This window comes from Oncorhynchus nerka, linkage group LG15, assembly GCF_034236695.1.
Source record: "Oncorhynchus nerka isolate Pitt River linkage group LG15, Oner_Uvic_2.0, whole genome shotgun sequence".
NCBI lineage: Eukaryota > Metazoa > Chordata > Actinopteri > Salmoniformes > Salmonidae > Oncorhynchus > Oncorhynchus nerka.
The window spans coordinates 81,489,604-81,561,692 of record NC_088410.1 but is presented as its reverse complement, the minus strand read 5'-3'; positions in this window follow the sequence as shown (position 1 = coordinate 81,561,692).

Genomic DNA, 72,089 nt, shown 5'->3' with positions numbered 1-72,089 from the left:
CTGACATCAAGGCTACTTTTCAAAGAAAATTGCGTTGTCGTCTTAATAATCCATTGCTTTCAACTCTCCTGTAAGGCTTTGATCTTGTATGGTGTAGATAGGATGTAAAGATACGAACCTATCAATCAGGTAGACATACTGCAGCGTAATGCATGATTTGTTTGTCCTGGCTCTTTCAAGACTCAACGACTGAAACATATATGGACTCTGTTCAGACTGCCCTTCAAATACGGATGTACCAAACATTTGACACACAGGTTGTATTTCAACATGTGTTTTTGATGAGTGAGTCTGCACAGAAATATTTCCACAATCGATGTTGTTTTATGAAAATCCTCATTCTAGTCTAGAGACACTTGTCAAAAAGAAAACCAAGAAAACATTCAACAAGAAAAAAAGATGAAAAAGAAAATCAAGGACATTCAAAGAGAAAAGAGATCTAACAGATGCTTTCTGAAGGAATCAATATGAGATGTGTACTTTTTTCTTACTTCTGCTGCTTCAATACAAAGGGGTCTGCTCAAAACACTAAAGCCAACTTTGTTCAAATGGCACCCAATAATTACCACACATGAAATGTCTGTGAAAGACTTTGAGGAGGAATGCAGTACCTCTCCTATAATCGTAGTACTGTGGTAACCCATTACAGTATTGTGAGAATTCATTCCTTAGGCTGAATTGTAAAGCTGAGAACTGAACTAATGGCGTATTTCTCTTGAGCTTGAGGAGAGCTCTGCTCACATAAAATCACATGTCCACCTGCTTTGTGAATGGCGCCTAGAGAGCTTCTCAAGTGGATCAATTATTTGTCTCTTTCATATGGCCCCAATCCTTACCCAGCTAGCACTTTTGATTCCTTGGAAGTTGTGGGAATGTATGTTTTTGGCTTCACATTGGTTGTGGGAACGAAGGCTTATGTTTCCTGACTGGTAAAATTGAACAGTTTTTAAACATTCTGAGAACAGAATTTAAAATTCAGCCTGTATTGGGAATGTTTATTTTTAAGTTGCAGGGAGGCTCTAAGTGTAATGTTGCGGGTGTCGTGGGTGTGGAGTCAGACGCAGGAGACAGAGAGTGCAATGCTGTGCGTCTTTAATTGCACCAACGCACCACAGGGTACTCACAATAGTAACGACCCCAAACACAGGGAATGAAAATGTACAACGGAAAAGTCACGACCAGGCACTAACACGTACCTCTACAACAGAGCCGAAGGTTACACTGAAATAATCCCGCACAACAACCAGGAGGGCCGGCTGTCTAATAAAGACAAACTAATCATACCTAAACAGGTGCTACCAATAAACATACAAGGAGGGGGAGGAAAGACAATCAGTGGCAGCTAATAGGCCGGTGATGACGACCGCCGAGCGCCACTCGTGACAGTACCCCCCCCCCCTGACGCGCGGCTCCCGCAGCGTGCCGACACCGGCCTCGAGGTCGCCCCGGAGGACGAGGTGCAGGGCGATCCGGATGGAGGCGATGGAAATCCCTCAACATGGATGGATCCAAGATGTCCCCCACCGGTACCCAGCACCTCTCCTCCGGGCCGTACCCCTCCCAGTCCACGAGGTACTGCAGGCCCCTCACCCGGCGTCTTGAGTCCAGAATGGCCCGGATCGTGTACGCCGGGGACCCCTCGATGTCCAGAGGGGGAGGGACCTCCAGCACCTCACTGTCCTGCAGGGGACCAGCTACCACCGGCCTGAGGAGAGACACATGAAACGAGGGGTTAATACGATAATAGGAAGGGAGTTGTAATCGATAACACACCTCGTTTATCCTCCTCAGGACTTTAAAGGGCCCTACACACTGCGGACCCAGCTTCCGGCAGGGCAAGCGGAGAGGTAGGTTTCGGGTCGAGAGCCAGACCCTGTCCCCCGGTACAAACATGGGGGCCTCACTGCGGTGGCGGTCAGCACTCCTCTTCTGCCGTCCACTCGCTTGTTGTAGAGATTCCTGGACGGCCCTCCAGGTCTCCTTGGAGCGCTGTACCCATTCCTCCACCGCAGGAGCCTCGGTCTGGCTCGGATGCCATGGTGCCAGGACCGGCTGGTACCCCAACACACACTGAAAAGGGGACACGTTAGTAGAGGAGTGGCGTAGTGAGTTCTGAGCCATCTCAGCCCAGGGAATGTAGCGTGCCCACTCCCCTGGCCGATCCTGGCAATACGACCGCAGAAACCTACCCACCTCATTTACATTTACATTTACATTTGTCATTTAGCAGACGCTCTTATCCAGAGCGACTTACAAATTGGTGCATTCACCTTATGACATCCAGTGGAACAGTAGTGCATCTAAATCTTTTAAGGGGGTGAGAGGGATTACTTTATCCTATCCTAGGTATTCCTTAAAGAGGTGGGGTTTCAGGTGTCTCCGGAAGGTGGTGATTGACTCCGCTGTCCTGGCGTCGTGAGGAGTTTGTTCCACCATTGGGGGCCAGAGCAGCGAACAGTTTTGACTGGGCTGAGCGGGAACTGTACTTCCTCAGTGGTAGGGAGGCGAGCAGGCCAGAGGTGGATGAACGCAGTGCCCTTGTTTGGGTGTAGGGCCTGATCAGAGCCTGGAGGTACTGAGGTGCCGTTCCCCTCACAGCTCCGTGGCAAGCACCATGGTCTTGTAGCGGATGCGAGCTTCAACTGGAAGCCAGTGGAGAGAGCGGAGGAGCGGGGTGACGTGAGAGAACTTGGAAGGTTGAACACCAGACGGGCTGCGGCGTTCTGGATGGGTTGTAGGGGTTTAATGGCACAGGCAGGGAGCCCAGCCAACAGCGAGTTGCAGTAATCCAGACGGGAGATGACGAGTGCCTGGATTAGGACCTGCGCCGCTTCCTGTGTGAGGCAGGGTCGTACTCTGCGGATGTTGTAGAGCATGAACCTACAGGAACGGGCCACCGCCTTGATGTTAGTTGAGAACGACAGGGTGTTGTCCAGGATCACGCCAAGGTTCTTAGCGCTCTGGGAGGAGGACACAATGGAGTTGTCAACCGTGATGGCGAGATCATGGAACAGGCAGTCCTTCCCGGGAGGAAGAGCAGCTCCGTCTTGCCGAGTTCAGCTTGAGGTGGTGATCCGTCATCCACACTGATATGTCTGCCAGACATGCAGAGATGCGATTCGCCACCTGATCATCAGAAGGGGAAAGGAGAAGATTAATTGTGTGTCGTCTGCATAGCAATGATAGGAGAGACCATGTGAGGTTATGACAGAGCCAAGTGACTTGGTGTATAGCGAGAATAGGAGAGGGCCTAGAACAGAGCCCTGGGGACACCAGTGGTGAGAGCACGTGGTGTGGAGACGGATTCTCGCCACGCCACCTGGTAGGAGCGACCTGTCAGGTAGGACGCAATCAAGCGTGGGCCGCGCCGGAGATGCCCAACTCGGAGAGGGTGGAGAGGAGGATCTGATGGTTCACAGTATCGAAGGCAGCCGATAGGTCTAGAAGGATGAGAGCAGAGGAGAGAGAGTTAGCTTTAGCAGTGCGGAGCGCCTCCGTGATACAGAGAAGAGCAGTCTCAGTTGAATGACTAGTCTTGAAACCTGACTGATTTGGATCAAGAAGGTCATTCTGAGAGAGATAGCGGGAGAGCTGGCCAAGGACGGCACGTTCAAGAGTTTTGGAGAGAAAAGAAAGAAGGGATACTGGTCTGTAGTTGTTGACATCGGAGGGATCGAGTGTAGGTTTTTTCAGAAGGGGTGCAACTCTCGCTCTCTTGAAGACGGAAGGGACGTAGCCAGCGGTCAGGGATGAGTTGATGAGCGAGGTGAGGTAAGGGAGAAGGTCTCCGGAAATGGTCTGGAGAAGAGAGGAGGGGATAGGGTCAAGCGGGCAGGTTGTTGGGCGGCCGGCCGTCACAAGACGCGAGATTTCATCTGGAGAGAGGGGGGAGAAAGAGGTCAGAGCACAGGGTAGGGCAGTGTGAGCAGAACCAGCGGTGTCGTTTGACTTAGCAAACGAGGATCGGATGTCGTCGACCTTCTTTTCAAAATGGTTGACGAAGTCATCTGCAGAGAGGGAGGAGAAGGTTGCAAAGAGCTTCCTAGGGTTAGAGGCAGATGGTTCACTCTCTCCACCTGCCCATTACTCTCGGGGTGATAACCGGAGGTCAGGCTGACAGAGACCCCCAAGCGTTCCATGAACGCTCTCCATACCCTAGACGTGAATTGGGGCCCCCGATCAGAAACGATGTCCTCCGGCACCCCGTAGTGCCGAAAGACATGGGTGAATAACGCCTCCGCAGTCTGTAGGGCTGTAGGGATACCGGGCAACGGGAGGAGACGGCAGGACTTAGAGAACCGATCCACAATCACAAGAACCGTGGTGTTCCCCTGAGACGGCGGAAGATCGGTCAGGAAATCTATGGACAGATGTGACCATGGCCGCTGTGGAACGGGGAGGGGTTGTAACTTCCCTCTAGGAAGGTGCCTAGGAGCCTTACTCTGAGCGCACACTGAACAGGAGGAGACATAACCCTTAACGTCCTTAGCCAAAGTAGGCCACCAATACCTCCCTGAAGGCTCCCCACTGTCCTCGTCACCCCAGGGTGACCCGAGGAGGGTAGGACATGAGCCCACCGAATCAGCTTGTCCCGAACACCAAGCGGCACGTACCTTCGCCCCGCTGGACACTGAGGAGGAGCGGGTTCAGCCCGTAACGCCCGCTCGATATCCGAGTCCACCTCCCATACCACTGGTGCTACCAGCTTTGAGGCGGGAAGGATGGGAGCAGGTTCGGTGGACCCATCCTCCGTGTCGTAAAGGCGGGACAGTGCGTCAGCCTTTACGTTCTGGGAGCCCGGTCTATAAGACAAAGTAAACCGGAACCGGGTGAAGAATATGGCCCACCTTGCCTGACGTGGGTTAAGTCTCCTAGCTGCCCGAATATACTCCAGGTTCTGGTGGTCGGTCCAGATGAGAAAAGGGTGCTTAGCCCCCTCAAGCCAGTGTCTCCACACCTTCAGAGCTCTAACCACCGCTAGCAACTCCCGGTCCCCCACATCATAGTTACGCTCCGCTGGGCTGAGCTTCCTTGAGAAGAAAGCGCAGGGGCGGAGTTTTGGTGGCGTACCCGAGCGCTGCGATAGCACGGCACCCACCCCAGCCTCGGACGCGTCCACCTCCACTATGAATGCTAGAGAGGGGTCCGGATGCGCCAACACGGGCGCATCAGTGAACAGCGCCTTCAACTTGTTGAACTCTCCGTTCGCCTCTGCTGACCACTGCAACCGCACCGGGCCCCCCTTCAGCAGTGAGGTAATGGGAGCCGCTATCTGGCCAAAACCCCGGATAAACCTCCGGTAGTAGTTGGCAAAACCCAAAAACCCCTGCACCTCCTTTACCGTGGTTGGAGTCGGCCAATTACGCACGGCCCTAATGCGGTCGCCCTCCATCACTACCCCCGAGGTGGAAATGCGATATCCCAGAAAAGAGACGGCTCGTTTAGAGAACACGCATTTCTCAGCCTTGACGTATAGGTCATGCTCCAGCAGTCTACCAAGCACCTTGCGCACCAGAGACACATGCGCGGTGTAAGTGGCCGAGTAGATCAGAATGTCATCGATATAAACAACCACTCCCTGCCCGCACAGGTCCCTGAGAATCTCGTCTACAAAGGATTGAAAAACGGCTGGAGCATTTTTTAACCCATACGGCATGACGAGGTACTCATAGTGGCCTGATGTGGTACTAAATGCGGTTTTCCACTCGTCTCCCTTCCGAATACGCACCAGACTATACGCGCTCCTGAGATCCAGTTTTGTGAAGAACTGCGCTCCGTGGAATGATTCCACCGCCATAGCGATGAGAGGTAGAGGGTAACTATACCCCACTGTGATGGCGTGAATGTTTTTTCTCTGGTTCTTGAACATTTTTCCCAGGAGGTTTTATTAATGCTCTGAGAATGGAAATTATAGGTTATTTGGAGTTTTTTTTTATAACTTCCGTAAAACGTTCACAGTATGTTTCAATAAGACTTTGAATTACACTGCTAGCTCATTTTGGTTAACTTTGTTGAACTCTAAGGACAGGTATTAATCATATAAACACATTACATTTTTATTGTGACATGGCATCATCAAACCTATAAACCTCTGTTCTCTGTCCATAGAAATAGTCCACTGCGGCACAAGGATGGAGCTAGCAATCCATGTTATTTTATGCATACAAAGCTGTTCATTTTAGTCTATTCAAACAGACCCCATTTAAAAGGAACAAGCACTCTTTAAGATCAGGTGTGGCTGACAAACATGAACACACTGAACAAGATAGAGGATAGAAAGAGCGTTGTTGATGCTTAGAATGAAACGTACATGTTATTATTATTATTATAATTTTGTATTATATATTTTTTTCTCCCCTTTTTCTCTTCAATTTCGACCTTGTTTCATTGCTGTAACTCTCCAACGTGCTCAGGAGGCAAAGGTCGAGTCATGCGTCCTCCGAAACATGACCCGCCAAACCTTGCTTCTTAAAACCACTTAAGCCTACCCCTTACTTTTTCAAACATTCTGTTAAAAAAACATTTCAGCGTCCTGCTACTCATGCCAGGAATATAGTATATGCATATGATTAGTAAGTGTGGATAGAAAACATTCTGACGTTTCTAAAACTGGTTAAATCACGGCTGTGACTATAACATAACGTGTGTTTCATCGAAAAGCGCAAGAAAAACTGATCACCGAAAACTGGAAAATATATCAATGCGCCACTTGCATGTATTGTCTATTGGAAAGCAAATTACATGGGGCTGAGATTGCAAGTCCTACAGCTTCCACACGATGTCGCCAGTCTTGTCAATTGCCTGGGCTTTGTTTCTTGGTCAAACGAGTAAGAGAGAGCCCATTCCTTCCGGTCTCCGACAGGATGTTTTGGAGGAGAAATTTCCAAACATGATTTCAAGACGTGGAACATCTAGGAGTGCCAACAAAGAAGCTCGTCAAAGGTGATGAATGTTTTTTTATTTTATTTCTGCATTTTGTGTAGCGCCGACAATGCTAATTATTTTGTTTACGTCCCCTTCAGGTATTTCGGGGTGTTGCATGCTATCAGATAATAGCTTCTCATGCTTTCGCCGAAAAGACTTGTTGGCTGGATTCACAACGAGTGTAGCTTTAATTCAGTACCCTGCATGTGTGTTTTAATGAACGTTTGAGTTTTAACGAGTGCTATTAGCATTTAGCGTAGTGCATTTGCATTTCCAGATGGCTAGATGGGACGCCTGCGTGTCGGGTGGGAAACTTTCGCCGGCCAGCCGCACCAATGTGTCAAAAGAAACACTGTTCAACTGATGACCATGGTCAGCCTGCAGGCACCCGGCCCGCCACAAGGAGTCGCTAGAGCACGATGAGCCAAGTAAAGTCCACCCGGCCAAACCCTCCCCTAACCCAGACGATGCGGGGCCAATTGTGCGCCGCCCTATGGGACTCCCGATTACGGATGGTGGTGATACAGCACGGGATCGAACCCAGGTCTGTAGTGACGCAGTGAGGAAATGTGTTTTTATGTGGTTTTCTTGTGGCTTTTATGGAACATTTCCACTTTTAGAACATGCCTTTAAGTAGAACCATGAGGACATCTGTAGGAAACCTTATGCTGAAGTACTGAAATTCTCACAGAGAATTCTGAGAACATTCTCAATGTCAAACCAGTTGGAGAACATTCCTAAAGCATTCCTAAAATTAAAATGAAATGTGTGAACTTTTAGGAACCATTCTGTTAAAGTAATAAAATACCAAGAAAATATATTTAGTGGGTCGAGTGCCTTAAATCTGCTGAGAAATTTCCAAAGCCAAGCAACTATCATGCACCATTCCCAGATAGATATATATATTTTAACCTCTTTTTCATGATTTGTAATTGGTAGAAACATTCTGTCCCATCACTGCATCTCCCGTACGGACTCGGGAGAGAGCCATGTGTCCTCCAAAACAAGACCCTGCCAAGCTTCTTAACACACTGCTCGCTTAACCCGGAACCCAGCCACACCAAAGTTTTGGGGGAAACACTGTACAACTTCCGACCGTGTCAGCATGCATGCGCCCGGCCCGCCACAGGAGTCACTAGAGCACGATGGGACAAGGACATCTAGCCGGCCAAACCCTCCCCTAACCCGTACGACGCTGGGCCAATTGTGCGCTGCTTCATGGGTCTCCTGGTCGCGGCCACCTGCCGCACAACCCGGGATCGAACCCGGATCTTTAGTGACGCCTCAAGCGCTGCAGTGACTTAGACCTCTGCACCACTCAGGAGGCCAAACAATCCCAGAAAGTTTTGAGAGGTTTGTATGCAAAATAACCATAGGGCAACCACGCTCTCACCAAGCTCTAAACATATACCCAAAATGTTATGTGCTAACTGGGATGTTTCTTCATTCATTTAGTTCAAATGTACAAACACCTACATAGCCCATTTAGCTTTTACCACACCTGTGTTCACTGAAAGTAATGGGTTTCTTGGCTGGACAGAAAACCATTTATCTAAGGTCTTGTCAAGACACGCAAAAATAAAATGCTTCACCTGAGGTGGAATTGGTTTGGTTGAAACTTGTGGCACCATCCATCTACCCAGTTTGTTGCTGGATTTGTGATCTGATTTGTAAGTCGCTCTAGGTAAGAGCTTCTGCTAAATGGTGAAAATGTAAATGTAAATTTCCCTCTCTGAACAAACTGTCCCAGCACTTGTAGTATTTGTACGGGCCAAAGCTTGGTGCTGGGCCAATGCTATTGTTGACCTCATAAAGCATAAACATATAGATCTAGATGATAGACTGCCAAATCCTGATGGAAAACATTGGCACATGTAAGACAGCTTTGCCAAGAAAGTACAACTGAGTCCAAGCTCCAATAACCCATTGTGAGGCTAAGGGTTAGAGCCGCTTAATAAGAAATCGATTACATTTTCTGCTCCAATTTACCTTAAGCTAGGATCTTTTTGACTGGTATTTTTTAGTATAGAAGATTGCTGATAATAGTTTTCTGTCCCCTTTTCAGTTTTATCGACAGAAAGAAAAGAAAGCAGATGGTTGGGTCTCAGACCATTTCATCAAATTCCACCACGTCTTTTGCCACTTACAACTAAACAAGGTCCGTTCGATCTTTCTTTAGTGGTGACTCAAATTCAAGTAAAACATTCAAGCTGAATTTACTTAGACATAGTTTTAATTTTTTTATTTTTCCTTTAGCTTTTGCCCATTTAAAGTATTTGCAGGGGAGTCCTGAAGTACACTATATGGTTGAAAGTGAAGGAAGTGAAGATGGAGGAAGTAGTCTCGATTTATACCATTACAGGTACATGTATATTAGGCTTACCTCTGGTGAAGGTTTATTGAAGGGAAGTAGGATATGGTCACATTGCGTCTGGTTAAGGTCAATTGAGAGCTGTTCCTATTGTACTGTGTAGTCTTACTTTGGACCTCTCCCCCACTTCTCCCAGCCCCTGTGGTCGATGATAATGAAATTACACATCCAGAATTATTATTTTGCGCAAACATATGTACTGTAGATGATAGACTGCCAAATCCTGATGGAGAACACTGACACATGTAAGACAGCTTTGCCAAGAAAGTGCCATTAAGTCCAAACTCCAATAACCCATTGTGAGGCTAAGGGGTAGAGCTGCTGCAAGTAAGCTGGCAGGGGGCAATACCGGATCTGATAATGTGTGAATACATCCAACGCATTTTATCAACCCCTTAGGCCTATCAGAAGGTGGCTTCAGTATGAATGGGAGATAGGACAGGCCACTAAGGCCAGACGATAACAGACTATTCTGGGACAGATCAAAATGTCTGTTCTCACAGAGGACATGCTGGAGACTTTAATGTCAGGATTAACAGCGATAGCCATGGCAGTCATTCGCTGGAACATTTCTTGGAGCTATTAGGTTTACCCTGGCTTGAATCCTGAGATGAAGCTACATCGCCTCTGGAGACTGAGAGCAGTTTCCATATAAAAAGCACTAACTAATTATACACTCTATTACAGATGCATAATGTAATGTTTGTACACTGCATTTGGAAATATACTTTTTCCACATTTTGTTACTTTACAGCCTTATTATAAAATAAATAAAACATTTTCCTCATCGATCTGCACACAATGACCCATAATAATAAAGCGAAAACAGGTTTTTAGAATTTTCTTGTAAAATTAATAAACAAATAAAAAACATATCTTATTTATATAAGTATTCAGACTCTTTGCTACGAGACTCGAACTTGAGCTCAGGTGCATCCTGTTTCCATTGATCATCCTTGAGATGTTTCTACAACTTGATTGGACTCCACTTGTGGTAAATTCAAATTATTGGACATAATTTGAAAAGGCACACACCTGTCTATATAAGGTCCCACAGTTGACAGTGCATGTCAGAGCAAAAAACAAGCCATGAGGTCGAAGGAAATGTCTGTAAAGTTCCAAAACAGGATTGTGTCGAGGCATAGATCTGGGGAAGGGTACCAAAATATGTTTGCAGCATTGAAGGTCCCCAAGAACACAGTGTCTTCCATCATTCTTAAATGGAAAAAGTTTGGAACCACAATAATCTTCCTGGAGCTGGCCGCCCGGGCCAAACTGAGCAATTTGGGGAGAAGGGCCTTGCTCAGGGAGTTGACCAAGAACCCGGCGGTCACTCTGACAGAGCTCCAGAGTTTCTCTGTGGAGATGGGAGAACCTTCCAGAAGGACAACCATCTCTGCAGCACTCCATCAATCAGGCCTTTATGGTAGAGTGGCCAGACGGAAGCCCCTTTTCAGTAAAAGGCACATTACAGCATGCTTGGAGTTTACCAAAATGCACCTAAAGACTCTCAGACAATGAAAATCAAGATTTCCTGGTCTAATGAAACCAACATTGAACTCTTTGGCCTGAATGCCAAGCGTCACATTTAGAGGAAACCTGGCACCATTCCTACGGTGAAGCATGATGGTGGCAGCATCATGTTGTAGGAATATTCTTCAGCAGCAGGGACTGGGAGACTAGTCTGGATCAAGGGAAAGATGAACGGAGCAAAGTACAGAGAGATCCTTGATGAAAACCTGCTCCAGAGAGCTCAGGACCTCAGGATGATCTTAAGCACACAGCCAAGACAACGCAGCAGTGGCTTCGGGACAAGTGTCTGAATGTCCTTGAGTGTTCCAGCCAAAGCCCGGACTTGAACCTGATCGAACATCTCTGGAGAGACCTGAAAATAGCTGTGCAGCGACACTCCCCAGTACCTCTGTAACAGAGGTACTTGCTCTTCTGTTGTGATAAGAGAAATTGAGATTGGTTTTCTTAGAAATATCGCTCAAGTAGTGAATTTGTGCTAGAGACAGACGGTGTGGGCTTTAGTGGGGGATATGGGGTAAAACAATGTATTGTGGTTAACAACCTTCTCTCTCTGAGCTTTTGCAGTTCCTTCAATTTAAATTCTTAGATTAAAGAATTTAAATTCCAATACGCAGCGCACTCTCCGTGACTGCCGCTGTTGTGGCTGAACAGTTTGTTTGTGTGCTTAACTCTGTCTGTAAACACACTGGATGATTCAGAATCCATTGAAGAGCTTGAGCGATTCATTGACGAGAGATACTTATGAACTCAAAGAAACATGTCGCTGGTTTCGGAGGATTCAAGCATTGTTAAGGACAACCAACCAAATCAACAAAACCAGGTTGGCCAATAGGTATCAACGATGGAACCAAACCATGCCCTAGTAAGAGGGCGGCGCGTGTGGCGAGTGGGGAGAGGTTTACTGATATGGATGTTGACTTGTTAAAATCCATCAATGAAAGGCTTGCCAAACTTGATATCTTGGATATATTACGAGAGGACATCAATGCATTATGTGCTAGTCTCGAATTCAGCCAACGTCAGATTGATGATCTAAGGAAAGAGAAAACGGCGCTGAAAGGTACTGTAGACTCTATTCATTGCAAGGTGGAGGTGGTGCAAAGGGAGAACAAACAACTTAAAGAAACATTGCTTGATGTACAGTGTCGATCAATGCAGAACAATCTAATATTCTCAGGGATACCGGAGAATGACAACAGCAGAGGCTGTGAGGACACAGTCCGAGACTTTATGTCAACTCAACTAAAACTGCCCACTGATGTTGTGCGTAATGCCACTTTCTCCAGAGTCCATAGAATAGGTAAGGCCTCTGGAAATAGGTCATGGGCTATTATTGCATGTTTTGATAAATTTAACCAAAAGGAAATGATGAAGAACATGGAGAGAGAACTCAGAAACACTGATTTTGGAATGAATGATCACTTCCCCTCCGAGATCAATGAAAGGAGAAAAAAACTTATTCCATCATGAAGGAAAAGCGTTGCCTGAATCAACGAGTCTCCATGGTGATGGATAAACTTTATATCAACGGGCAATTGTATCAGGACTCTAGAGTAACTCCCTGGTTATTTTAATTTAATGTTTAAAACTGAGTTTGTGTGTTGTAGTGTATCATGACAACTTCAACTATAATGAATACATGCTATATTGATATCCACTTGATAAGGAAAGGGCTGCATATAGCTCAGGTTAATGTATGTAGCCTTCCTAACAAAATACATGATGTTTTTAACTTGGTCAACCTAAATAATATTCATATTTGGGCTTTGACCGAAACGTGTTAAGGTGCACCTGTAAATGATGGGCAAATGAACATTCAAGGATATAGTCTACTGAGATGGGACAGGAATAGGAATGGTGGGGGTGTTGCACTGTATATTCAGAATCATATACCTTTTAAGAGGAGGGATGACCTTAATGTATGTCAAATAGAGGCACTATGGGCTCAAGTACATCTGCCTCACCAGGCACCCATATTGGTAGGATGTGTGTATAGACCTCCTAGCTCTACAGTGTCCTATCTGGATGACTTATGCACTGGGTTTGACCAGGCCACAGATAGCAACAGAGATGTATTTATCTTGGGGGATTCTAATATAAATTGGAAGGATCACAATAATTAAAATAGAACAAAATTGATGAGATATGCTAAGAACTGTGGTTTGAAACAAATGGTTAATGATATTACTAGATCTTCAATTAAGTTGGGTAATCGTTCAGACACGTGCATTGATCTGATTTTCTGTAATATACCATTGCAATGCTTAAAAGCCAGATCAATGCCAGACCATAATATTGTGACCATAACCATGAACACCAAGGTTCCAAAGAAACCCCCTAGGATTGTGGTCAAAAGACATTTTAAAACATTTAATCATGAGTTATTTCTAAATGATTTGGCTGCTGTACCCTGGGAGCTGATTTATCTAGAGGATGATTTAAATCATTTAAATCACTACAGAATGTTTTATTGATTTGCTCATGGAGGTAATGGACCATCATGCCCCTATAAGAAAGAGTACAGTTGGTGCCCGTCCATCTCCATGGATTGATGATGAACTGGGTGAGGCTTTTTCTCAAAGAAATATGGCATAAGTCTTAGCAGCCAAGTCAAAATTAGAAATTGATGAACAGAATTATAGAACATTACCTAATTATGCAGTTAAATTGAATCGAAGGAAAAAAAAGTTATTTTACAACAATGCTTTTATTGATTGTAAAAATGATTCTAAAAAGGTATGGAACACAGTTAAGGGCTTACTTGGTACATCTATCTCATCATGCCCATCTAGTGTGGAGGTTGACGGGAGAATAATAACAAAACCAGTTGATATTGCCAATAATGTTGCAGATTTTTTTACACAGAAAATGTAATTACTGAGCAACAATGTTGACATACATTCTTCCAAACAAGCTATTGTCCAATGGATTGATGATCATATTCCTCACTCAACAACCCGGTCGCATTCCGCTTCGCTCCACAGGTAGTATCACATTTTCATTTCATTACAGTACAACGGTTTGATTTGTTTGATCGTAGCTAGCTACATAGCTAGCTACATAGCCGTCTTTGTATCAAAGATAATTGTGTAGTCTAGAGCGATTTTCTAGGTTAGCTAGCCAGCTATTGTCGTTCTTTTAACGCAACGTAACGTAATCAACACTGCTAGCTAGCCAGCTAGCCCCCGAATAGCAGCACTGTCGAAACTATCACACCCAACGGAACGACTTGATTAGTGTAGTGTCAACAACGCAGCCACTGCCAGCTAGCCTACAAAGTCAACAACGCAGCCACTGCCAGCTAGCCTACTTCAGCAGTACTGTATCATTTTAATCATTTTAGTCAATAAGATTCTTGCTACGTAAGCTTAACTTTCTGAACATTCGAGACGTGTAGTCCACTTGTCATTCCAATCTCCTTTGCATTAGCGTAGCCTCTTCTGTAGCCTGTCAACTATGTGTCTGTCTATCCCTGTTCTCTCCTCTCTGCACAGACCATACAAACGCTCCACAGCGCGTGGCCGCGGCCACCCTAATCTGGTGGTCCCAGCGCGCACGACCCACGTGGAGTTCCAGGTCTCCGGTAGCCTCTGGAACTGCCGATCTGCGGCCAACAAGGCAGAGTTCATCTCAGCCTATGCCTCCCTCCAGTCCCTCGACTTCTTGGCACTGACGGAAACATGGATCACCACAGATAACACTGCTACTCCTACTGCTCTCTCTTCGTCCGCCCACGTGTTCTCGCACACCCCGAGAGCTTCTGGTCAGCGGGGTGGTGGCACCGGGATCCTCATCTCTCCCAAGTGGTCATTCTCTCTTTCTCCCCTTACCCATCTGTCTATCACCTCCTTTGAATTCCATGCTGTCACAGTTACCAGCCCTTTCAAGCTTAACATCCTTATCATTTATCGCCCTCCAGGTTCCCTCGGAGAGTTCATCAATGAGCTTGATGCCTTGATAAGCTCCTTTCCTGAGGACGGCTCACCTCTCACAGTTCTGGGCGACCTTAACCTCCCCACGTCTACCTTTGACTCATTCCTCTCTGCCTCCTTCTTTCCACTCATTTACATTTACATTTCAGTCATTTAGCAGACGCTCTTATCCAGAGCGACTTACAAATTGGTGCATTCACCTTATGACATCCAGTGGAACAGTAGTGCATCTAAATCTCTTTTAAGGGGGGTGAGAGGGATTACTTTATCCTATCCTAGGTATTCCTTAAAGAGGTGGGGTTTCAGGTGTCTCAATCAATCAATCATCAATCAATCAAATTTTATTTGTCACATACACATGGTTAGCAGATGTTAATGCGAGTGTAGCGAAATGCTTGTGCTTCTTGTTCCGACAATGCAATGATAACCAACAAGTAATCTAACTAACAATTCCAAAACTACTGTCTTATACACAGTGTAAGGGGATAAGGAATATGTACATAAGGATATATGAATGAGTGATGGTACAGAGCAGCATACAGTAGATGGTATCGAGTACAGTATATACATATGAGATGAGAATGTAGACAAAGTAAACAAAGTGGCATAGTTAAAGTGGCTAGTGACATAAGGATGCAGTCGATGATCTAGAGTACAGTATATACGTATGCATATGAGATGAATAATGTAGGGTAAGTAACATTATATAAGGTAGCATTGTTTAAAGTGGCTAGTGATATATTTACATCATTTCCCATCAATTCCCATTATTAAAGTGGCTGGAGTTGGGTCAGTGTCAATGACAGTGTGTTGGCAGCAGCCACTCAATGTTAGTGGTGGCTGTTTAACAGTCTGATGGCCTTGAGATAGAAGCTGTTTTTCAGTCTCTGGTCAAACAAGGGCACTGCGTTCATCCACCTCTGGCCTGCTCGCCTCCCTACCACTGAGGAAGTACAGTTCCCGCTCAGCCCAGTCAAAACTGTTCGCTGCTCTGGCCCCCCAATGGTGGAACAAACTCCCTCACGACGCCAGGACAGCGGAGTCAATCACCACCTTCCGGAGACACCTGAAACCCCACCTCTTTAAGGAATACCTAGGATAGGATAAAGTAATCCTCCCCCCCCCCTTAAAAGATTTAGATGCACTATTGTAAAGTGGCAGTTCCACTGGATGTCATAAGGTGAACGCACCAATTTGTAAGTCGCTCTGGATAAGAGTGTCTGCTAAATGACTTAAATGTAAATGTAAATGATATTATGAGCAATAAGATCTGTTCTTTTAGTCTACAAACGGTGTCAGTGGAGGAGGTGTTAACCTATTGAAGTCATTACCTGATGGTAAATCTACAGGTTATGGTCTTATGGACAATTTTTTGCTTCGCTGTGCTGCTCCCCAGATTGCAGTTCCACTGAGATACATATTTAATTGGTTACTGGAGAAGGGGATGTTTGCAAATGTATGGAAGCATGCAAAACTGTGTCCTATTCCGAAAGACAGCAAAGAATCCATTACTCCTGCTAATAGTCGACCAATTAGTCTACTCCCTACACGCAGTAAGATATTGGAGGGTAATTGTGAGTAGACAAATGTGGGAGTACATGGAAAAGAATGATCTGATTACAGCCAATCAGCATGCTTATCGCAAAAACCATTCCACTACCACTGCATTGGTTGACATGACTGATCAGTGGCTCAATGCTATGGATAATGGCAAGTTTGTAGGTGTACTATTTTTAGATTTCAGTGCAGCATTTGATTTAGTGGATAATGAAATAATTTTGACAAAATTAATGCATTATGGTTTTAAGGAGGTAGCATTGAATTGGGTACAGTCATATCTAACTGACAGGAAACAGTCCACCTATATCAATGGTTATTTTTCTTCCCCTAATGTGTTAAACTGTGGAATACCGCAGGGTAGCTGCATTGGGACACTTCTTTATTTAATATATACCAACAACCTTCCCTATGCCTTGGTTGAAACTCAATCTACTATATTTGCAGATGGTACTACAATTTATGCAGCAAGACAATCAGTTCAACAGGTACAGCAGGCTTTACAAGGAGATTTGGAGAATATCAGGAAGTGGGTTTGCCAAAACAAACTTGTTTTAAACACCAAGAAAACCAAAGTTATGTTGGTCTGTTCAACTAGGAAAAGGCCAAAACAGCATGGGATACAATTAAGTATGGGAGGAGTATAAATTGAAGAAGTGGCAGAAACCAAACTATTGGGAGTGCAGCTAGACAACTGCTTATCATGGTCGTCTCAAATAACTAATCTATGTAAAAAAAATATTAATACAGCATGCATAATCAGAAGGATAGCTAAATATTTACCAGGAAAAATTATTCAGCAAATAACACAAGCATTAATTGAGAGTCAGGTGAACTACTGTTCGGTGGTCTGGGGAAATGCATCATCAAGTGAAGTTAGGAGACTGCAGAATGCACAGAATAAAGCAGCAATGGTTGTTTTAAGGTGGAGATATGGTTCTTCTGTTGCAGTCATGCGCAGTGTTCTTGGTTGGTCATCAATCGACAAGGTAATTGAAAAAAACATGCTTATTTTATTTATAATATACATCATTTAAAACGGCCAAGTTCTATTCACAACGGTATTCAGTTGGTAAGAGACAGACATTCCGTAAATACTAGGAATAGATTGTCCACCATCTATGCGTTATCCAGACATAGAAATAGGCAAAATAACATTTAGATTTAGAGCAATACAGAAATGGAATAAATTAACTGAGCAAACTAGAAACCTTTCAATATATACATTTAAACATTATTTTAAAACAATTTAAATATAGTATATGGAAATGTTGTGGGATTATAGTAGATGAAGAATCAATATTTTTTTAGATTGAGTATTTATTGGGTCATTATGCTAGTATTATGTATGTTTGTAATAGTGTGTTATATGTGAAAGTGTGTTTGTATTATAAATTGTATTTTAATGTTTAAGGACTCTTAGAAGATTAGTCCAAATGGGGACTAAAAGAGATCCAAAACAAATCAAATCAAAAATCAAATCCCCGTCCAAACTGACAGAGCTTGAGAGGATCTGCAGAGAAGAATGGGAGAAAATCACTGCCAAAGTTGATTGAACAAAGTACCGAGTAAAGGGTCTGAATACTTATGTAAATATTTAATTTTATTGTATTATTCTTTTTGCAAATATTTCAACAACAAAAAAGTTTTTGCTTTGTCATTATGGAGTATTGTGTGTAGATTGATGAGAAAAATAAATAATTAAGGCATTTTAGAATAAGGCTGTAAGGTAACAAAATGTGTAAAATGTCAAGGGGTCTGAATACTTTCCGAATGCACTGTATATCTATGATCAGCCCCATGTCTTTTACTAGAACAACCCCAGAAGTGAGCCTTCCAGAATTTCAACTGTCCAGTATCTACAATAGAGCAGAATCCTCTATGACCTTTTTGATAATTGCAGGGGAGTTCTAAAGTTGACTACATGTTTGAAAGTGAGGTAAGTGAAGATGGAGGAAGTAGTCTGTGTTTATACCATTACAGGTACATTAGGCTTACCTCTGCTAAACATTAATAGAAGGGAAGCAGGATATGGTCACATTGCGTCTGGTAAAGGTCAATTATGTCTTTGAGAGCTGTTCGAACATATCAGTTTTGTTTGGGTGAAAACTGTTTACACAACAACAACACTCTAAAAAGCAACACTCCATGATGCGAACTGATAAATTCAGGGAATTACAACAGAAACTGAAAGTGCCAGGAGTCATCATCAGAAGCACCATCAGGCTGCCTTGTTGCTCCAGCAGCCCTAATCAGTGCTTTCCTTTCCATCTTGGTTTACCCATGTAAGTCACAGACACCTGCCATGGGCTGCACTAAAGGCTTTCCACAAACACTTACAGTGCCTTCAGAATGTAGTCACACCCCTTGACTTTTTCCCGCCACAAATTGTATAACAAGGTGGTATTAAAATGGATTGAATTGTCATTTTTTGTCAATTATTTACACAAAATACGCTGTAATGTGGAAGTGGAAGTCAAATTTGAACATTTTGTAAAAAAATAAATAAAAACATATAAAAATTAAAGCACTAATATACTGTATCTTGATTAATGAAGTATTCAACCCCCTGAGCCAATACATTTTAAAGTCACCTTTGGCAGAGATTACAGCTGTGAGTCTTTCTGGGTAAGTCTCTAAAAGCTTTGCACGCTGGGATTGTATATTATTCGTTTTTAAATTCTTCAAGCTTTGTCAAGTTAGTTGTTTATCATTGCTAAACAGACATGATTAAGTCTTGCCATAGATTTTCAAGCAAATTTGAGTCAAAAGGGTTTTGGTAAGCAACTGTGTATTTGGCTTTGTATTTTAGGTCATTGTTCTGCTGAAAGGTACATTTGTCTCCCAGTGTCTGTTGGAAAGCAGACTGAACCAGATTTTCCTCTAGGATTTTACCTGTGTTTAGCTCTATTTGGTTTATTTTTATCCTAAAACACGTCCTAGTCCTTGCTGATGACAAACATACCCATAACATGATGCAGCCACCACCATGCTTGAAAATATAAAGAGAGGTACTCAGTGATTTTCCCCAAACAACAATTTGGATTCAGGACATAAAGTCAATTTCTTTGCCACATTTGTTTTCGCAGTTTTACTTTAGTGCTTTATTGCAAACAGGATGCATGTTTTGGAATATTTGTATTATGTACAAGCTTCCTTCTTTCGCTGTCATTTAGGTTAATATTGTGGAGTAATTAAAATGCTGTTAATCCATCCTCAGTGTTCTCCTATCATAGCCATTAAACTCTGTTATTGTTTTAAAGTCACCATTGGCCTCATGGTGAAATCCCTGAGCGGTTCCTTGCTTTCCGGCAACTGAGTTAGGAATGGGGCTTGTATCTTTGTAGTGACTGGGTGTATTGACCCAGCATCCAAAGTGTAGTTAATAACTTCCTCATGCTCAAAGGGATATTCATTGTCAGTTTTTTTTACCCATCTACCAATAGGTGCCTTTCTTTTCAAGGCATTGGACAAACTCCCTGGTCTTTGTAGTTGAATCTGTGTTTGAAATTCACTGCTTGATAGAGGGACCTTACAGATAATTGTATGTGTGGGGTACAGAGATGAGGTAATCATTCCTAAATCATGTTAAAAACTAATATTTTACACAGAGTGAGTCCATGTCCAACAAGTATTATATGACTTGTCAACAATATTCTACCCCTGAACTTATTTAGGCTTGCCATAACAAAGGGTTTGAATACTTATTGACTAAAGACATTTTAGATTTTCATTTTTATTAATTTCAAAGAACATAATACAACTTAGACATTATGGTATTGTGGTGTATTGTAGGCAGTAAAACAAAATCTAAATGTAATCCATTTTAATTGCAGGCTGTAACACAGCAACATTTGCAATACGTCAAGGGGTGTGAATACTTTTTGAAGGCTCTGTAACTAGACCCAGTCATACAGCAAGACATACATGGACTTTACATTAGCTCCATCATGTTAATGAATGTAAATGGAGATAAAACAAATACCTTTCACTCCCTCTCATTACAGAAATACCATTGAAAATAATTAAGTTATGAATATGTGCGGCTGGTAAGATTACTTTTTCACACATAATATACAAGTATTTCCAGACTCAGAGCTCTTTTGCAACAAGTTCATGGGGATCCTGAGTGGCAAAAACACATGTTAGCAGAGATGTCTCAGCCTATGTCCTTTTTCATCATTGTTCACATTTCTCAGAGTGTGTGGTGTCATAATAAACCTGAGAATCTTCGCACATCCAGACCTCTATACCAGGTGGTGTCAGAGAAAGGCCCTAAAAATGGTCAATGACTCCAGCCAGCAAGTCATAGAATGTTCTCTCTGCTACCACACGGCAAGCGGTACTGGAGCACCAAGTCTGGGAAGAAAAGGCTCCTGAACAGCTTCTACCACCAAGCCATAAGAATACCGAGCAGTTCATTAAATTGCCACACTGATTATTTGCATTGACACCCTTTTTATTTGCACTGACTCTCTTACACTGGCTCTATGCACACTCACTGGAATCTACCCAGACCCTCACACATACTACACTGACACTCCAGCACAAACATACACACGCACACACTACATACGCTCAAACACAAAAAAAACACACACATATGCATATTGACGCCCCCCCCCCCCCTTCACACACACACACTTTCACACTCGCTCACACTCTTCTATGCCATCTCGGAAATGCCCGAGATGGCATAGCAGTTCAGACGTCTTTTGTCCTCGTCTTGTCGTGTCGTGTATATATATATATTTACAACTTTTTTCACATACATTTTATTTTTATTTTCCATCAACTCATCTTCAATACACTCTCCTGCAACCTGCCTCACCAATTGATATGTATAAATACGTATTATTTACCTCAAATCTGCAATCCTCCAAGAAGCTAGCCAGAAGCTAGCCAGAAACTCCAAGAAGCTAGCCAGAAGCTAGCCAGGAGCTAGCCAGAAGCTAATCAGAAGCTAGTTAGCTTCTTTACTGGCAACTCGTTAGTATTCAGCTAACCACGGTTTGTGGTCATCAGCTATCCTTTAACTCGAAAATCTATCGCCAGTTTTGTACGGGCGCAGCGCGGCTCGGAACGGAACATACCGGACCGATTTTTCTCTCCATGTCCCTGGATTTCAACTGCTCTCTGGACATTCACTCCGGATCTCACAGCTAGCTGGCTGCTATCCGTGTGTCTATCTGCTTTCGTCGATTCCGGAGCAAACATCAATTACTCCGGAGCTAGCCAGCTCCGTCAATCACTCCTGAGCTCCGTCAATCACTCCTGGGCTGCAGTCACCTATCCGGACCCGTTTTACTGCCTACGCGGAGCCCCACCGGGCCTTCACAACTGGACTGCCGACGTTATCTACCCGAAGGAGATCCGGCTGGCTCCTCCGTCGCGACGTTACCTGAACGCCCATCTGCGGCCTGCTAACCGTTAGCTGTCTTACCGGCTGCTCTCAGAATAGACAATCGGACAATTTATTTATTTTTATTATTATTATGTTTCTTCTTGGGCCTCTATAACTATATCTATTGTTTGAATTTTTTTGTTGTTGTGTGATTTGGACTAATCCCCTCTACAACACGGAACTCCACTAATCTACTGACAGAACGCAAGAGGTGGCTAACAACAGACCTCCATCCTATGCTAGCTTGCTACCGATGTCCTGGCTAGCTGTCTAAATCGCCGTGACCCCCAAACCAACCTCTCCAATCCCTGGACCCTTTTGATCACTCGACTAAGGATGCCTCTCCTTAATGTCAATATGCCTTGTCCATTGCTGTTCTGGTTAGTGTTTATTGGCTTATTTCACTGTAGAGCCTCTAGTCCTGCTCACTATACCTTATCCAACTTATTAGTTCCACCACCCACACATGCAATGACATCTCCTGGTTTCAATGATGTTTCTAGAGACAATATCTCTCTCTTCATCACTCAATACCTAGGTTTACCTCCACTGTATTCACATCCTACCATACCTTTGTCTGTACATTATACCTTGATGCTATTTTATCGCCCCCAGAAACCTCCTTTTACTCTCTGTTCCAGACGTTCTAGACGACCAATTCTTATTGCTTTTAGCCGTACCCTTATTCTTCTCCTCCTATGTTCCTCTGGCGATGTAGAGGTGAATCCAGGCCCTGCAGTGCCTAGCTCCACTCCTATTCCCCAGGCGCTCTCTTTTGATGACTTCTGTAACCGTAATAGCCTTGGTTTCATGCATGTTAACATTAGAAGCCTCCTCCCTAAGTTTGTTCTTTTCACTGCTTTAGCACACTCTGCCAACCCGGATGTTCTAGCTGTGTCTGAATCCTGGCTTAGGAAGACCACCAAAAATTCAGAAATTTTAATTCCAAACTACAACATTTTCAGACAAGATAGAACTGCCAAAGGGGCGGTGTTGCAATCTACTGCAAAGATAGCCTGCAGAGTTCTGTCCTACTATCCAGGTCTGTACCCAAACAATTTGAACTTCTACTTTTAAAAATCCACCTCTCTAAAAACAAGTCTCTCACCGTTGCCGCCTGCTATAGACCACCCTCTGCCCCCAGCTGTGCTCTGGACACCATATGTGAACTGATTGCCCCCATCTATCTTCAGAGCTCGTGCTGCTAGGCGACCTAAACTGGAACATGCTTAACACCCCAGCCATCCTACAATCTAAACTTGATGCCCTCAATCTCACACAAATGATCAATGAACCTACCAGGTACCCCCAAAGCCTTAAACACGGGCACCCTCATAGATATCATCCTAACCAACTTCCCCTCTAAATACACCTCTGCTGTCTTCAACCAAGATCTCAGCGATCACTGCCTCATTGCCTGCATCCGTAATGGGTCAGCGGTCAAACGACCTCCACTCATCACTGTAAAACGCTCCCTGAAACACTTCAGCGAGCAGGCCTTTCTAATCGACCTGGCCGGGTGTCCTGGAAGGATATTGATCTCATCCCGTCAGTAGAGGATGCCTGGATATTTTTAAAAATGCCTTCCTAACAATCTTAAATAAACATGCCCCATTCAAGAAAATTAGAACCAGGAACAGATATAGCCCTTGGTTCTCCCCAGACCTGACTGCCCTTAACCAACACAAAAACATCCTATGGCGTTCTGCATTAGCATCGAACAGCCCCCGTGATATGCAGCTGTTCAGGGAAGCTAGAAACCGTTATACACAGGCAGTTAGAAAAGCCAAGGCTAGCTTTTTCAAGCAGAAATTTGCTTCCTGCAACACTAACTCTAAAAAGTTCTGGGACACTGTAAAGTCCATGGAGAATAAGAACACCTCCTCCCAGCTGCCCACTGCACTGAAGATAGGAAACACTGTCACCACTGATAAATCCACCATAATTGAGAATTTCAATAAGCATTTTTCTACGGCTGGCCATGCTTTCCACCTGGCAACTCCTACCCCGGTCAGCACTGCACCCCCAACAGCAACTCGCCCAAGCCTTCCCCATTTCTCCTTCTCCCAAATCCATTCAGCTGAAGTTCTGAAAGAGCTGAAAAATCTGGACCCCTACAAATCAGCCGGGCTAGACAATCTGGACCCTTTCTTTCTAAAATTATCTGCCGAAATTGTTGCCACCCCTATTACTAGCCTGTTCAACCTCTCTTTCGTGTCATCTGAGATTCCCAAAGATTGGAAAGCAGCTGCGGTCATCCCCCTCTTCAAAGGGGGGGACACTCTTGACCCAAACTGCTACAGACCTATATCTATCCTACCATGCCTTTCGAAGGTCTTCGAAAGCCAAGTCAACAAACAGATTACCGACCATTTCGAATCTCACCATACCTTCTCTGCTATGCAATCTGGTTTCAGAGCTGGTCATGGGTGCACCTCAGCCACGCTCAAGGTCCTAAACGATATCTTAACCGCCATCGATAAGAAACATTACTGTGCAGCCGTATTCATTGATCTGGCCAAGGCTTTCGACTCTGTCAACCACCACATCCTCATCGGCAGACTCGACAGCCTTGGTTTCTCAAATGATTGCCTCGCCTGGTTCACCAACTACTTCTCTGATAGAGTTCAGTGTGTCAAATCGGAGGGTCTGCTGTCCGGACCTCTGGCAGTCTCTATGGGGGTGCCACAGGGTTCAATTCTTGGACCGACTCTCTTCTCTGTATACATCAATGAGGTCGCTCTTGCTGCTGGTGAGTCTCTGATCCACCTCTACGCAGACGACACCATTCTGTATACTTCCGGCCCTTCTTTGGACACTGTGTTAACAACCCTCCAGGCAAGCTTCAATGCCATACAACTCTCCTTCCGTGGCCTCCAATTGCTCTTAAATACAAGTAAAACTAAATGCATGCTCTTCAACCGATCGCTACCTGCACCTACCCGCCTGTCCAACATCACTACTCTGGACGGCTCTGACTTAGAATACGTGGACAACTACAAATACTTCGGTGTCTGGTTAGACTGTAAACTCTCCTTCCAGACCCATATCAAACATCTCCAATCCAAAGTTAAATCTAGAATTGGCTTCCTATTTCGCAACAAAGCATCCTTCACTCATGCTGCCAAACATACCCTTGTAAAATTGACCATCCTACCAATCCTCGACTTTGGCGATGTCATTTACAAAATAGCCTCCAATACCCTACTCAACAAATTGGATGCAGTCTATCACAGTGCAATCCGTTTTGTCACCAAAGCCCCATATACTACCCACCATTGCGACCTGTACGCTCTCGTTGGCTGGCCCTCGCTTCATACTCGTCGCCAAATCCACTGGCTCCATGTCATCTACAAGACCCTGCTAGGTAAAGTCCCCCCTTATCTCAGCTCGCTGGTCACCATAGCATCTCCCACCTGTAGCACACGCTCCAGCAGGTATATCTCTCTAGTCACCCCCAAAACCAATTCTTTGTTTGGCCGCCTCTCCTTCCAGTTCTCTGCTGCCAATGACTGGAACGAACTACAAAAATCTCTTAAATTGGAAACACTTATCTCCCTCACTAGCTTTAAGCACCAACTGTCAGAGCATCTTACAGATTACTGCACCTGTACATAGCCCACCTATAATTTAGCCCAAACAACTACCTCTTTCCCAACTGTATTTAATTAATTTATTTATTTTGCTCCTTTGCACCCCATTATTTTTATTTCTACTTTGCACATTCTTCCATTGCAAAACTACCATTCCAGTGTTTTACTTGCTATATTGTATTTACTTTGCCACCATGGCCTTTTTTGCCTTTACCTCCCTTCTCACCTAATTTGCTCACATTGTATATAGACTTGTTTTTTTTACTGTATTATTGACTGTATGTTTGTTTTACTCCATGTGTAACTCTGTGTCGTTGTATGTGTCGAACTGCTTTGCTTTATCTTGGCCAGGTCGCAATTGTAAATGAGAACTTGTTCTCAACTTGCTTACCTGGTTAAATAAAGATGAAATAAAAAATAAATAAAATAAAAAAATACGCTGCTGTTACTTGGTTTATTATCTATCCTGATTACCTAATCATTTTTATCCCTACCTACTGTACATGCACGTATTACCTCAACTACCTCGTAACCCTGCACTTTGACTCGGTACCAAGTACTTTTATATAGTCTCGTTAATATTTTCTTTGGTCTCAATATATTGTACTTTGACAAAAACTACCTCACTTGAGTAATAGCATTTATTAGGACAATTCTTGATGCATTAAGTTCAAATTCAATTTGTATTGTACTCTTAAGCATTATTCAAAAATAAGGTAACAGTTGAAGTGTACAAAAAATATAGAATAGCCTAACATGGAAAGGGGGATACCTAGTCAGTTGTAAAAAAAAATTTTGAACATTTTATTTCACCTTTATTTAACCAGGTAGGCATGTTGAGAACAAGTTCTCATTTACAATTGCGACCTGGCCAAGATAAAGCAAAGCTGTTTGACACATACAACGACACAGAGTTACACATGGAGTAAAACAAACCTACAATCAATAATACAGTATAAACAAGTATATATACGATGTGAAAAGAGGGGATCCACACTTTGAGGCATTCTGTCTCTGACATCAAGGCTACTTTTCAAAGAAAATTGCGTTGCCGTCTTAATAATCCATTGCTTTCAACTCTCCTGTAAGGCTTTGATCTTGTATGGTGTAGATAGGATGTAAAGATACGAACCTATCAATCAGGTAGACATACTGCAGCGTAATGCATGATTTGTTTGTCCTGGCTCTTTCAAGACTCAACGACTGAAACATATATGGACTCTGTTCAGAATGCCCTTCAAATACGGATGTACCAAACATTTGACACACAGGTTGTATTTCAACATGTGTTTTTGATGAGTGAGTCTGCACGGAAATATTTCCACAATCGATGTTGTTAATGAAAATCCTCATTCTAGTCTAGAGACACTTGTCAAAAAGAAAACCAAGAAAACATTCAACAAGAAAAAAAGCTGAAAAAGAAAATCAAGGACATTCAAAGAGAAAAGAGATCTAACAGATGCTTTCTGAAGGAATCAATATGAGATGTGTACTTTTTTCTTACTTCTGCTGCTTCAATACAAAGGGGTCTGCTCAAAAGACTAAAGCCAACTTTGTTCAAATGGCACCCGATAATTACCACACATGAAATGTCTGTGAAAGACTATGAGGAGGAATGCAGTACCTCTCCTATAATCGTAGTACTGTGGTAACCCATTACAGTATTGTGAGAATTCATTCCTTAGGCTGAATTGTAAAGCTGAGAAATGAACTAATGACGTATTTCTCTTGAGCTTGAGGAGAGCTCTGCTTACATAAAATCACATGTCCACCTGCTTTGTGAGTGGCGCCTGGAGAGCTTCTCAAGTGGATCAAGTATTTGTCTCTTTCATATGGCCCCAATCCTTACCCAGCTAGCACTTTTGATTCCTTGGAAGTTGTGGGAATGTATGTTTTTGGCTTCACATTGGTTGTGGGAACGAAGGCTTACGTTTCCTGACTGGTAAAATTGAACAGTTTTTAAACATTCTGAGAACAGAATTTAAAATTCAGCCTGTATTGGGAATGTTTATTTTTAAGTTGCAGGGAGGCTCTAAGAATGTTTTTTCTCTGGTTCTTGAAAATTTTTCCCAGGAGGTTTTATTAATGCTCTGAGAATGGAAATTATAGGTTATTTGGAGTTCTTTTAATAACTTCCATAAAATGTTCACTGTATGTTTCAATCAGACTTTGAATTACACTGCTAGCTCATTTTGGTTAACTTTGTTGAACTCTAAGGACAGGTATTAATCATATAAACACATTACATTTTTATTGTGACATGGCATCATCAAACCTATAAACCTCTGTTCTCTGTCCACAGAAATAGTCCACTGCGGCATAAGGATGGAGCTAGCAATCCATGTTATTTTATGCATACAAAGCTGTTCATTTTAGTCTATTCAAACAGACCCCATTTAAAAGGAACAAGCACTCTTTAAGATCAGGTTTGGCTGACAAACATGAACACACTGAACAAGATAGAGGATAGAAAGAGCGTTGTTGATGCTTAGAATGAAATGTACATGTTATTATTATTATTATAATTTTGTATTATATATTTTTTCTCTCCCCTTTTTCTCTTCAATTTCGACCTTGTTTCATTGCTGTAACTCCCCAACGTGCTCAGGAGGCAAAGGTCGAGTCATGCGTCCTCCGAAACATGACCCGCCAAACCGCGCTTCTTAACTTTCGCCGGCCAGCCGCACCAATGTGTCAAAAGAAACACTGTTCAACTGATGACCATAGTCAGCCTGCAGGCACCCGGCCCGCCACAAGGAGTCGCTAGAGCACGATGAGCCAAGTAAAGTCCCCCCTGCCAAACCCTCCCCTAACCCAGACGATGCTGGGCCAATTGTGCGCCGCCCTATGGGACTCCCGATTACGGATGGTTGTGATACAGCACGGGATCGAACCCAGGTCTGTAGTGACGCAGTGAGGAAATGTGTTTTTTATGTGGTTTTCTTGTGGTTTTTATGGAACATTTCCACTTTTAGAACATGCCTTTAAGTAGAACCATGAGGACATCTGTAGGAAACCTTATGCTGAAGTACTGAAATTCTCACAGAAGAACGTTGTTTCTTAACGTTCTCTGAACTATCTGAGAACATTCTCAATGTCAAACCAGTTGGACAGGCGGGCAGGTGCAGGCAGCGATCGGTTGAAGAGCATGCATTTAGTTTTACTTGTATTTAAGAGCAATTGGAGGCCACGGAAGGAGAGTTGTATGGCATTGATTCTTGCCTGGAGGGTTGTTAATTAACACAGTGTCCAAAGAAGGGCCAGAAGTATACAGAATGGTGTCATCTGCGTAGAGGTGGATCAGAGACTCACCATCTAAATACATCTGAATGCCTTCAACTGAAATGTGTCTTCTGCATTTAACCCAACCCCTCTGAATCAGAGAGGTGCGGGGGGCTGCCTTAATCGCCCGGGGAACAGTGGAGCTATTATCCACGCTCTTTCAAAGCCTAAACGTTACCAAATCCTTATCAAATGTGAACATCCAAGGAGTCAAAGTATTACATTCAGTTTCAGCCTATGGCTGCTAAAGATGTTACTATTTCTACTGCTTTCCCTGTTTCTTTTCCACAGTGATGGCCTTCTCAAGGCAAACGTAGGAGCTGAGCAATTCCTATATTCTGTACTGCTATGTGCCATCAAAGTCTGGTGAAGTCACAGAAGCCAAAAGCGTTAAGATTGTTATTGTGGGGGAAATCACATTTAAAGTGATACATAAGTGATCATTTAAAGTGATACTGAACTTAAAATCAAAGATGATGGCTGTTTCAAAACTCACATTTTGGAAGGAAAGCCTTCTGTTAAATACAAAAAAATGTGTATTGTCGTAGAAATTCAGCACTGAGAGAGACTTGGTAATTTCTTCAAACAAAAATCTTTATTTAATATCGATGAATTATTGCAATAACGAGGCTGGTCGACCACCCACCCTTGAGTGTTGGACCAAGTAACCTAACCTTTACAGAAATGCAGAGTACTATACACAGTTGAAGTCGGAAGTTTACATACACTTATGTTGGATTCATTAAAACTCGTTTTTCAACCACTCCATAAACAACGCGGTCATGAGAACGCAGACAAAATTTCCAAATTATATCCATAATGTACACAGAAACATGTCAAACGTTTTTTATAATCAATCCTCAAGGTGTTTTTCAAATATCTATTCAAATATCTATTCGATAATATATCAACCGGGACAGTTGGCTTTTCACTAGGACCTGGAGTAACAACTCTCTCTTTTGCGCACAAATCACTCTGAGAGCCCCCACCTGTCCACTTACGCAATGTGGTCGTTCACTCTCATTCTTCAAAATAAAAGCCTGAAACTATGTCTAAAGGCTGTTGACACCTTAGGGAAGCCATAGAAAAAGGAATCTGGTTGATGGGCAATAGGGATGCATAGAAAGACAGGGGTTTCAAAATAAGAGTCACTTCCTGATTGGATTTTTCTCAGGCTTTCACCTGCAATATCAGTTCTATTATACCCACAGACAACATTTTGACAGTTCTGGAAACTTTAGAGTGTTTTCTATCCTAAGCTGTCAATGATATGCATATTCTAGCATCTGGTCCTGAGAAATAGGCCGTTTACTTTGGGAATGTTATTTTTCCAAACATAAAAATAGTGCCCCCTAGCTTCAAGAGGTTTTAAGTAAATAATTGTTTACTGTCACGCCCTGACCTTAGAGAGCCTTTTTATGTCTCTATTTGTTTTGGTCAGGGTGTGATTTGGGTGGGCATTCTATGTTCTTTATTTCTATGTTTCTATGTTTTGGCCGGGTATGGTTCTCAATCAGGGACAGCTGTCTATCGTTGTCTCTGATTGGGAATCATACTTAGGTAGCCTGTTTTGCCATCTTAGGTTGTGGGATGTTGTTTTTCTTAGCTCTGTGTACCCTTCAGAACGTGACGTTCAGTGGTCTTTTGTTTGGTGTTCAGATTTAATAAAGAATCATGAACACGTACCACGCTGCACCTTGGTCCACTTCTTCCGACGAGCGTTACAGTTTACTATTAATATCAAACAAATCAGGTAAGTATATAATTTTTCTATCACAATATATAGCAATTTTCCTGCAATTTCAAGGAACCAATATGGATTGGTACATTCAAAAATATTGCTTTTGGGAAAAAACACTTAAAAATGAATCAAAGCATAGGTCTTGCAATATTTTACGAGGTACCTCGTCATATGAAAAAGCACAGTATAGTTATTTTAGAGGAAGATAAAAAATAAGATAACACTTCTAGAAATCCTCTTTCCCTACTTTTTCTGTAAATTCATTCAAAATACATGAAGGAGGTGATTATGTTCTGCAGTGATGTAAAGTACTTAAGTAAAAAATACTTTCAAGTACTACTTAAGATGTTTTTTGGGGTATCTGTACTTAACTTTACTATTTATATTTCAATACATTCCTGAAGAAAATAACATACTCTATACATTTTCCCTGACAACCAAAAGTACTTGTTACATTTTGAATGTTTAACAGGATAGGAAAATGGTCAAATTCACACACTTATCAAGAGAACATCCCTGGTCATCCCTACTGCCTCTGATCTGGCGGCCTCACTAAACACAAATGCTTAATTTGTAAATATTTCTGAGTGTTTGAGTGTGCCCCTGGCTCTCTGTAAATAAAAACAAAACAAGAAAATGGTGCCATGTGGTTTGCTTAATATAAGGAATTTGAAATTATTTATACTTACTTTTGATACTTAAGTATATTTTAGCAATTACATTTACTTAAGTATATTTAAATCCATATACTTCTAGACTTTTACTCAAGCAGTATTTTACTGGCTGACTTTTACTCAAGCAGTATTTTACTGGCTGACTTTTACTTGAGTCATTTTCTATGAAAGTATTTTACTTTTAAACAAGTATAACAGTTGGGTACTTTTCCCCCCACTGATGTTCTGTCCTTTCATCCACATCACTCAAATGTCTCAGATCTTTGACTGTCACGGGTTGTAAATCAATTCATGTTTTTCAAGAGGTTGAAACCGAGGGTCTTTTTTCTTGTCTACTACTAAACACCCCTATCATGCAGATACTGTATAGCTCTCCCATGGCTTGTGAACCCAGGACAGGAGAATAGGCTACCTCCATCATGAGAGCGTGATTCCTAATCACCTCCACCACACAGAGGCCAGGCTATTGAGTTCATAGTACTTCAGCCCCCATAACAAATAGTTATCAAATCCCTAAACTCCCTATCCAGCTATCTGTTCAACATCCGCCCACAATTACAAAATATGTGAGCTGGCCACTGCATAACCTATTCAAGGAATAGGAAAACAAATGCTTGTTGCAATGTCAGATATATGTGCCCTCGTTGCCCCTCATACAACTAATGATGTGCACGAAGGAGGATCCATGGCACAACTTCGCTATAGTAATGACACGACACACCAAAAGCCACAAGTTAATAGCAGAGCAGATATCTAGGTGAGTGTTAGCCTAATGGTTTAAGCAAACAATATTTAAAATCAAATTAAGCCTTTGGCATTCCTCTGGAGGTAGAAGTGTGGGTTGAAGTGAGATGTTAATTATAGCAAGTTCATTTCAGGATAGACATAGTTTGACCTGGTGAAAATCTGTTTGATAAACAGAGGCTTTTTACAAAAAACGACACACGAGAAACTCGGGATGGTTTCTAGGATACTAACTACATCATTATGACAGTCCTCAATTAACAGCATTTGACTATTCAATGTTAGCTCCCCACAGACTGTAAATGCTATATAGTAAGTAATACATGCATACAATCACAAAACGGCAGCAAAGAAAAAGGTCACTAATCAATTTTGCCTTTACAAAGCTGAGTAGCCAACGTAATATATTCCATAATAATATGCACTGTCAAATACTCATTTGAATGGAAATCAGCATGACTAATACTGCTGTCATCAGAGTGTCTGCCTGGTCCAGATAGCCTTTGGGAAGGAAAATGATTGACTGTGGCCAAACCTGCAGGTCCGCTCTTCTGGGAAAGTCAATCTGCCAGCCAGCCTCCCTTTCTAGGCTGATTGCATTCAAGCCTGCAATCTTATACCGGAGTGATGGCACAGAAAGTCAATAGAGGAACAATGGTGGTAGGCAGTGACCCCCAACCTACCATTCCCAGGAGTTCGCATCACCCGGTATTATGTAGGACAGTGGCAGTCATGACATTTAAGATGAGGGAGGACTATTTTTCATGATCATGGCATTATTTCTATTACAGCATATTGGATGACTGTCATTCACAATCCATTCACCCAGCTGAATGTAACATTGATGGGTTAAGTCTACTTCATGATACTCACATTTTCCCTATACCCATCATGAGGATGCTACATCCTAGCCTATGAATTAAAGTTAACAACCTAAACTACCGGTGAAAAGTTTTAGAACACCTACTTATTCAAGGGTTTTCTTTATTTCTACTATTGTCTACATTGTAGAATAATAGTGAGGACATCAAAACTATGAAATAACACAGAAACATGTCGTAACCAAAAAGGTGGTAAACATATATTTTATATTTGAGATTGTTCAAATAGCCAACCTTTGCCTTGACGACAGCTTTGCACACTCTTGGCATTCTCTCAACCAGCTTCATGAGGATGAGGGAGTCACCTGGAATGCATTTCAATAACAGATGTTCCTTCTTAAAACCTGTTGGTACTAGGGGGCAGTATTTTCATTTTTGGAAAAAAAACATTCCCGTTTTAAACGGGATATTTTGTCAGGAAAAGATGCTAGAATATGCATATAATTGACAGCTTTGGACAGAAAACACTCTAACGTTTCCAAAACTGTAAAGATATTGTCTGTGAGTATAACAGAACTGATGTTGCAGACGAAAGCCTGAGAAAAATCCAATCCGGAAGTACCCCAGGTTTTGAAAGCGCTGCGTTCCAATGACTCCCTATTCAGCTGTGAATGTACATTCCACGAGCTTACACTTTCTACGTATTCCCCAAGGTGTCTACAGCATTGTGGCGTAGTTTTACGCATTTCTGTTGAAGAATAGCTGTAGGCGGCCACATTGCGTAAGTGGTCACATGGTGGCTCAGAGAGATTCTTGCGTAAAATACAGAGGTAGCCAGTACTCCAATCGGTCCTAGTGAAAAACGAATTGTTCCAACGGATATATTATCGACTAGATATTAGAAAAACACCTTGAGGATGGATTCTAAACAACGTTTGCCATGTTTCTGTCGATATTATGGAGCTAATTTGGAATATTTTTCAGCGTTGTGGTGACCGCAATTTCCGGGCGATTTCTCAGCCAAAGGTGAAGAACAAAAGGAGCTATTTCGCCTACAAAAATAATATTTTGAGAAAAAATGAACTTTGGCTGTCTACCTGGGCGTCTCGTGAGTGAAAACATCCAAAGTTCATCAAAGGTAAACGATTTAATTTGATTGCTTTTCTGATTTCCGTGACAAGGTTGCCTGCTGCTAGCAAGGCATAATGCTATGCTAGGCTATTGATAAACGTACACAAATGCTTGTCTAGCGTTGGCTGTAAAGCATATTTTGAAAATCTGAGATGACACGGTGATGCTGTGTCTCAATATATTTCATTTGTGATTTTCATGAATAGGAATATTTTCTCGGGATATTTATGTCCGTTGCGTTATGCTAATTAGTTTCAGGCGATGATAACGCTCCCGCATGCGGGTTTGGGAGTCACGAAAGGTATAACTGCACTGTCCAATTTACAGTAGCTATTACTGTGTAAAAATGCCATGCTATTGTTTGAGGAGAGCTCCTAACCACAACACTTTTTTCACCGCGGTAGGTTTGATAAATTCACCTCTGAAGATGAAATGTGTAACTTACTTACATTCTGAAATCTTGCTCTAATTTATCATCCAAAGGGTCCCAGAGATAACAAGAAGTGTCGTTTTGTTAGATAAAATCCTTTTTCATATCCTAAAAAGATCCATATAGCATGCACGATCGATTTTGTATTTCCATTCGTTCAGTTTGCAAAGAAAGGAATCTGTGAAAATCTAACCCTAAACAATGTTTCAACCAGTCAAATCACATTCGTATTTTTTCCTCAGATCCTAGAACGTAACCAGACTTCACTATATCATTAGTGGTGTAGTATATCCTATAGGACACCAAATTTGGTCAGAGAGCGACGCCTTCATGGCACACCGATGACGCGGGCGTACTTCACTCGATCGACTGTAACTTTGTCAAATAAGCACCATCTGGGTCAAACAAAGCTAGCTAGATAGCCAATAAGCTGGGCTTCACAGGAAACCCCATATATGTCACAAAATGTAGCTGCTAACCTTGTGCGACAGCAAGGCTTTTCCTTTTGGATAAAGATTATAAGAATATGGAGCGTTATGAAGTCTTAAACTGGTTGTTTGCAAATGTTGAATTTATAATATGGCTACTAATACTGGAAAAGCTAAATCAAAGTCCAAGTATACAGATTTGTCGATATTCTTGCAGAAAAATGGAATGTGAATGTAAATGTCTCCTTTACAATTTGCCCAAATGTACCTGGGTGACTTTAAACAAAAATGTCATGTAGTTTGCTCATACTTCAAGTTATCCGTCTGAAACTTTGCACATGCACTGGACACACCATCGGAATTACAACCAGCTTGATGGCTAGATGTGGGACCTTTCTGTTGCCTTAAAATAAAATAAATGGTGTTTTTTTTTTCTTTGTATTTTCTTCAACCAGATCTATTGTGTTATATTCTCCTACATTCAATTCACATTTCCAGAAAGTGTTCCTTTCAAATAGTACCAAGAATATGCATATCCTTCCTTCAGGGCCTGAGCGACAGGTAGTTCGATTTGGGTATGTCATTTTTGGTGAAAATTGAAAAAAAGGGAGCTATCCCTAGGAAGCTCTTTAATTATTAGTTTTCCTGATCTCTTACTTTTTTAAAGGTATTTTCTTCAAACTGCATTGTTGGTTAAGGGCTTGTAAGTAAGCATTTCACTGTAAGGTCTACACCTTTTTGTATTCGGTGCATGTGAAAAAATACCATTTGATTCTACTGCTTGCATCAGTTACCTGATGTGGAATAGAGTTCCATGTAGTCATGGCTCTATGTAGTACTGTGCACCTCCCATTGTCTGTTCTGGACTTAAGGACTGCGAAGAGACCTCTGGTGGCATGTCTTGTGGGCTATGCATGGGTGTGCTAGTATTTTAAACAGACAGCTCGGTACCTTCAGCTTGTCAACACCTCTTACAAAAACAAGTAATGATAGTCAGTCTCTCTTCCACTTTGAGCCATGAGAGATTGACATGCATGTCATTAATGTTAGCTCTCCTTGTACTTTTAAGGCCCAGCCGTGTTGCCCTGTTCTTAGCCAACTGCAATTTTCCCTCAACTTGCTTAATTTCCACATGATTCATTACGAGATGTAGGGTTTAGTGAATGATTTGTCCCAAATACAATGCTTATATTTTTGGAAATATTTAGGACTAACTTATTCCATGCTACCCTTTACGAAAATAACTGCAACTCTTTGTTAAGTGTTGCAGTCATTTCAGTCGCTGTAGTAACTGACATGTATAGTGTTGAGTCATCTGCATACATAGACATACTGGCCTTGCTCAAAGTCAGTGGTATGTCGACAGTGAAGATTGAAAAAAGCAAGGGGCCTAAACGGCTACCCTGGGGAATTCCTGATTCTACCTGGATTATGTTTGAGAGGCTTCCATTAAAGAACACTCTGTGTTCTGTTAGACAAGTAACTCTTTTTCTTCATTATAGCAGAAGGGTGTAAATTCATAACACATACGTTTTCTCAGCAGCAGACTATGATCAATAATGTCAAAAGCTGCACTGAAGTCTAACAAGACATCCCCCACAATCATTTTATCATCAATTTATCTCAGCCAAGCATCAGTCATTTGTATAAGTGCCGTGCTTGTTGAGTGTCCTTCCCTATATGCATGCTGAAAGTCTGTCAGTTTGTTTACTGTGAAATAGCATTGTATCTGGTCAAACACTATTTTTTTAACACTAATAGCTTAACTGATCACTAACCAATCACTGCTTTACTGTAGTATAGGCCTATAAGTAGGTCAAAGGTCAGATTACCTGTTTTGAACAATGGATGCCAACAATGGACAGAGAGCAAGAGGAGTAGGAGGGCGAGGAAGAGGATGAGGACAAAGAAGAGAAGGAAGGAGAGCCATCTCTGATGAGATTAGGGCAACACTGATCATGTGATCAACCACGGTTTGACCATCAGAGAGGCTGGACTGAGAGTCCAGCCCAACTTGAGTCGATTTACAGTGGCGTCCATAATTCAAACCTTCAGAAATGAGAACAGGTATGCAAATATCTAATGACTATTTTAGCATTACAGTAATATACTGTAAAATATGTATGACTGCATAGTATTGCATAAACATTTGTAACTCTAAGCCATCCATTTACTGCACTGCATTGAGTGAATGAGGTTGGTTATCATGCTGTACTACATTTTTTTTGTACATTGTTTACAGTTCCTATGCTGAACACATACTGTTTGAATTCTGTACAGAGTGGAAAAGGCAAAGACATCATGGAGGACGAGGACGCTTGTTTACAGATGTACAAGAGACTGCAATTATAAATATGGTTTTGGCCAACAATGCAATTAGGATTCAAGAGATAAGAGAGCATATCTTGAATAATGACACCATATTTAACAAATCAATGCTGTAAGCCTGTCGACCATACAACACATCCTCCAACGGCACCGAGTGACGATGAAACAACCTTACAAAGTGCCATTTAAGAGAAACTCTGACAGAGTCAAGAATATGCGACATGACTTTGTAGAGGTATGTATGCAACACTACTTCCAGTACTTCAGACATACCATATTTACTCATCTGTATATCCTTTCGTCTGTTACAGAGTATTGGAGCTGGATGCCCATGTAATTCGCCATGAATTTATTTATGTGGATGAGGTTGGCTTCAACCTCACCAAAACCAGGCGCCACGGAAGAAATGTAATAGGACAGAGGGAAATTACCAATGTCCCTGGACAGCGTGGGGGTAATATAACTATGTGTGCTGCCATCACTCAAAACGGGGTCCTCCATCACAATGCCACACTGGGTCCGTACAACACCGGCCATATGCTCACTTTTCTGGATGCAATTTACACAATGCTTGTCCCTGATCCAGATCACGAGCCTGCTAGATCTGTGGTTTTATGAGACAATGTTAGTTTTCACCGGGCTGTTATGGTCCAAAACTGGTTTGCCACCCATCCACAATTTGTAGTTTTGTACCTACCCCCATATTCACCTTTTCTAAATCCCATAGAGGAATTCTTCTCAGCCTGGCACTGGAAAGTGTAGGATCGCCAACCCTATGCCCGCATGCCGCTTCTCCAGGCAATGGAGGACGCATGTGGGGACATAGAGGTTGCCTCTGTCCAAGGTTGGATACGCCATGCTAGGAGATACTTCCCTCGATGTTTGGCAAGAGAAAACGTATCTTGTGATGTGGACAAAGTATTGTGGCCAGACCCAGGCCGGAGAAGAGATGAAGCGTAGCTTAGCACTGGTGACTGCCCCCCCCCCCCCCCCCCCTACCAATTCCTGGACTGCCCCTCCGGGACCCCACACACACAATTGTGTTCTTTACTGTATTCTAAAGAATATAATTTTGGTTTACATATGTTTATGGTTTTGTTGTATGCTACTGTATACAACAGTAATGTTTGGCCTAATAAATATTTTCTGTTTCTACATTGCATTGGTGTTAACAGTGTACTTGTTACCCCTCTCAGCAGATTCCTTTCACTGTAGAACATTGTATTGAAATGTAGATATAAGCCTATGAAAGACCAAAGAGCTTTAGATTTAGAACAACATTGTTTACATGGTATATCCAAAAATGTACTGTTATGAAGGCAGTGTTTGCCATTTGATGCAAATGCTTCATTCTGACATGTGTTTATGGCATTTTGAATGCAGTGTTACATTTTGAAGGAGATGTGAGGCATTTTGCAGTTTGTGTATGCAGTTTTGGGAATTGTGTGTAGAGATTTGAAAAAAGGAGACAGTTTTGAAAACGTGTGTAAGCAGTTGGAAAAAACTGTAATGTCAGGGATGTCAATTTCACTCTTACAGAAACACACACACACACACACACTCTCCTTGCTCGCCCACACAAACAAATATGTCATATATGAAAACTCTATGTGCTGCAGTAGTGCCACTAATAAAAGAAGAGGGGAAGACATTGACATTCACATCTATTAACAGGAACCTGCAGTACTGAAGGAGGGGGGGGGGGACAGAGAGAGAGGGGGGGGGGAGAGAGGGAGCGAGGGGGAGAGAAACACACATATCTATGGAAATATGGCTGATAAGGCTAGTTTGCTTTCAAGAGCTTATTCATTGGATGAGCGTTGATAATCTGAATGCCTTTCAAAAAAACAATCACAGGAGTATCACATTTTGTCCTGTATTGTTGTACTCTTTAGGAAAATGAGTCCACCCTTCCATATGGTTCTCTGTTACCTTGGCCTCTGTGACTGGAGGCAAAGTAGCCTCCTGACCAGGGTTATAGCGTTAATGGAGACACACAGGACAAGGCCGGAACAGGACTAGAGGCAACACAATAGAGAACCAGGCTTTATGACAGTTCAGATAGACTTCTTGTGAAACAAAAGGACTCTGAAAAGTGGTTTGTTGTCCTTAACATTCTCAGATAACAGCAGTGCGGTGTATGTGACGATAAAACTTGTACTTTTTTGTACGGCGCCCCTGGAGTAAATTAGGGTTAAGTGCGTTGCTCAAGGGCATACCAACAGATTTTTCAGCTACCCGCCACCCCAACAATCATCACAGATTTTTTAATAATGATGGAGAGGTTTCACCACCCAGTGATCCAGAGTGGTGGGACATGCTTCATGAAAAAGTATTTTAGCCACTGGAAATCATAGAACCTGGAATGTTGTCATAGCGTGCATTAAATGTGACTGACTGACCTGTCACTTGGGTGAAGGCTAGGGTTGTGGTAATCATTACAGCTGTAGAGAAATTGTTATACATATTTAAGGTTAGTGTTAGGATTGCTGTTATCATTACAGCTGTAGGGAAATTGTAATACCATTCTAGGGTTAAGGTAAGACCTGTGCTATGAACCTCAATATCATAGGGTCATAGTTGATCCTGTGGCTTTAGATTCCTTCTCCTTATGGGGACATGATAGAAACAAAGACACCAGCGTTTTCTCAGGGATCAGCATGTATTTGTTTTGGTTTGACAGAAGCGTTGGACTTCACCCTAGTCCCGGACTGCTGAAATCATCCTCTGTGCTTATTGGCAAAAAGGCACACTGGAAGTGAAAATGTAAGAGAACAAAAATGAAGAAATGGAGATCTCTAGTGGTGATAGCTAGTCAGTGTTCTTGCTGTTCTGGTCTTACATGACAGGAAAGGGAAAGGGGATACCTAGTCAGTTGTACAACTGAATGCATTCAACTGAAATCTGTCTTCTGCATTTAACCCAACCTCTGAATCAGAGAGGTGTGGGGGGCTGCCATAATCGACATCCACGTCTTCGGCGCCCGGGGTACAGTGGGTTAACTGCCTTGCTCAGGGACAGAACGACATATTTTTACCTTGTCAGCTCGGGGAGTTTATCCAGCAACCTTTAAGTCATGTTGAAAGAGTTTAGTGCTCTTCAAACAACTGTATAAATGAATGGTTACATCAACAGAGGCTTAAAAAAATACTTTCTACTGATATAGAAAAGTATCTTGCTTAAAAATCTTGCTGCTCTTTCATTTTCCAATCACTCAGTCGCTTTGATGGGGTTGACAATGGTTAACTCGTTGGATTTCATAGAAGAAAAATATATATCTTTCTACTACTAGAATTGATGGGTAAATTGATACTTTACTACATTTTCCTTTTCGCATGCTTTCCTCTTATTTGTGACAGTTCGGTCTAAGTCCAGAAGATGTCACTAGTTCTCTTTTATAACAGCATGGGCTTTTGCATTGTTGAAGCTTGGGAGATGGACTGGGTTGCTACAGTATAATGTGCTCAAATCAACACGTTTGAGTTGCCCTTTTACTTGTCGTTACTCTAAAACAGGGCTGTTCAATGTCAGTCCTGGAGGGATAAAACACTTCTGGTTTTCATCCTCTCTTTCTAATAAGGGACTAATTCAGACCTGGGACACAAGGTGAGTGCAATTAACTACCAGGTGGAAACAAAAAAACAGAAATGTTTTGGGCCTTCGATGAACCGGAATTGAGCTACCCTGCTCTAAAACAACTGTAATAATATGAATGTACTTCCAGTAATATAGAGTTGGATAACTGCACAACAGGTAATACAACACCAGCATAAAGGGTAAAAACACAAAGTAAACCATTATGTAACTACTTTGCATGAAACTGCATTGCTGTTATAAAGCTCCAAAACAAAGCTCCATGTTATTTCCATGGTACTCTCTCTACCTCTCTCTCTCTCTCTCCCTCTCTCCCTATCTCTCTCTCTCTATCTCTCTCCCCACCCCTCTCTCTCCCTACCCCTCTCTCTCCCTACCTCTCTATCTCTCTACCTCTCTCTACCTCTCTCTCTCTCTATACCTCTCTCTCTCTATACCTCTCTCTCTCTACCTCTCTCTCTCCCTACCTCTCTCTCTCTCTCTCTCTCTCTCTCTCTCTCTCTCTCTCTCTCTACCTCTCTCTCTCTCTCCCTACCTCTCTCTCTCAATTCAATTCAATTCAAGGGGCTTTATTGACATGGGAACATATGTTAACATTGCCAAAGCAAGTGAGGTAGATAATATAAAGTGAAATAAACAATAAAAATGAACAGTAAACATTACACTCACAGAAGTTCCAAAAGAATAAAGACATTACACATGGCATATTATGTATATTTACAGTGTTGTAACAATGTACAAATGGTTAAAGTACAAAATGGAAAATAAATAAGCATAGATATGGGTTGTATTTACAATAGTGTTTGTTCTTCACTGGTTGACCTTTTCTTGTGGCAACAGGTTACAAATCTTGCTGCTGTGACGGCACACTGTGGTATTTCACCCAGTAGATATGGGAGTTTATCAAAATCGGGTTTGTTTTCGAATTCTTTGTGGATCTGTGTAATCTGACGGAAAAATGTGTCTCTATGGTCATACATTGGGCAGGATGTTAGGAAGTGCAGCTCAGTTTCCACCTCATTTTGTGGGCAGTGTGCACATAGCCTGTCTTCTCTTGAGAGCCAGGTCTGCCTACGTCGGCCTTTCTCTATAGCAAGGCTATGCTCACTGAGTCTGTACATAGTCAAAGCTTTCCTTAAGTTTGGGTAAGTCATAGTGGTCAGGTATTCTGCCACTGTGTACTCTCTGTTTAGGGCCAAATAGCATTCTAGTTTGCTCTGATTTTCTGTTAATTCTTTCCAATGTGTCAAGTAATTATCTTTTTGTTTTCTCGTGATTTGGCTGGGTCTCTCTCTCTCTCATCTCCTATTTGGCAAGTTTGCACTATGTGACACATATGGGCGACGAGCATCACACACAGCATGTGGACCATGCACCTGTGCAACACATGCAGTGTGTAACTCAACAACGCAATCAGTCCCCCACCACCTACAGCGCAGTGGATGTTGAGAAGGCTCTTAGCTGACAGGGAGAGACTGACACAGCACCACTGAACCTTACATTATTCATCCACAGGAATCATATTGTAGAGCTCCGCTCTGAAGTTAACATGAGTAGAAAACCTAACTGCGACTCTCACTGAACTGCCAATGCTAATAATCCCCTTTGACAGAGCAGGCATAACTCCATTAGCCTCTGTAGTCTGGTCCAACATAGATCATTCCTGATTGGAGAGATACTTAGGTAGAGGGAGCACTGCTCATTACATGTCCTCATTACTATCCATCCCTGTAAGATAACTTTTTATCCTTCTTTCTTTTAAGATCATCTTTGATACTGTACTTTTATACACTCTGTTCTTTAATTCTGACATACACTTGTCGTGTCTTTGGCTATGCTGGATTAAGTGATATGACATGCTATTCTATAAAATCATTTCTCTGTAATTAATATTACCTGATTAAGCTAATTTATTTTTTATTTCTCCTTTATTTAACCAGGTAGGCTAGTTGAGAACAAGTTCTCATTTACAACTGCGACCTGGCCAAGATAAAGCATAGCAGTGTGAACAGACAACAACACAGAGTTACACATGGAGTAAACAATAAACAAGTTACAATCAATTACACAGTAGAAAAAAAAAAAAAAGAGTCTATATACATTGTGTGCAAAAGGTATGAGGAGGTAGGCGAATAATTACAATTTTGCAGATTAACACTGGAGTGATAAATGATCAGATGGTCATGTGCAGGTAGAGATACTGGTGTGCAAAAGAGCAGAAAAGTAAATAAATATAAACAGTATGGGGATGAGGTAGGTAAATTGGGTGGGCTATTTACCGATGGACTATGTACAGCTGCAGCGATCGGTTAGCTGCTCAGATAGCAGATGTTTGAAGTTGGTGAGGGAGATAAAAGTCTCCAAATTCAGCGATTTTTGCAATTCGTTCCAGTCACAGGCAGCAGAGAACTGGAAGGAAAGGTGGCCAAATGAGGTGTTGGCTTTAGGGATGATCAGTGAGATACACCTGCTGGAGCGCGTGCTACGGGTGGGTGTTGTCATCGTGACCAGTGAACTGAGATAAGGTGGAGCTCGAAAGTCGGGGCACCACGAAATAATGTTCATAGAGCTGTTATCTTCCGAATAAACTCTTAAAGACCTGGTAATCTTTTACATCAATAGCAGTCAATATTTAATCGTCACCTTGTTTAGTCTCATCTGAAAGTGGTAAATTCTTGGTTACTTCACGAACTCTGGCTAACAAGTTGAATCAGCAATACAAAATTTGGTTTAATTATTTATTTACTATATACCTAACGAATCACACAGAATTAATCATACATTGATGGACCTATTATGTCATAAAGAAAACTTCCCTGGTGGACGTAACAGATACGACGGCTGGTTACACAAAGAGAGGGAGTTGGGTTTGAGTGAAAGAGCGGGAAAACTGAGTAACAAAGGGAGAAGCTATGCTATCGTAAATAAAGAATCTTATGCATTCTAAATAACCACCTATTTGAAAAAGGAGAATGCAATAAATATTTACTCTGAGCTGCGCTTCGTTAGATTGGTTGTCGATGGAAGGCCGGTTTGTCCTTTATGGATCTCTGGTCCTCTGAAGAATGTCTAGTGGTGAACTGGAGCGTGGTAGGATGGATACTCTGTCCATCCTCTCCTAGCCCACGTTTTGCGACTGCTGCTAACTCAATGGCTAAGAGGTATCACTTCTCGAGTGAATAAGAGTTCAAAGTTCATACCAAGTTGCCATACTTTAAGCTCATGCTATATTCTGGCTGGTATAGGTGAAATTCATCCTTCCGGGGTGTAGGCTGTCACCTTCACATTGAGATTCGATGCTAATTTCATTAGGTTCTTGTCATTCAACCAGAGCTCACGCTGAGGTTGGCTTAGTTCTTTAGGTGATCTTTGTCCTTTCACGTCCTCACGTCTTTGGAACAGAAAGTTACATTTTCGTCAAGGGCTTTATATAGGAGGGGAGAGAAGGGCATGTTTCATAGTTTATAACCAATGCCTCTTCACATGGGCGGGGCCACTGAGTGAGCAGAGCTATAACCTTATGAAAAACCAATTCTCTCATTTGGAATGACATTTCATCTTTTCACAAATAATTTCATATTTAAACATTTTAATTGCACAACAATGTCATGTGAATCTGATAATGTGTAGTCTTTCCAATATACAGTTTATGTTATCCTATCATTAGTAAGAATGTCTCAGACACCAACTGATCTAGCATATTCATTAAGTACCAACGCATATTTTCAACTGGTTGTATTCCCGAAATATGGTTCCTTTCCCCCCACCTTTTGATGTTCCCAGACTCTATATGTTTAACAAAGGCTTTTCAAGAGTCCTTCTGTAGAGTCAAGAGAGAGGAAAGGGAGAAAGCTATTTATGAGGGGGTCATAAACCCCACCCACAGGCCAACGTCATGACACACTACATGGACACCTGCTCACCTTAGTGAGGTCGGGCACTGATGTTGGGCGATTAGGCCTGGCTCGCAGTCAGTGTTCCAATTCATCCAAAATATGTTCAATTGCGTTGAGGTCAGGGATCTGCGCAGTCCAGTCAAGTTCTTCCACACTGATCTCAGCAAACCATTTCTCTATGGAATCCGCTTTGTGGACGGGGGTATTGTCATGCTGAAACAAGAAAGGGCCTTCCCCAAACTGTTGCCACAAGTTTGGAAGTACAGTATTGTCTCTAGAATGTCATTGTATGCTGTAACATTAAGATTTCCCTTCACTGGAACTAAGGGGCCTAGCCCGAACAATGAAAAACACCATACCATTATTCCTCCTCCAACAAACTTTACAGTTGGCACTATGCATTTGGGCAGGCAGCGTTCTCCTGGCATCCATCAAACCCAGATTAGTCCGTCCGACTGCCAGATGGTAAAGCGGGATTCATCACTCCAGAGAACGTGTTTCCACTGCTCCAGAGTTCAATTGCAGATGGTGATCTTAGGCTTGTGTGCAGCTATTGGAAACCAATTTCATGAGGCTCCAGAGGAACAGTTATTGTACTGTCGTTGCTTCCAGAGGCAGTTTGGAAGTCGGTAGTGAGTGTTGCAACTGAGGACAGACGATTTTTAAGCTCTACGCGCTTCAGCACTCAGCAGTCCCGTTGTGTGGCCTACGACTTCGCAGTTGAGCCGCTGTTGCTCCCAGACGTTTCCGCTTAACAGCAGATAACAGTTGACTGGGGCAGCTATAGCAGGGCAGACATTTGATGAACTGACTTGTTGGTAAGGTGCCATCCAAGGACGATGCCACGTTGAAAGTCACTGAGCTCTTCAGTAAGGCCATTCTAGTGCCAATGTTTGGCTATGGAGATTGCATGGCTGTGTGCTCAATTGTTATACACCTGTCAGCAATAGGTGTGGCTGAACTATCCTAATCCACCATCCATCCATTTGAAGGTGGGTCCACATACTTTTGGCTATGTAGTGTATGTCCATTTGTATGTGGAGCAAACCTCCATGCCATACATTTCCATATAAAGATAATGATGCAAGCTCTTTCTAATGCTGAAAGTCTGGGGGTTGATTCTAGATAAGCACAGTGTTCACTGTAGTATCCCTCTGCCATGCAGAAGAACTACAAATAACCTGACAAAGCTGCACTGTGTCACTGAATCAATCAATAAGTCAATCAATAAGACATACAGTGTGAGTGTGTGCAAGCTTGTGTAGGTGTGTGTGCATGCGTGTGTGAATGTGTGTGTGTTTTTGTGTGCATGAATGTGTGTGTGTTTTTGTGTGCATGCATGTGTGCGAGCGTCTGAGCATGTGTGTGTGTGTGTGTGTGCAGTGAGTGTGTCTGTGAGTGCTTGATGTGTATATCTACAACTATGCCAGCTTTTCCCAAACTCAGTCCTCGGGATCCTAAGGGGTGAACATTTAGTTTTTTTGTCCTAGTACTACACAGCGGATTCAAATGATCAACGCTTGATGATTAGTTGATTATTTGAGTCGGCTATGTAGTTCTAAGGCAAAAAACGAAACATGTACCCTTTGGGTTCCTGAGGCCCGAGTTTGGGAGACCCTGACCTATGCCGTCTTTGTTCATTGTGCAGTGAGTGCTGTTCATTGGCAGAGTGAGTGGTTGACCTTTAGTGAATGTCACGGTTTATGTGTTTTCTCTGAGTGGCCGCCTCTGTTCTCAACTCCTCCATGTCATCAGCTGTCACTCACTATCAGGAGCAGAGGAGGACAAGAGGAGGAGAGATGAGAGGGAGTGCAGGGTAGTGAGAAGCAGAAAAGAGGAGAAGATATCAGAGGAGTTCAGTATAGAGCTGGGCAGAGTAGAGATGAGAAGATGAGTGATGGAGTGAATTGAAATGACAGCTCCATAACTCCCCATCCCCTGGCAGAGACAAGACGGATGTGCTGCCTATTCCCAGCAACTGCTCTCACCATCAATCATCTCCTCTTAAACTGATTTGCTGCAGAGAACAAGTCCCCATCATCAATTACAGTTTTTTTGTAACAGGAAAGCTGATCAGATAAGGAGAAAAAGTTTTCTATTCATTGAGCAACGCTCCCCTGCTGTGGGGCTAAACAAACCACTTCCTATGTTTTCAAGTCAACAATTGTGTGAAAATTCAGAGCAAGACCAACAACATTAGACTTGCTGATTCACATCATTTCTCTGCTCTGCTGTTTACTATAACACAGATCCATAAATATTTATATGGAGATTTGCATTCTCCTAAATGTTTGTTTTGTGTATTGGATCGAGCAGTACTATAATTCTTAATTATGGATGTGCTGTTAATGTTGCTTCATATTGCGCCGACACTCAGAGAAGTTAAGTTGATGACATTTCTGTCAGAGTTCATTACAGATATGAGTTAATATTTTGTAACATGAATACATTAATTTACTCCACCGCACAGTGCTGCCTAATGTGACATCATGTGAGGAGCTGTATTAAAAAATGAGAAAGTAAGTGTTTCATAGTGTGCTGTCTGGAATTTCAGACAAGTAAAATTGGCATACTTTGTGCTTTTGTGAGGAAATGGATGCTGTACAGAGAGAAAGGATAAATATATTTTCACTATGAAGCTTTTCTGATAAGTCTATCCAGTCTTCAGGGCCTATTCATGACAGAAGCAATAGCACATCTCATACAGTTGTAGGATCTTAATTTGAACCAGTTTGCTACAGCAGGAAAGTAATCCTGCAGCAACAGGAAGTATTACTTATTATGTGGATTATATTATATAATTTTTATTTATTTCACCTTTACTTAACCAGGTAGGCCAGTTGAGAACAAGTTCTCATTTACAACAGCGATCTGGCCAAGATAAAGCAAAGCAGTGCGACAAAAAACAACAACACAGAGTTACACATGGGATAAACAAAAGTACAGGCAATACACAATAGAAAAATCTATATAGAGTGTGCAAATGGAGTAAGGAGGTAAGGCAATACATACGCCCATAGTAGTGAAGTAATTACAATTTAGCAAATTAACACTGGAGTGATAGATGTGCAGATGATGATGTGCAAGTAGAAATACTGGTGTGCAAAAGAGCAAAAAAACTATTATTGGGATGAGGTAGGTAGATGGATGGGCTATTTACAGATGGGCTGTATACAGCTGCAGCGATCGGTGAGCTGCTCAGATAGCTGAAGCTTAAAGTTAGTGAGGGAGCTATAAGTCTCCAACTTCAGCGATTTTTGAAATTCATTCCAGCTATTGGCAGCAGAGAACTGGAAGGAAAGGTGGCCAAAGGAGGTGTTGGCTTTGGGGATGACCAGTGAGATATACCTGCTGGAGCGAGTGCTACGGGTGGGTGTTGTTATGGTGACCAGTGAGCTGAGATAAGGCGGAGCTTTACCTAGCAAAGACTTATAGATGACCTGGAGCCAGTGGGTTTGGCAACGAATATGTAGCGAGGGCCAGCTGACGAGAGCATACAGGTCGCATTGGTGGATGGTATATGGGGCTTTGGTGACAAAACGGATGGCACTGTGATAGATAGGCGATCGGTTGAAAAGCATGCATTTAGTTTTACTAGCGTTTAAGAGCAGTTGGAGGCCACGGAAGGAGTGTTGTATGGCATTTAAGCTTTATAGGTGTATATACATTTTCCGTAAGGGAAAATCAAGTCTGAAATTTCTAAGTGGAAGAACTTGAGAAGCCGTTTTAAATCTAAAATAATACACTACAAGTAAAGTTCTCCTGCAGGAGAGTGATCAAATTAAGGTCCTATATCTTTAGCATTTACAGTATATATAAAGGTGATGAGGCCCTAACTGATGACTGACTCAAGATACTTCCTGGTATTAATGACAAGCTTCAAGTTCCTCTGTGTCCAAATCACGAAAGACTTAAAAGGGTTCAAAGACACGTGCATAGTCGTGAAGACGGTGCGACAGCGTTGAAAAAGTTTGGCATGGACCCTCAAATCCTCAAAATGTTCTACAACTATACCGTTGAGAGCATATTGACTGGCAGCATCATGGCTTGGTATGGCAATACCACCGCCCTCGATCGCATGGCGCTACAGAGGGTGGTGCAGGCAGCCTAGTACATCACTGGGGCTCCCTGCCATCCAAGACATCTACATAAGGTAGGAAGGCCCAGAAAATTGTTAAAGACTCCAACCATCCAAGCCATAGACTTATCTCTGCTTCCACACGACAAGTGGTACAGGTGAATCAAGTCTGGCACCAACAGGCTCTTGAGCAGCTTCTATCCCCAAGCAATAAGATTGATAAATAGCTAACAAAATAGCTACACAGACTGAGTGTCATGGTTCCACCTGTCACAAGAGGACAGCAGAGACCGTCCTAGAGACATTAACGACACTCAGGTGTGTCCTATTTACTCGTTATGATTTCTCTGTTAAAAGAGGTGTCTTTTCTGTTTTCTTTTGCTGAAGCTTGAATTTTTTACCGTGTGTGTTAGTTTCGTTTGGTGAGTGAGTTTTTGAGACTTAGTGTTTGTTGTTTTTCAGGTGTACTGTGATCCTGCGGCTACCGTTTCTCAGTAAAGGATTACATTTATCCTTAACCACTGATTCCTCGTCTGGCCTCTTCTCTGCACCTGGGTCCAACCTCACCACGTCACAGCAAGCTTCTGCCAAGGACAACAGAAAACGCACCGCTTTAAACAGAGAAACCATCATGAGTAATTAGGACACGCTTGAGTGTCTTATGTCTCTAGGACGGTCTCTGCCGCCCTCTGGTGACAGGTGGAACCATGACACTGAGTTAACCTTGTATCCTTATTGACCATTTATTGTTTATTTTTGCACTGTCTCTATGCACACACACACACACACACACACACACACACACACACACACACACACACACACACACACACACACACACACACACACACACACACAGACACACACACCATAATCTGCTCACTCACACATAATATGCACTCTGTTGGGCTTAGTTGCTGTGAGCACTGCTGTCTGTCCCGGGATCCCTCAAGATTCCGCAGAGGGGGAGAGACACGAAAGGCCAGCTAGCCTAGGTGGTCTCAAATGGAGGTCACGATTGAACATTTCCTGTGGAGCTGTGTTTACTTTGCTTTGTTCCGGGACAATGTGGACCACGCTGACTTTCAATGTAGCAACTGTTTGCTTGCCGAGGACTACAGGGGCGAAGTGGTAACTCTTAGCAAACAAATAGCAAACTACAAGCTACTGGGGAATCCACGCCCGCCTACTTTTTATTTTTATTTTACCCCAGTAGCTGAACGCTGCTCTGGTCTGGTGGAAGTGTCGCCTCTGTGTCGGCGTGGATAACTGATTTTAGTTTTAAAAGACTCCCAAAAACTGCCAATCATTTAATGTCCAGTACCATCATTGGGCCGCAGGTGTGAAAGATTCAGCAGGCCTTGTGAAGTCATGTACTAAGCAGGGTTCCATTCCCGAAGGGGTCTCCCCCTTCCCTGGAGAACGGAGCTGTTCTCAACCATACCAACCAGCCATGGAGATACATCATCCGCCATGGAAGTCAAAGAAAGCTTCCTCTGATAACGGGGGTATCCTTGGAGATGTTGAGCCCAGACCTGACACAGACCAGAAACAGCTTTGCCGCTCTGGCTCCAGAGGTTCCAGCACCTTCTTCCTTGGGGGCTTCCCATTCAAGATCGGATCTAGAGGTACCTGCGTCTTCTACCTTGGGTTCAGATCCTCAGAGCTCCCACCCTCATCAGACCATGAGGCTGCCTGAGAGACAGGCCCATTTAACATCACCAGCTGTCATCATAGGCATCTCGATGGTGAGAAACATCTCGGTTCCCAAAGCAAAAACCCTGTGCTACCCAGGAACACGAGTACATGACTTAACAAGGCTGCTTCCGACTGTTCTTTGACAGAGCTGACACTGTCATTGTCCATGTCAGGTCAAATGACATCGGGAGGGCTAGTTCGGAACATCTGAAAATGTATTTTAAAGAACTGATTTTAGTGTTAAAAGACTCCAAAAAAACTGCCAATCATTTCATGTCCAGTATCATCATTGGGCCGCAGGTGTGAAAGATTCAGCAGGCACTGGCATTACACATCTGGCTTAAAGATTATTGTAGCTCTTCTGGAGTCACTTTAATATATAACTTTGACACCTTCTGGAAAATAAGATACTTTACAGGAATGACGGATTCCATCCAAATCATCTTGGCTCCTGGACTCCTGGACGCATTTCAAGGCTGCGTTGAAACAATGACTTAACAATGACCCAAGACCAGCTCAGCTAATCCCTACCATTGAGACAATGAGTCATCATAATGCTGCATTAAATGTTCATTATCCTCAAGGCGTTGGCAGACGCATTGTAAGTAACTTAATTTATGTCCCCCTAATTGCCCTGAGTTTCTTTGTTAATCCTACAGCTATTGGATGCAGTAATCATGAGCCTATGAACCAGAGTTACACTGTTAGCACTGAGGCGGTGCTCTAGCAGGAAGACCACTTTGTGCAGCTCACCCTGCACTATCACGTCTACTTCTGATAAGCTTCCCAGTAAAGCATTAAAAACAATCAAGCAACCCAGAAAAGTCGTAAAAATAACTAGTATGCAGCCTGAGAAACAAGGTCCATGAAGTCAACAACTTGCTTGTAACAGATGATATTCATATTCTGTCAATCTCTGAAACTCACTTAGATAATACATTTGCTGATGCAGTGGTAGCAATACATGGTTACAACATTTACCGAAAAGACAGAAATGCCAACGAGGGTGGTGTTGCGGTCTATATAAAGAACCACATTCCTGTATAGATTAGAGATGTTCTAATTCTGTTATATGGCTACAGGTTCATTTTCCTCACCTAAAGCCCATTCTTGTGGGAAGCTGCTATAGACCACCAAGTGCTAACAGTCAGTATCTGGATAATATGTGTGAAATGCTTGATAATGTATGCGATATCAACAGAGAAGTATTTTTTCTGGGTGATTTAAATATTGACTGGCTCTCATCAAGCTGCCCACTCAAGTCAACCTACCAGGGTATTAAAAACAGCACAGGAATGAAATCTTCAACATGTATTGGTCACATTTTCATTAATGCTGCAGAAATGTGCTTTAAAGCAGTGTCCAAGTATCCAGACGCTGCACTTAACACATTTAATAAATTGCTTATTTCAGTTACTAATACGCACGCACCTATTAAGAAAATTACTGTAAAAATGGTTATTTATGAGGAATAAAAAAATTGTACGGTTGAGAGGGATGAGGCAAAAGGTACAGCAACTAAGTCTGGCAGCCTAATAATTTGCAAACGTAACTGTAACTGAAAGTACAGGGAAATGCCTCTTTAAACTTGAAACACGTAGACTCACTGTCCAAAGAATCCACTCTGAGACCAGTTGATTTGCCCTTACTCAGCCCTGTCAAACTTCTTTCTTGCCACTTCTCCCCTCTCCTCTCCGCCCACCTCCTCCAGGAGAATCACACTGGTCAAGATGTGCCCTATCGTGCCCTCAGCCACAGCACTTCCTATTATTACTCATGAATATTCATGAGCCCAGGGTTGTCACAGCTTGTTCCTGCCCTGTCATGTCCAATCCCGTGGGGAGTCACATCACTCACGGCAAACAGACATATTGTCCAGACGGGCTCTTTGAAGGGGTGCAATTGGCAATCACACCACTTTGATGATTTTGGGGAGCCATAAGGGGATACAAGCTAAATGACTAGTCTGCTGGAGTGAAAACAGACAACCTTGGGTATGTTGTGTTTCCTGCTCCATGTCCTGCTGGTAGCCTTGTCACTGCAGGGCAGAGGAGCACGTCCAGACCTAGGGCCGCCCTCAGGCTGTTGTTACAGCAGATCATTGACCCTTCCATAGGCTGTCTGCCATCAGACCACAAATCAATACAGTTTGTCCTCTGTGGCATTTTACTTGACGTCTTTCACTATAAATTAAAGTGATACTCCAGAACTTTTGTATAATTTCAGCCAGTAAAATGGTTCCCCATTTTCTTGTGTATTTTTTAACCAGGCAAGTCAGTTAAGAACAAATTCTTATTTACAATGACAGCCTAGTAACAGTGGGTTAACGGCCACGTTCAGGGGTAGAATTAAATATTTTTTCCTTTTCAGCTCCGGGAGTTGATCTAGCAACCTTTTGGTTATTGGCCCAACACTCTAACCACTAGGCTACCTGCCACCCCATTGGATCATCCAATTAGATCATCAAATTGTGTACTACGTCATCCATTTTGTATGATACGTGACTTCTTGCAACAACATGTTTTTAATGATATTTTAAGAATACACCCAATCCTGGACTGTATCTTTAAGTGCATGGCATCATGTGGAGACAGATGAATATACACATTTTCAACACCCAAACCCTCATGAATTGTTTCTGCATTACATTATGCATGCTGGATTATAGTAAACTGATTCAGCATGACCCACATGACATTTGTAAAGTTGTATAAATTGTGTAAAATGTACAGTGTGATTTTAAACTGAGCTCCCAATAGAGATGACCTCCCAATTGCCTTATGTGATTCAGCATGACCCACATGACATTTGTAAAGTTGTAAAAATTGTGTAAAATTTACAGTGTGATTTTAGACTGAGCTCCCAATTGCATCCCAGAGGACACTGCTGTTGTCAGTATCTGATGCTGTCTGTCTGCAGAGCAGGGAACATATTTTCAAATGCTTACAGTTCAACTGTATTATCCAAGATGCATGAGGGCAGATTAATAAATGCACTGCATTCATTTTATAGTGTTTAACAGTTTTTCTCAGTCGCATCAAATGCTTAAATACATTTCCAGAATGTCTGATCTTAGACCTACTTTTACAAAAGTTATGAATTAATACAAACTTCACTTTAATGTGTTTTGTTCACAGAATACTAACACGTTGTTTTCATCAGAAGAGAAAATGTTGCAAATGTGTTCACTGTTTCCGACTATCAGTAAATATTATAGCACACAATTGCAAATGGAGTTATCAGTAGTATGCCTAAAATAGGCCCAGTATAGGGAAAGATCTAGTCATGGGGACTGTCTAATATTTATGATTTTTCACAACATTGCAGACAGGCAGAGATACAGAGAATGAGGTTGAGTTATTTATAAGTAACTTTAGGTTACTCCTAAATCATCATCCCCTACATTGCAAAGCTTTGCTTAGGTATTCACATTTCCTTATTTCTATTGGGGATTGTGTTTCTGCTTCAATGGAAAGTCTCCAAAACTATGAGCAGTCTATGTATTGAATACATGGAATTGGATTGTGATGAAACCAGTGAAGGAATCCTGTACACAATGTGCTTATTTAAAAAAGAAAATCATCATCAGGTGAGTTTAACATTTTTTTTGTGAATATGCTTCAAAGGAGTGTAATTAACCCTAATTCTGCACCTTTTGGTAGTTGATAGTATTTACAAAATTGATCATCATGATTTAGTGACGGCAAATAAAAATCTATTGATCTACTGATGTTATTAAAAGACAGACCAACTTTCTGTTTTGTCAGCTTGGACTCAAAAGATATGTATGTTTGTGTTAAACTTTTTGACGTCCTACCAAAAGGCCAAAAGGCCTCCTGCGGGGACGGGGGCTGGAATAAAATAAAATAAAAAATAAAACACATCATGACAAGAGGGACAACACAACACTACATAAAGAGAGACCTAAGACAACAACATAGCAAGGCAGCAACACATGACAACACAGCATGGTAACAACACCACATGACAACAACATGGTAGCAACACCACATGGTAGCAGCACAAAACATGGTACTGTACTAACATTTTTGGCCACAGACAACAAACAGCACAAAGGGCAAGAGGGTAGAGACAACAATATGAATATGTTTGCAATTTTGATGGAATCATTTGATTTTGATTCATGTATTTATGCCTTGAGAAAGCAGCTTAATTTTGAAAATGCATTTACTAATTTTGCAAAAAGCCACAGAGTTCTGTGTCTTGTGAACACTGTTTCGAAAACCAACAACATTGTTCCAAAAAAATGCTTATATTCATTTGAGAAAAACTGTAATGAGGAATATGATTACGTTTCAGTATGATGACATGGGTCATGGATCATTTCAAATGGCTTTGCTTAAATATGGAAATGCACTCACTCCATGGTGTGTGTGATGCATAATTGTTGAATTGTAAATTTTCCATCACGTAAATCCCACTCCCCCCTGTGGCTTTTAACCCCCACACATTACGTTTGGTGAGCTTGTTTTCCAGTGTCAGGGTGATGAATGACTGGTGTGTAAATGCCCATGTGCTTCTCAAAGGAAGAGCACACCCTCCTCTCAGTGCCATGGACACATCACACATCCTCCATCATAGAGATATAGGATCTTACTTTAAGCCAGTTTTGCTACAGCAGGTAAATAATCCTGTGGATTATAATTAATGGACATTTTTGTAATGGTTGATCCATTTTCAGTAACGGAAAAGTCTGAAATTTTAAAGTGGAAATGACAAACTTCAGAATCCTTTATAAACCTCAAATACACTAGAATATGTAAATGTCCTGCATTGCAGGATCCTACTGTACATCACTATCAGATGAAATACAGGAAGTTGAAGGAAACAGTCTGACAAGAGTCTTCACATGTTGTGACATGGTACGTATACAGTAAGTAACTCAAGAGTGCCTCAGTAGTTGTTTCAAGGGATGAGTTGCTGTTCCAGGAGGCTTTACTTTATGTCTGTCTTTTGGGGTAAGTATACAGCGAATGTGCTTAGCTGTGAAGATGACGTGCAGCGGGCACAGCTTACTTGAAAGGGCACATTTTCAGCTTTGTCAAAGTTGAGTTGCCACATGGAATACTTATCAGTTTGGCTCAGATCTAACGCCCCTTTTGATGTGCCTGCAGCTTACACTGATCAGCCGTGAAAAAGTTTCTCTCATTAGAAATTCTTTAAACTCTCTGCTTCAAATCGCATTAGTGGAGCATAGAAAACTACCCAGTGATGCAGACCACACAGTAATTGTACTGCATAAAGCACCTAATAGGGGAAAATATGTATTGGGGGACAGAGCCTGACATATGGAATTGTTTTAAGATGGTCAAACTATGGGTCATTTTTCTATTTGATTTTGAATTTTAAGACTCTTTTAGGTATAAAAAATATATTAAAAAATGAATTGATAAAATGTAGATTATAGGCTAAAGCCCATAACAACACATTGAATAACACATTTAAAAGGACAGTCAAAAATAAATGATAAGAAATAAGCACCCCATACCATCACACCTCCTCTTACATGCTTCACGGTGGGAACCACACATGCGGATATCATCCATTCACCTACTCTGCGTCTTACAAAGACACAGAAACCAAAAATTGGTTGGAACCAAAAATCTCAAATTTGGACTCCTCAGACCAGAGGACAGATTTCAACCGGTCTAATGTCCATTGCCCATGAATCTTGGCACAAGCAAGTCTCTTCTTCTAATGGGTGTCCTTTAGTAGTGGTGTCTTTGCAGCAATTCGGCCATGAAGGCCTGATTTACGCAGTCTGATCTGAACAGTTGATGTTGAGATGTGTCTGTTACTTGAACTCTGTGAAGCATTTTTTTGGGCTGCATTCTTTATTTAGGCTGCATTTATCCTCTGCGGCAGAGGTAACTCACGGTCTTCCTTTCCTGTGGCGGTCCTCATGAGAGCCAGTTTCATCATAGCGCTTGATGGTTTTTGCGACAACGCTTGACATTTTCTGTCACACCTTGATCTGTTTCAACTGTCTTTGTGATTGACTCCACCCCCCTCCAGGTGTTGCCCATCTTCTCCATTATCCCCTGTGTATTTATACCTGTGTTCTCTGTTGGTCTGTTGCCAGTTTGTCTTGATTGTCAAGTCCACCAGCGTTTTTGTGTCTCAGCTCCTGCTTTTCCCAGTCTCTCTTTTTCTCGCCCTCCGGGTTTTGACCTTGCCTGTCCTGACTCTGAGCCCGCCTGCCTGACCACTCTGCCTGCCCCTGACCCTGAGCCTGCCTGCCGTCCGGTACTGTTGCTCCACCTCTGTTTTACTGACCCCTGCCTGCTTTGACCTGTCTTTTGCCTGCCCCTGTTGGATTATTAAACCATTGTTAATTCGACGTTGTCTGCATCTGGGTCTTGTCTTCATACCTGAAAGTTTCTCTTTGCTTTTTTGAGCTGTTCTTGACATAATATGGACTTGGTATTTTACCAAATAGGGCTATCTTCTGTATATCAATCCTATCTTGTCACAACACAACTGATTGGGTCAAACGCATTAAGAAGGAAAGAAATTCCACAAATTAACTTTTAATATTATATAGAATATTATATACAATGTAGAAAATAGCAAAAAGAAAGAAAAATCCTTGAATAAGTACGTGTCCAAAATTTAGACTGTTACTGTGTGTGTATATATATATATATATACACTGCTCAAAAAAATTAAGGGAACACTAAAATAATACATCCTAGATCTGAATGAATGAAATATTCTTATTAAATACTTTTTTCTTTACATAGTTGAATGTGCTGACAACAAAACCACACAAGAATTATCAATGGAAATGTATCAACCCATGGAGGTCTGGATTTGGAGTCACACTCAAAATTAAAGTGGAAAACCACACTTCAGGCTGATCCAACTTCAATGTAATGTCCTTAAAACAAGTCAAAATGAGGCTCGGTAGTGTGTGTGGCCTCCACGTGCCTGTATGACCTCCCTACAACGCCTGGGCATGCTCCTGATGAGGTGGCGGATGGTCTCCTGAGGGATCTCCTCCCAGACCTGGACTAAAGCATCCATAAACTCCTGGACAGTCTGTGGTGCAACGTGGCATTGGTGGATGGAGTGAGACATGATGTCCCAGATGTGCTCAATTGGATTCAGGTCTGGGGAACGGGCGGGCCAGTCCACAGCATCAATGCCTTCCTCATGCAGGAACTGCTGACACACTCCAGCCACATGAGGTCTAGCATTGTCTTGCATTTAGGAGGAACCCAGGGCCAACCGCACCAGCATATTGTCTCACAAGGGGTCTGAGGATCTCAGCTCGGTACCTAATGGCAGTCAGGCTACCTCTGACGAGCACATGAAGGGCTGTGCGGCCCCCAAAGAAATGCCACCCCACACCATGACTGACCCACCGCCAAACCGGTCATGCTGGAGGATGTTGCAGGCAGCAGAACGTTCTCCACAGCGTCTCCAGACTGTCAAGTCTGTCACATGTGCTCAGTGTGAACCTGCTTTAATCTGTGAAGAGCACAGGGCGCCAGTGGCGAATTTGCCAATCTTGGTGTTCTCTGGCAAATGCCAAACGTCCTGCATGGTGTTGGGCTGTAAGCACAACCCCCCCCTGTGGACGTCGGGCCCTCATACCACCCTCATGGAGTCTGTTTCTGACCGTTTGAGCAGACACACGCACATTTGTGGCCTGCTGGAGGTCATTTTGCAGGGCTCTGGCAGTGCTCCTCCTGCTCCTCCTTGCACAAAGGCGGAGGTAGCGGTCCTGCTGCTGGGTTGTTGCCCTCCTACGGCCTCCTCCACGTCTCCTGATGTACTGGCCTGTCTCCTGGTAGCGCCTCAATGCTCTGGACACTATGCTGACAGACACAGCAAACCTTCTTGCCACAGCTCGCATTGATGTGCCATCCTGGATGAGCTGCACTACCTGAGCCACTTGTGTGGGTTGTAGACTCCGTCTCATGCTACCACTAGAGTGAAAGCACCGCCAGCATTCAAAAGTGACCAAAACATCAGCGAGGAAGCATAGGAACTGAGAAGTGGTCTGTGGTTATCACCTGCAGAACCACTCCTTTATTTGGGGTGTCTTGCTAATTGCCTATAATTTCCACCTGTTGTCTATTCCATTTGCACAACAGCATGTGAAATGTATTGTCGATCAGTCTTCCTTCCTAAGTGGACAGTTTGATTTCACAGAAGTGTGATTGACTTGGAGTTACATTGTGTTGTTTAAGTGTTCCCTTTATTTTTTTGAGCAGTGTATATATATATATGTATATATATATATATATATATACAGTGCCTTGCGAAAGTATTCGTCGGCCCCCTTGAACTTTGTGACCTTTTGCCACATTTCAGGCTTCAAACATAAAGATATAAAACTGTATTTTTTTGTGAAGAATCAACAACAAGTGGGACACAATCATGAAGTGGAACCACATTTATTGGATATTTCAAACTTTTTTAACAAATCAAAAACTGAAAAATTGGGCGTGCAAAATTATTCAGCCCCCTTAAGTTAATACTTTGTAGCGCCACCTTTTGCTGCGATTACAGCTGTAAGTCGCTTGGGGTATGTCTCTATCAGTTTTGCACATCGAGAGACTGACATTTTTTCCCATTCCTCCTTGCAAAACAGCTCGAGCTCAGTGAGGTTGGATGGAGAGCATTTGTGAACAGCAGTTTTCAGTTCTTTCCACAGATTCTCGATTGGATTCAGGTCTGGACATTGACTTGGCCATTCTAACACCTGGATAGGTTTATTTTTGAACCATTCCATTGTAGATTTTGCTTTATGTTTTGGATCATTGTCTTGTTGGAAGACAAATCTCCGTCCCAGTCTCAGGTCTTTTGCAGACTCCATCAGGTTTTCTTCCAGAATGGTCCTGTATTTGGCTCCATCCATCTTCCCATCAATTTTAACCAACTTCCCTGTCCCTGCTGCAGAAAAGCAGGCCCAAACCATGATGCTGCCACCACCATGTTTGACAGTGGGGATGGTGTGTTCAGGGTGATGAACTGTGTTGCTTTTACGCCAAACATAACGTTTTGCATTGTTGCCAAAAAGTTCAATTTTGGTTTCATCTGACCAGAACACCTTCTTCCACATGTTTGGTGTGTCTCCCAGGTGGCTTGTGGCAAACTTTAAACAACACTTTTTATAGATATCTTTAAGAAATGGCTTTCTTCTTGCCACTCTTCCATAAAGGCCAGATTTGTGCAATATACAACTGATTGTTGTCCTATGGACAGAGTGTCCCACCTCAGCTGTAGATCTCTGCAGTTCATCCAGAGTGATCATGGGCCTCTTGGCTGCATCTCTGATCAGTCTTCTCCTTGTATGAGCTGAAAGTTTAGAGGGACGGCCAGGTCTTGGTAGATTTGCAGTGTTCTGATACTCCTTCCATTTCAATATTATCGCTTGCACAGTGCTCCTTGGGATGTTTAAAGCTTGGGAAATCTTTTTGTATCCAAATCCGGCTTTAAACTTCTTCACAACAGTATCTCGGACCTGCCTGGTGTGTTCCTTGTTCTTCATGATGCTCTCTGCGCTTTTAACGGACCTCTGAGACTATCACAGTGCAGGTGCATTTATACGGAGACTTGATTACACACAGGTGGATTGTATTTATCATCATTAGTCATTTAGGTCAACATTGGATCATTCAGAGATCCTCACTGAACTTCTGGAGAGAGTTTGCTGCACTGAAAGTAAAGGGGCTGAATAATTTTGCACGCCCAATTTTTCAGTTTTTGATTTGTTAAAAAAGTTTGAAATATCCAATAAATGTCGTTCCACTTCATGATTGTGTCCCACTTGATGTTGATTCTTCACAAAAAAATACAGTTTTATATCTTTATGTTTGAAGCCTGAAATGTGGCAAAAGGTCGCAAAGTTCAAGGGGGCCGAATACTTTCGCAAGGCACTGTATGTATATATATGTATATATGTATATATATATATTGTTGAAGTCTTGTTGAAGTCGGAAGTTTACATACACCTTAGCCAAACCTTAGCCAAACCTTAGCCTGTTTTCACAATTCCTGACATTTAATCCTAGTAAAAAATCCCTGTCTTAGGGTCAGTTAGAATCACCACTTTATTTTAAGAATGTGAAATGTCAGAATAATAGTAGAGAGAAGGATTTATTTCAGCTTTTATTTCTGTCTTCACATTCACAGTGGGTCAGAAGTTTACATACACTCAATTAGTATTTGGTAGCATTGCCTTTCAAATGTTTTACTTGGGTCAAATGTTTTGGGTAGCCTTCCACAAGCTTCCCACAATAAGTTGAGTGAATTTTGGCCCATTCCTCCTGACAGAGCTGGTATAACTGAGTCAGGTTTGTAAGGCCTCCTTGCTCGCGCAAGATTTTTCAGTTCTACCCACATATTTTCTATAGGATTGAGGTCAGGGCTTTGTGATGACCACTCCAATACCTTGATTTTGTTGTTCTTAAGGCATTTTGCCACAATTTTGGACGTATGCTTGGGGTCATTGTCCATTTGGAAGACCCATTTGCGACCAAGCTTTAACTTCCTGACTGATGTCTTGAGAAGTTGCTTCAATATATTCACATACTTTTCCTGCCTCATGATACCATCTATTTTGTGAATTGCACCAGTCCCTCCAGCAGCAAATCAGCCCCACAACATGATTCTGCCACCCCCTTGCTTCACAGTTGGGATGGTGTTCTTCAGCTTGCAAGCCTCCCCCTTTCTCCTCCACACATAATGATGGTCAGTCTGGCAAAACAGTTATATTTATATTTCATCAGACCAGAGGACATTTCTCCAAAAGGTACGATCTTTGGCCCCATGTGCAGTTGCAAACCGTAGTCTGGCTTTTTTTGGGTGGTTTTGGAGCAGTGGCTTCTTCCTTGCTGAGCGCCCTTTGAGGTTATGTCAATATAGGACTCATTTTACTGTGGATATAGATACTTTTGTACCTGTTTCCTCCAGCATCTTCACATGGTCCTTTGCTGTTGTTCTGGGATTGATTTGCACTTTTCGCACCAAAGTACGTTCATCTCTAGGGGACAGAACACGTCTCCTACCTGAGCGGTATGAGAGCTGCGTGGTCCCATGGTGTTTATACTTGCATACTATTGTTTGTAAAGATGAACGTGGTACCTTCAGGCAATTTGAACTTGTGGAGGTCTACAATTTATTTTCTGAGGTGTTGGCTGATTTCTTTACATTTTCCCATGATGTCAAGCAAAGAGGCACTGAGTTTGAAGGTAGGCCCTGAAATACATAAAACCTCCAATTGGCTCAAATAATGTCAATTAGCCTATCAGAAGCTTCTAAAGCCATGACATCATTTTCTGGAATCTTCCAAGTTGTTTAAAGGCACAGTCAACTTAGTGTATGTACACTTCTTACCCACTGTAATTGTGATACAGTGAAATAATCTGTCTGTAAACAACTGTTGGAAAAATGACTTGTGTCATGCACAAAGTAGATGTCCTTACCAACTTGCCAAAACTATAGTTTCTTAACATGAAATTTGTGGAGTGGTTGAAAAATGAGTTTTAATGACTCCAACATAAGTGCATGTAAACTTCAGACTTCAACTGTATATACATATATTTGTTATACATATTTAACCCCTTTTTTGGGCAGGCACTAAACTACCTTCATACTTCCATTTGCTTTTTTGAACCAGTACCGTTTACCTTCAGATGAGTCCTGTGGCACTTGTGGGGGTCGTAGAGCGAAATGGATGTAGAGTCTCCCCTTTACATAGATTGTTTTGTAGGCCAAACCGTTCGGACGCTACAAACATTTATGTGAGCAAAAAAATGTTTGAGATGTCTCATGGTCTGCCACCATTCACCGCAGATGCGGATGTGTGACACTGGTGGAGACACATCCAATGTGTGATACTGGTGGAGACACATCCAATGTGTGATACTGGTGGAGACACATCCAATGTGTGACACTGGTGGAGACACATCCAATGTGTGACACTGGTGGAGACACATCCAATGTGTGATACTGGTGGAGACACATCCAATGTGTGATACTGGTGGAGACACATCCAATGTGTGACACTGGTGGAGACACATCCAATGTGTGATACTGGTGGAGACACATCCAATGTGTGACACTGGTGGAGACACATCCAATGTGTGACACTGGTGGAGACACATCCAATGTGTGATACTGGTGGAGACACATCCAATATGTGATACTGGTGGAGACACATCCAATGTGGGACACTGGTGGAGACACATCCAATGTGTGATACTGGTGGAGACACATCCAATGTGTGATACTGGTGGAGACACATCCAATGTGTGATACTGGTGGAGACACATCCAATGTGTGATACTGGTGGAGACACATCCAATGTGTGATACTGGTGGAGACACATCCAATGTGTGATACTGGTGGAGACACATCCAATGTGTGACACTGGTGGAGACACATCCAATGTGTGATACTGGTGGAGACACATCCAATGTGTGACACTGGTGGAGACACATCCAATGTGTGACACTGGTGGAGACACATCCAATGTGTGATACTGGTGGAGACACATCCAATGTGTGACACTGGTGGAGACACATCCAATGTGTGACACTGGTGGAGACACATCCAATGTGTGATACTGGTGGAGACACATCCAATGTGTGATACTGGTGGAGACACATCCAATGTGTGATACTGGTGGAGACACATCCAATGCAAAAAAAACATATCTCTTGCTGAAATTGACTGATTTTTATGGGGATTTTTTGTTATGTCAATCGACTATATTTGGTTATACCCTGGTGTAAAGTTACAGAAAGATGTTTTGCTTTTAATTTTGCTGACATTTTCTTCTGTCAGCAGACACCAATTGTCTCCACACACGGAGGGTGAGATTGTAGTAAAAGCCATGCCATGGACCTGCCCTCAAGCTAGTGGTAATCAATGCAGGGAGAAAAACGAATTAGTGCGACAAAGTTTTCACGTTGCAGACACAGTCAAGGTCCAACACAGGGGAAAAGGAGTGCTGTTGAATTACAGCTTGGGTGTTGTGTCCCCTCTCCCCCCTCCCCTCCATCCCTTCGCCCCTCTCCGTTCTCCTCTCCCCTCTATCCCACTCCGTTACCCTCAGGGTGTATCCACAGACCCACAGCGGTCAACCCAAGAAATACGACAGCAATATGTACAGGCAGTTGGCTTGACACTGCTGCTTCCTCTTGTAGCACAGTCATCACAACAAAGTCACAATAATGCTTTCCAATCAAAAATGCATGTGGTTACGTTAATTATTAATCATGCCCTTTATATAATTGCTGTTCCACTGTGTATTGAATTATTGAGAGGATAGGGAGAATTCTGTATATTTCTCTGGCTGGCACCCAAGAGGAGGCTGGTGGGAGGAGTTACATATGTAGGATCTTAATTTGAGCATGTTTGCAACAGGAGGACAATAATCCTGGAGCAACAGTAAATGTGAATTAATATGTGGATTATACTTAATGGACATTTTTGTTGGGGTTGATACATTTTTCATTAGGGCAAATCAAGTCTGACATTTCAAAGTAGAAATTACAAACATTAAATGCTTTTTTAAAACTGAAATACACTACGAGTTTGCATTTCCTGCAAATGTTCTCAGCAACAAAAGTGTGATCAAATGAAGATCCTACGTTTGTATAGGAGGACGGGCTCCTTGTAAGGGCTAGAATTTTATCAGTAGAATGGAGTAAAACACATGTTTCCATGTGTTTGGTACCATTCCATTGGCACCATTCCAGACATTACGATAAACCTGTCCTCCCGAAGCTCCCCCCACCAGCCTCCTTTGAATTACAGATGTTTTTCTACTGCATCTGTTCTGGTGAGGACTACTTTTATGAAGAATGTCTGAGAGACAGAAAAACAGAGATGCTTTCTCTCTGGATCCTCAATTGGATGTTTGGAAACCTTTTACCTCACCATTACATCATTTAGCAAATGCTGCCTCACAAAAAGCATGTATCCATAGAATTCTGTATGAGATGACAAAATGTGTTCACACTATATTCTAGCACACACACACATGCACGCACACATATATGCAATCCCATATTATCATAGTGATGGGATTACAGCTCAAAATCCATGTCATATCTAAAGAAGATCTGCTGATATTGCTTTGGGATCAGATACCAGTTAATTCAATATTATGACTAAATTCAAATCACCAAACATCCACAAGTTAGCCCATATAAAGAGAAAATTACTGTAATGAAAAGGGATCATCAAAAGACACATCTCTACCCAATCCAAATGAAACACAGCTGATTTAGCATTCCTCCTCCCTTCCTTAGGACTCTCTCCAGTAAGAGAATAGCTTATCGAGGCACCGTCTCAGGGTGATTTTTCCATGAGATTTTGTGCAAACAAATTACACGTCCCCCGTCACACCCTGAATTATTAACTGGGTGATATCTCCAAGCTGTAGACACATCCACACATCCAGGCACAGCAACCCTGGAGCCGTGACTCACATCTGTCATGACGCCTAGCTGACGTTAGATACAGGGAGCTGTTGGGAAGCAGGCCCAAACAATACATTATTCTGTCCTCACTTCCCAAATGGTAGAAAGCTCCTTAAAGCAATTCACAGCAGTATTATGGCTGATTTATTCGTCGATAGTAAAGCTGCCAGACTTGGAAACCATTTATGTGATAACAGCAGTGTTGAATTGCAGTGATGACAGAGCAATAGGCATATTTCACAGGTGTGGGTTTTATTTCAGTATAACATGAGTGTTAAAGATTTTGTTGACGGCGGTGAGATTCAGTTTGACTGTTGACCAGGGGAGTCATGCACTCCAATAATCTGAAGGGCAACAAATTACGTGAGGATGGCTAGGGGGTGGTCCGGAGGCCTACAATCTTTTCCTGCAATCTAAAGCCATAATCATTATGCTTAATTTTATCTAACAAATAAGTAAATATTTCTGCATATCTCAGCATACTGTACCGTTGAGCTGTCTGGATCCTCCTGTCTTGTGATTCTTCTTTTTTAAGAAACTAAATATTCTTCTCTGTATCTCTGCTAAAATCTGGGTAAAAGATTGAAAGGAATGTTAGTCTAATTCTGTATCTTTAGTTAATGCTAGCTTTTTCTAAAGTCGACCAACGTTGCCAGCAGGCATGCCAGCTAAAATAGTTAGACAAGCTAGCTACTCTAACTTGATTGATAGCCTGAAATGGCTTCTTGGTAACTAGTTATGAGGTTGGGAACCTATCTGGTCTAGCTAATGCCAACATCATAAAATTGCTAGGTGGGTATTACAGAAAAAGAGGACAAATCTCAGGTGGCACATGCCCCTGTGCCCCCTATGGGCATGACGCCTCTGATGTTGACAGATTTTTAGCAATTTCCCCTATGGCTGTACTTAATCTCCACACATGGCGACAACAGGGAAACCTGCTCACACACACGCATGTAGGCAGGCACAGTCACAGGCAGGCAGTATGGCAGTGTGCACACACAGATACTGCCACAGCCACCTATGTTTAATGTTGCAGGCCCATTAGCTATGGCCTTATGGGTGCTCATCACCATCACTATGTCATATCCTGTCTTAGCCCCTGTCCATCACCAATATTTGCTCATTTAAAAAACATTTAAGACAGAAATAACTTATTTACATAAGTAGTCAGATCCTTTGCTATGAGACTTGAAATTGAGCCCAGATGCATCCTCTTTCCATTGATCATCCTTGAGATGTTTCTACAACTTGATTGGAGTCTACCTGCCATAAATTAAATTGATTGGACATGATTTGGAAAGGCACACGCCTGTCTATATAAGGTCCCACAGTTGACAGTGCATGTCAGAGAAAAATACAAGCCATGAGGTCAAAGGAATTGTCCGTAGAGCTCCGAGACAGGATTCTGTTGAGGCACAGATTTGGGGAACGGTACCAAAAAATGTCTACAGCAATTTAGGTACCCAAAAACACAGTGGCCACCATCATTCTTAAATGGAAGAAGTTAGGAACTCTGGCCAAACTGAGCAATCAGGGGAGTAGGGCCACGCAATTGTCACGTCTGGAGGAAACCTGGCAGAATTCCTATGGTGAAGCATGGGGGTGGTAGCATCATTCTGTGGGGACATTTTTCAGCGGCAGGGACTGGGAGACTCATCAGGATCGAGGAAAAAATTTATGGATCCTTGATGAAACCTGCTCCACAGAGCTCAGGACCTCAGACTGGGGTGAAGGTTCACCTTCCAGCAGGACACCGACCCTAAGCACACAGCCAAGACAACGCAGGGGTGGCTTCGGGGCAAGTCTCTGAATGTCCGTGAGTGTCCCAGCCAGAGCCCAGACTTAAACCCAATTGAACATCTCTGGAGAGACCTGAAAATAGCTGTGCAGCAAAGCTCCCCATCCAACCTGACAGAGCTTCAGAGGATCTGTAGAGAAGAATGGGAGAAACTCCCCAAATACAGGTGGGACAAGCTTATAGCCATACCCAAAAGACTTGAAGCTGTAATCACTGCCAAAGTTGCTTCAACAAAAGTACTGAGTGAAGGGTCTGAATACTTGTGTAAATGTGGAATGTCTTGTTTGTATTTTTTATGAATTTGCTAAATTTATAAAAACCTGTTTTTGCTTTGTCATTATGGGGTATTGTGTGTAGATTGAAGAGCAAAACTGGTTCTCAGATGGTTGAGGGGCAGCTCTTGGTGAGGTGGGGGGTCTTGGAGGGCTCGTGGCCTGACGGTTGGGAGCTTGGGCCGGTGGCTGATGGTCAATGGTTCAGGTCCCCATTTTTGACCTTGTGGGAGATCTGTTGACGTGCCCTTGATCAGGGCGTTGACACTGCTTGCTTCTGTGGGTCACTCTGGATGGGAGTCTGTTAGAGGACTAATGTGCTGTCGATGTTGAGCGGATTCACTGCAAGTAGACTGTATGTTTTATATATTCAATAAAAAATGTTAAATGAATACATTTAGAATAGATCTGTAAAATAACAAAATGTGGAAAAAGTCAAGGGATGTAAATACTTTCCGAATGCACTGCTTGTTCATTGGATTCTCTTTCGGCCTATTCAAGATCATGTGCATGGGGTCTACAGGGAACTCAGATTGGCTGGGTGGCTAGTCTCAACTGTCAGACTCTCTCAGACCCTGTAATGTAAGACTCTTAAAATGCATATCTCCAGCCCAGCCATGACAGTGCCTCAGACATTCCCTCATACTGTTGGACCCCCCCTGGCCTGTGGGTAACCACTCTGCAGATGACATCTCTAGTGTTTGCAGTTACCTTTTATACTACAGGGAGGCTGATTCACAGTAGGTGGTTTGGCTATGTGGACAAACAGTGTATTGCTGTATTTTGTGTTTAATGGTGTTAAACTGGATGTAACATGGGATGAATTCCAATAATTAAATGCACGGTAACTTACTATCTCACATACTAATAAACAATGCTAGGTGTACACTTCTATGCTACAATATTTTCCTCAAATCACACATTCCATTGAACTGTGAAGCTCCATTAACATAGCAACATATGGCCTTTGGGATGTATTATATAGGTGAATAGAATTGAAGGTCACCCACAAGCAGTGCAGCATCCTTTAGCAAAAAGGAAGGTATTACATTTTTCTATCAGAAATGGCAGGTTTTTATCATTTTCTTTTGAGACCGATAGAAAAATGGGCCATTGTGCATTATCATCCGTGTGTGTTGATTGTTCAGTGAAGGCAATTCCACCCGGTGAAGTGATATGTATTGAATTGAGAAAAACATGCAGTAGGCTGTGCACATTGATGCCTTATATCAGCATTTACCAACCCTCTCCTGGGGAGCCACCAGACAGTCCACATATTTGTTACAGCCCTGTAACTCTTATAAGAAAATAAACAGTGGAGAGGAGAGGTATTTACCATATTTTGGAATGACTAGGCCTAGATATGATAAATTCCATAATCCAGAAGGGTGTGTAGAGCATTCGGCTATAACTTGCTGTGAAATTAGATGGCTTTATTCAAGAATTGTGATGAGGACAATATACATTTACCGTTACATTTACCGACCAAGGAAAGAAAAACAATATCAGCTATGATCCGGCTATGTATCTTAATACAAATAGCTTGTGTCAGTGTAAGTAAAATGTATTTGGCAGTGTGTGATTCATGTGGATGACTTCACACTTGGATAATAACCATTTCATCAAAAAACACATACAATTGTTGTTATGGGCAGTGTAATTCATTTATCGGGGAACACTATGTGAGTTGGATGCAGCACACCATATTCCAGACTTTCCTTTGTTAAATCCACCATTACACGAGTACATTTTGCAACCTTTTTTTATTCGATAAATTAATGCTAAACAGAATTGTAAGAATTACAGATACCAGGGCCGGTTCTAGCCTTTTCGGGACCCTAAGCGAGATTTGGTTGGGCGGGCACCCCCACCAAGTGGGCAAAAAACATTTGTGGTCCCCCCTCTTGAAGGTGGAGAGAAAAATGTGTTTTAAAGTTTATTTCCTGCAGTTTTATCGCCATGGGGCGGAGAGAAAATGTGAACATTTTATAAAAATGTCATGCAATTCTACTCATTTTGCCATGGGGTAGAGGGATGTTTTTGCAGTTTTAAAGCAAGTTTTCTGCAGTTCTACACATTTTGCCATGAGACACATAGAACATTTAGTAATTTTATAAAAAAAGGTCCTGTAATTCTACACATTTTGCCATGACTTATGCCATGTTAATGATATCTGAGTGAGAGTGACTAACAAAATCAATGTGGGCCTCCTGTAGGTCAGGGCGCCTGGGCACATGCTCTGCATGCCCGGCCGGTACTCAGCCATGATTATTACAAATTACAAACTGGCTAGGCTAACTTACCAATCAATAAATTGTTAGCTGACATAGCTAATTAGGTGACTGTCAGTGACTGACAAAACAAGATTAAAACTGGTGACGCACAACCAAATTTCAAACATGAACCTTATGTAATCTACTATTATAACTTTCAACAGTAAGTTGAGACCCCACGACCGTTTATGTCGCTTATGCCTGGAGCCGGCCCTGACAGATACTGTATACTCTGAGATATGGTTAAGTAAGCTGAATTTTCTCAAATTTGTCCAACTCAGAAGGAAATGTACTATCTGCTTCTTAATTTGTGCTGCTTGGATTGACTGCTTGACTCTGAAAATATGGTTAAGCTTCCCTTTCCAACTCTTCATGACATTTCTATCATCACAGGTTTGGGTTTCTAAGTAGGAAATTCCTTCACGTAGAAAAAGCAGTAATGTACAATATCAGCTATTCCTCACACCCAGCCGCTTCCTTAAAGACACTGCTACACTGACACTACTATCTGTTATTTGTTTGCATCTTTGCCGTTTAGCCGAGGCATTTATTTTGGGATGAAGGCAATATGCTCTCGTTTCTTCATACGCTGTCAATCATATCACCGGTTGTTTTCCTTTTTTTCTTAGGCTTTGAACGTTGTCAGTGGGACTCTATAGTGGAAGATGACATTTTAATTTCAAAAGGCCTGACAGGAAGGCATGGGCAATATGAGCAGAGGTCTTCCTGTCTGCAGAGTGCTTTCAGAAAGAATAACCACAGACGACAGTCTTCCTGGGGGCAGCAACAGCATCCTCGAGACAGTGAGAAGCAGACAGGATGTGTAGGCATTGGGAATGGAAGAGTGTTATGGCACTGAGGAATAAACACTCACAGTGAGACCTCAGAACCCAGGGGAATCCCTCCCTCCCACAGGTAGGTTGTGTTGAGATCAACCTGGCAGAGACAAAGGTTCTGTATTGCACTCCCAATAATACACCGCTTTCTGTGACATTTTATGTACTTTTATATTAAATTAATATACATTTGGTTACATTATTCTTATGAACAACTCTGGCCATTGAAATGTTCAAATATGTCATTTTATCACAACTCAGGATATGACACAGGAGGCGAATGGATCAGTTCTCCGATAATTTATCATAACACGCAAAGGGCAGGTCAAGGACAGGTAAAGGTTCATAACCAGGTCAGAGGAGTCCGACAGGTACAGGACGGCAGACAAGCTCAGGGTCAGGGAAGGCAGAAAGGTCAGAACCGCAAAAGCTAAAAACAGAAACTAGAGAGCATGGAAAAACAGGAAAGATGCTGAGACAACCTGACAAAACAAGACCAACTGGCAAAAGACCAACAGAAAACGCAGGTATAAGTACACAGGGGATAATAGGAGACACCTGGTGGGGGGTGGAGACAAGGGTGTGACACATTTTTAAAGCACCCCAGGGATGGGTAAAATAATCCGTAAAAAGAGCAAGCTATGGCCCTGAGATATGTCACTACGCTGGATCAGCAGAAGCCCTCCCGTCACCATCATTATGAGCTAGTTAGCCATCACTAATGTGGATCTGCTTCAGTTTATACTCTCTTTCATTTACTGGCAACAATGTGATTTTTATAGACCCTCTCTCTCTCTCTCATATGCAGTAAATGATGCTATAAAATAGATTTTATGGCTGCTTAGTAGCATTCAGGCAGCTGTCATAGGACAGCTTTTATATGTGTCACATTATATGCAGCTTTCCACATCAGTCCCCAGATGCTCATCAGAACCGTCCCTATTTGATCCAAATGACAGCCATACAAGTAATGTTAATGTTTATCATTGGGACCAAGGCCTCTTAATCATGTCAACAAAGTCTGTTGGGTTTTTGATTACTCATCGCCACCCATAAAACAGTTTTTTTCAAGGCTCTTTTAGAAGGTGAGAGGATCTGTGTCCAATCTCCATTGTGCCTTTCTGATATTCATTATCTACATGATGGAGTTCTCTCTGTGACCCTGACTGTCCTGAACAGTAATATCAATGGGCTGTATAAAAGCATTATTCATACTAATGCCTGCGGAGACCTCTGCTTCACTCTTGTTCTCTCTCTCTCTCTCTCTCCCCCCCCCCCCTCTCTCCCTCTCTCTGCACCGTGCCACCGATGGAACGAGGGTCCAGTTAGTGGCATCAATCTGCAGGCGAGGCGCAGAGAGAGGAGTGACACAGGCCCCATCTCTCACACACAGCCCTGCTCTGGTTGTGACATTAAGCTGGGAGATGATGGGGGAGTGTGACAGGGAGAGAAGGAGGAGGGATGGGGGCCGTCCATCAGAGGCAAGGCTCTGTCAATGCTTGTCTCTACAGTACTTTTTTATTGGACTTTAAGCCCCCGAAAAGCATATTGCAAACTGGCGCTCACAAATTCCCATTTCCAGGTCCCTTGCTGCGTGATAAAAAGTGGATCATTCCAATTCAAATGTAATTTTAGCTTAGAAGAGTGCAGAGTTCTTTTCTCCATTATAAAAAAAGATAACCAATGTCTAGATGTTACCGTGAGTTTCTATTCTATTGCAGTAACACAGAGCTCTATGTCTTACTGTATTTGTTTTCATTACCATCATCTCAGAGTCATGGTTGACATAGATGGATATTGTTTTGGTTGCTGCCTGTTTAATTATCTCTCTCGTTCTCTGCAGACATCAATCCCTGGCTGTTAATGAGAGTGGTTATTGCAGTAATCATTCAGTGCTGATAAGTGAATGTCCTTGTGGGAGGAAATCAGTTGCTGCTGATACAGTCAACCTGGAATGAAACACTGGGCTCCTACCTGCCTGCCACACCGCTGCGAAACGCTAATCACCTGGTCCCCAAATCTCATTTGTTGTTAATTGAAATTACCTTTTTTTTATTCAATCAAACCGATAACTCATCTGGTGTGCACAGCATTTTAGGCCCATCTGGGGAGACTAGATAATTATTTTCAATACACTATAATTATATCTCTCTAACATTATTCTAACAAATGCAAAAATAGAGCAAACATGCCCAAGCTTAAAATATGCTCTTACTCAGTTCGCAAGGTACATCTTCATTTCTTTGGAGAAGAAAACAGGAATATATTCCATTGAACATACTG